The sequence below is a fragment of the Phoca vitulina genome, unplaced genomic scaffold (assembly GCF_004348235.1).
Source record: "Phoca vitulina isolate PV1807 unplaced genomic scaffold, GSC_HSeal_1.0 scaffold82, whole genome shotgun sequence".
NCBI classification, from domain to species: domain Eukaryota; kingdom Metazoa; phylum Chordata; class Mammalia; order Carnivora; family Phocidae; genus Phoca; species Phoca vitulina.
The window spans coordinates 4,486,583-4,543,864 of NW_022589785.1; the positions used below are offsets into that span (position 1 = coordinate 4,486,583).

General features: G+C 54.0%; 4 protein-coding genes across 6 annotated transcripts in view; 2 read left to right on the plus strand and 2 right to left on the minus strand.

The window, feature by feature from the left end:
* Positions 1–293: 293 nt before the first annotated feature.
* SF3A1 (splicing factor 3a subunit 1) lies at positions 294–20,537 on the minus strand. Its single transcript, XM_032395036.1, has 16 exons — positions 20,349–20,537; positions 17,474–17,595; positions 12,422–12,629; positions 11,060–11,317; positions 8,275–8,349; positions 7,395–7,545; positions 6,874–7,067; positions 5,889–6,006; positions 5,441–5,626; positions 4,672–4,793; positions 4,323–4,568; positions 3,548–3,755; positions 2,886–3,040; positions 1,803–1,904; positions 1,619–1,690; positions 294–822 (listed from the first exon to the last, which is right to left on the minus strand). Exons 1-16 carry the CDS (start codon positions 20,409–20,411, stop codon positions 721–723), a joined length of 2,382 nt encoding a protein of 793 aa, XP_032250927.1. The 5' UTR covers positions 20,412–20,537; the 3' UTR covers positions 294–720.
* A 155-nt stretch (positions 20,538–20,692) lies between these two features.
* Positions 20,693–35,323, plus strand: CCDC157 (coiled-coil domain containing 157). Of its 2 annotated transcripts, XM_032395037.1 has the most exons (12): positions 20,693–20,829; positions 21,032–21,123; positions 26,351–26,609; positions 28,583–28,754; positions 29,470–30,115; positions 30,708–30,785; positions 31,137–31,327; positions 32,653–32,829; positions 32,983–33,151; positions 34,266–34,405; positions 34,824–34,912; positions 35,000–35,323. In XM_032395037.1, exons 3-12 carry the CDS (start codon positions 26,362–26,364, stop codon positions 35,247–35,249), a joined length of 2,160 nt encoding a protein of 719 aa, XP_032250928.1. In that variant the 5' UTR covers positions 20,693–20,829; positions 21,032–21,123; positions 26,351–26,361; the 3' UTR covers positions 35,250–35,323. The 2 variants fall into 2 exon arrangements, with proteins under 2 accessions (XP_032250928.1, XP_032250930.1); XM_032395039.1 differs by lacking the exon at positions 21,032–21,123.
* RNF215 (ring finger protein 215) lies at positions 35,318–44,049 on the minus strand. The gene is made up of 9 exons (XM_032395040.1): positions 43,743–44,049; positions 43,338–43,481; positions 42,789–42,860; positions 42,619–42,704; positions 42,040–42,196; positions 38,489–38,608; positions 38,269–38,412; positions 37,913–38,015; positions 35,318–37,825 (listed from the first exon to the last, which is right to left on the minus strand). Exons 1-9 carry the CDS (start codon positions 44,025–44,027, stop codon positions 37,803–37,805), a joined length of 1,134 nt encoding a protein of 377 aa, XP_032250931.1. The 5' UTR covers positions 44,028–44,049; the 3' UTR covers positions 35,318–37,802.
* A 12,359-nt stretch (positions 44,050–56,408) lies between these two features.
* Positions 56,409–57,282, plus strand: part of SEC14L2 (SEC14 like lipid binding 2) — a 20,205-nt gene continuing 19,331 nt past the window's right edge. The window contains exon 1 of one of the 2 annotated variants that reach the window (XM_032395046.1): positions 56,409–56,591. In XM_032395046.1, coding sequence (XP_032250937.1) covers positions 56,538–56,591 — 54 coding nt within the window. In that variant the 5' untranslated portion in view covers positions 56,409–56,537. The remainder of the gene's footprint in view (positions 56,592–57,282) is intronic. The other variant, XM_032395047.1, reaches the window with a different exon arrangement.

Genomic DNA, 57,282 nt, shown 5'->3' on the forward strand with positions numbered 1-57,282 from the left:
ATCAAGCCCCACAGTGGACTTCCTGCTCAGAGGGGAGTCTGCATCTCCCTCTCCCCCCACCCCCCCCATGCACACTCTCAGATAAATAAAATCTTAAAAAAAAAAAAAAAGCATAAAGCCTATTAACACTGTTTAAACGTTACCTCTAGCATACTAAAGTTCTTTCAATAAAAGAGTATTTAACTTAAAAAAAAAAAAGTCCAATATTCCTCAGAGTAGAAGAGGAGCCACAATGTACTGCCTTGGGTCTGGACAGGGCACAGGTGGCCAAGGGACAAGTCTTATGACACTGATTTCACAAAAGGATACAAGAGGTTTATTAGACAACCCATGGCAAGATACAAAATGATTAATAATGAGAACAACCATATTCTATCAGCCAGATGCCACTTAGTACTATGACACTATCCCATAGGACATTTCTGGGTTCACATCTAACTCGCTACCTAAAGAAATGAATCCCCTCAAATCAAGACTCAAACACAAAGGGATTCCAGAGACTGCTGGGGAGGAGACTGGCTTTGAAAGCTCTCCCTTATCAATGTGGAGAAGGGGTGGGGGGGAGAAAATTTGGCAGGACAATTTGAATTTCCAAGCTTAGTAAGAGGGAAACAAATGTACAAGGCAGGGTCTCCTGGGACTGGGGCAGAGGGTGGGACAGTGGGAGACAGGAGAGGCAAAAACGGCAGTGGCTGAGACCTGACATCAGGTTTCTCTTCTCTATTTCTTCCGCCCGCCTCTCTCCTTGAGGGCCAGGTGGATGATGGCGCCATTGGCCATGTTGTAGTAAGCCAGGGAGTTGGAATCCTTGATGAAGATGCCCTGGAAAACAAATGGTATGCTTTAGCGTGGGGCAATCCGGCCTCGAGCAGTGTATAGTCTCACAACTCCGAACATCCATTCCCTCTGAACTCAGTGAATACAGGGGTCTGAAAGAAGATGGGGTCAACGGCGGGAAGCGGGTATGGGGGTGGCACAGGGTGGGATTGAAGGTCTCCGGTTCCCCCGAGAATGCTCTGCTTTCCTTCGTTCCTAGTAACCCATGCTCTTCCTCTTTGTCAACTCCCCAGAAAGTTGGCCCAGACCAACCCCATGAATTTCTGACTCTCAAATCGTATGACCTTTTAGAGATCAATCCAAGAGTCTCATTTTACAGAACAGGAAACTGAGGCTCAGAGTAGTCATTTGTCAAAGTCCTGAGAGGGAGAATAAAGCAGCCCCATGTGGCCGGTTGGGCACCAGGTTGAGCTGGACTATCACTTCTGTGTCTCTACACAAAGCCAGGCCACCCCAGACCACACTGGCTGGGATGGCTCCACCACTGGGCCAGAAACCCACCACAGCATTCCAAGTCTTGTCCCCAGATGTCCACCCTAGTCACAGAGGCAAAAGGTTTCTGGGGCTTTATGTAAGACTAGACTGTGCCCCAGCCACCCGGAGCCTTGCTCTGTTGGGCTAACCTGCCCTGGTACTCCCAGACAGCATCACCGCTTCTAGGACAGACTCACGTGGCCACACCCACATGTCTCTCCACTCCTTTGATTCCACAGGGGATTTAGCTTCTGGGATGGCAAAGGCGTTGTGACCCAAGGGGCAGGACCACTGACATCTGACTCACCTCATACTGCAGCTTCTGTTTCCCTGCAGGCATACCCGTGGCTTCATGAATCTTCACCTTGATGACGGAGACCTGTGGGACCAAGAGGTTGTTCAGCCCCTTGCTAAGGTCAGCTGAAGAAAGCTGCCCCCCCCGACTCCTTGGATCCCTGCACCTGATGCCACTTAGCAGCAGCAACTCATACCTGGTCTGTGAGCGGGAGCGTGAAGACCAGCACTTGTCCATTCAGTTTCCATTCAGTCTTATCCTGCATGTTGGGCACTTGGACTTTGATGGACACTGGACCCTACAAACAGGACATGGCCGTTACACCCGGGGAACGCTGAGCCCATCAGGAACTATGCTCTCCTATTCTGGGCCAATCTAAACAATATCACCTGTCCATCTGGGCTCTTGGACTCTGGCCCAACTCACTACTAACACCACTAGCAACATGGCACAATTCACTCCCTTTTCAAGATTTGGTTTCTCTTCTTCAAAATGATCCCTACCCTGCCTCCTGGTGAGTCTGGAACTGAAAAAGTGATAAGAAAATGCCCTGTAAACCCCAAAAGCACAAGAGAGAGAGAGAATATAAACTGCAGAGTCAGAAAACCTGAGCTCCCAACTCCTCTAACCATGTCTCGCTAAGCCTCAACACCAAGTTTATAAAGCAAGTGATCACAACAGCTGCATGGTACTGTTGTTAAGCACTGAAAAGACACGTGCCCGTAAAATGTGTAGCTCTACCCTGGCACTTCAGCTGGTACTCAGAAAATGGGAACTGCTATCGGAAAGAAAAAAAAAGATCGGGTCAAATGCACTGAGGGGATGGGGCGAGCACTGTTTCTGCCTCCTCACTAGAACCTGACAGCTTCCCTAGGCACTGGCAGTGCCAGGATTCCCCTTATTTCTAGCACCCAACAGAATCCCCACAACAGGGAGAACTCCAAGGAGCTGGAGCCAGAGAAGAAAGCCACAGAGAAATTAAGAACCACACCCAGGACTTCCTCCAGTGTCCAGGGCCCCCTTCATACCCAAGGCCTGCCTGCTGGTCTCCACAGTAATTCACACCAGAGGGACTATCTATTCGGCCTGCTCCTTTGACTGCTAACTGCACGTCCACTGTGCACTCAGAAGCTCTTACAGGCTTCAAACAGCCGACTTAGGCCCCCGAGGCCAAAACAGTGGGAGCAGACTAGGCTGGGCCAGGGAGTGTGTAACTGCAGCAGGACTGGATTCCGCAACTAGGCCTTACGACCATGGGTGGCACTCTAGTATCACATACCTTGTTTCTGCGTAGGAACTCCTCTTCAGGCACGAGGCTGTCCTCTGTCTTCAGTTTCTTGGAGGCAGGCTCATCCTCCATGGGAGGCGGGGGGTGGACAGGGGGCATCGGGGCTGGAGCTGGGACAGGTGCCACAGGTGGAGCGGGCACGAATGCTGCAAGGACAGGAATAAGCAGCTGCATGAGTGGAAGGGCCCTGGGACTCAGGGCTGGTGAGGGGAGACTGCAAAGGTTTCCCACTTCTCCCAGTCACAGTTGGGAAGGGTCACTTCTTGCTGAGTCTGGCAGCCAGCAGGATCCCTGGCAGGGAGACCTGGGAGACTGCCCAGACTGGTCAGCAGGGGACTGGCAGCAGGGGCAGGACTGATGGACAGAGTAGGTGCCAGCTGACCGCAAGCATCATTGGCCCTCTGCACCTGTCTGGAGCCTGACCACCCCCGGTGCACAGACCCCCAGCTCTGCCATATCAGCCTATCTCCCCCAGGACCTGTGGCTCCCCAGCTCCTAGCTCAGGGATCACGCACATGGGGAAGCCAAGGCTCCCCTCTGGGTTGACCCCCAGCTGTAACAACTAGGCACTACCACTGGCCACTGCTCTGCTCACAGTGTTTAATCTATAGTCCTGACCCAATGGCCTGGAAGGTGACATAAGACACACTGACCTGTTGGCACAATCATGGGGGGTGGGCGGGGTGCCATGATAGGAGGGGCCGAGGGAGGCATGGGCACCACGTTGATCCTGGGTGCATGGATGATGGGTGGCATGGGGGCAATCACTGAGCCCGGGGGTAGTCGGACCACTGATGCCATCGGGGGGCGGGGCATGACAGGTACTGCAGACACAACTGTGGTACGAACAGGAGGCGGCATCTGTGGGGGGAGAAGGGACCCAGTGGTCACAGGAAGCCAAAGCTGGACCTCAAGGGCATATGAGGCTGGTGATTAGCCACCTGCAGCCTTTGAGGATAGGGACTGGACAGCTCTGACGGAGTCCCCTGAGGCTGACAGACTGCAGGCTCACAACCAGGCTCTGACAGGAACTACGCCGGGAGAGGCTCAGAGTGACACTCTTTCCACTTGGGACTCAACCAGCTGCTCGTGGCAGACACTGAAAGAGCCACTAAAGAGGCTGACCTCAAGTTAGCTTCCTGGAGACAGGCCAGCAGTCCTCGAAGACCTGTTAAGCCCTGCAGCCCTTCTCTGCCCTAAGTCTGCTTCTCACATTTGCCTCTTGCCTCCCTCCCTGCTCCAATCCTCCCACACAGATGGATGATCAGACTAGAGGTTCCCACTTACAATTCAAGAGTTCTCGGTCTCTCAACCTGACCCAGACGGCACCTGGGCCCCACTATAAGGAAGTTGTCCTTCTCAGCCGATACTGTCCAACCCCAAGAACCAAGCTCTGCAAGATCAGTCCCAAAGTGGCTACTGGCTTACCGCGGGTGGCCGGGGCACAGAGGTAATTGGTGGGGCAGAGCTAGGAATGTTGGTGGCTGAAGACGGAGGTGGTGGCTGCTGGGGAAGCTCATTGGGTTTGCTGGGGCCAATCTTCTCTTTGGTATCATCCTCTGGCACCAGGCCCTTGGCCTTGTGGATGGCCTCAATCTGCTCCTGTAGGGTAATATTGGCCTGGGCAGCCTGCTGGGTCCGGGCCATGCTGCCTGAGTGGCCGTCCCAGGTCACCTGCAAGGGAAAGCAAAGCCACAGCTTGTCAGGGCTCCTAGAATGCAGCCCAAGTATAGGAGTGTGAGGGTGGGGAAGGTACTAGAATCCATCAGAACTGCACCTTTTCCTCTGGCTTCTGGATCTCCTCCTCACCAATCTTCTTACCGATGGCTGTTTCTTCTACACCGAAGATGTCAGTACGCCGCTCAGCCAACTGTTTCAAGCTGCTCTCAATATCCAGACCTGGATACAGTCACAGAACGGAGGCAGGGGACAGAAAGGAAACTAAAACCAGGTGCCCTCCTAACAGAGCAGCAACTCTCCCTGTGCAGGGTAGAGGCTGGTCCCATGAGGCAGGCCGAGTCTAGGTCCCAACACAGCATGCCCATCCTGAGCCTGGGAAAGCCCAATCAGCACTAAGCCTGTATGCTAGAGCTTGTCCAACCGCTTGACTTACGAGAAGCAATTGAGAGGACAAGTTCACACAAATGGCAAGTGGCAGTCAGGACTAAAAGCTTACTCTCCTGCCTCTGGGACAGTTTTCCTCCCATCGTATCTCATTTCAAAGCACTAAGGGTGCTCCAGCCACCAGAGCCCTCATTCTAAGACAGCCCCAAGAAGGTCAACTTTCCCAGCTCTGGTATGTCTGGGATGCCATCCATGTCAGGTGCCTGCCTTTGGAGGAGCCTTATGAAGAGTGCTTCTGGAAAATGGGGAATTCTTTTGAGGCATCACAGGCTGTACCTATCCTCAAAACTTTTTGTTGACCTCAGTTGTTGCTCTGTTTGCTTAAAGCAAGTTGACCATAGTCTAGAAAATCCCATGGGTCAAGGCAAGTCAGGGCCACGTCAGAGAAGGGGTATGGTCTGGGTGGGAGAACCCCACCTCACCTGGTGCATACACTTCATCGTCGCTCTGCTTCTCACGGATGGAGCGGTCTCGCTGCTCTAGCCAGCGGGGATCGAGAAGCCCAATGCGCATGTGTTCCTGCATTTTGCTGGCAGGGATCTTCTCCCCCGTGATAGGAGACACAAGATATTCATCTGGAGCAGGGGCTGGAGGCAGGGGCTTGGAAGCTGAAAGGAAAGAAAGACGCCTGAACAAGAACGCTGGGAGGTGGCTGCGGGTTAAGACACTGCTGTCTTGTCTGTGCCTCACTCATCCGAGACACATCCGTTTAGTGCCATGCTGTAGCTGGCCGCGTAAAGGCACCTGGGCACCAGAGATGACTCCGCTCGGTTCCCCACCACCAGGCCTGCCTTCGTGACAAGCCACCTCACCCCCTCCCAGAAACAGAGAGCACTGAGGAACATGTGAGGGCAGGAAAGTAGGCCCTACCTTTGGGGTCATAGTCCTTCCGAACAATGACCTGGTCTGGAGTCGGGGGCAGAGGAGGCGGCATGGGTGTCTCTGGGGGTGGGGGCACTTTCTGCCCTTCTTCTTCATCGTCCGAACCCTGAAGAGCAAAGCAATGGCAGGACTCAGAGAAGGCCCAACAGGCCACCTCCCTGCAGCTGAGCCCTGGCGGCTCTCAGGGTGATAAGGAGCCTAGGTCCCTGCCAGCCAGCATCCATGTGCTAAGCCTCCGGGGGCAGCTGAGGCCAGCCGGCAGCTGGCCAAGCTCCTTCCTCACAACATGAATGGGAGTGCTGGGGGCCATGCTGCTAACACTCCGCCCAGGCATTTCCAGCAGCTGGCACCAGGCAGTCCCAGGAGGCCAAGGGCACTTAAACATGCTGGGGAGGGGCGCGGGGGGCAAGTTGGAGCTCAATGGTAGCTGCTCATGGAGCAATGCTGGGAGGGAGAGAAAAAGTCAATTCCCACAGACACAGGGGCCATTCTTCTCAGACACAAATTCTTTCCAAGGGGAGGAGAACAGCTTGGCTCTGGAGACTCTATGCCTGCTTGGAGGGGGTAGAGGTGGCCAAAAGGAAGCAGAGGCTACACTAAGAAAAGCTCTGGGAACTGCTGATCATTTGGGCCTAAGCTCAAGTGCATCAAAGCATGTGGCGAAGTGTTCCCTTACTGAGAGCTGGCATGGGGGTGGGGGGGGAGCAGGGCCTCTGGGCAAAGGGGGGAAGGTCACAGAACAGAGCCAGCACAGCTTTCAGATCCTTGCCTGTGAATGAATCTTTGTTGCTCGAGCTGGAAAGAGGCTCTATGCTGCCTGGGTCTGGGCTGCTGCTCTGCCAGGATGCCTTACTCGGGACCCATGCCTCCTTTCAAGGTTCACAAGGGAGCTGGATCTGACTTGTGGAGAGCACCCCCATCTCTTTAAGCGAAAGAGGGAAAGGCCAGCTCGCAGGCCCTCCCAGAAGTATACCTCATCCATGTCTTGCACTTGGGTGTCCTGGTCCAACTGCGAAGGCGGCTCCTCCGCCTTCTCCTGTTTCTCGTCCTCCTCATCAGACTCGACCTCCATCTCAACCTCTTCACTCTCCCCAAACTTCTCGTAGCGCTCCTGAATGAGGATTCGGGCCCCCAGTTCCTCTGGGGTGGTGGGGGGAGGGAAATTCCCTGGCAGAGAGTGATCCAGAGTCAGGAGACCTCCACAGATACTCCTTATCAAAGGCCCACTGGTCTACCCTCCCCACACTGTAAGCTCTCCAAGGGCCCGGTTTCTCTTCCGGCTCCAGATGCCCACCCAAGGTCTGGCACGATGTTTGCTCAATTGGGTTTAATTGGGGCAATGTGGCAAATCTGAAGTCTGCTGGCAGCAGAGATGAAACAGATAGATAAAACCCTCTGGGGGGACTATGCTGCTCCCTGGGAGGAGATGTATACCTGAGATATTCCAGGATGGTTCCAAGCTCCTGGCTCCCCCACCTGGAGTCACAGACCTACCTTGCTCATTGGGTTGGAAATCCACTGTTTCCACCACCACAAAATCATGCCAGTCAATCTGTGCATAGGCCACCCGCTCCTTCTCCTTTTCCTCTTCTTCCTTCTTTCTCTCTCGCTCCTGGAACTTGGCCCACTCCACCCGGTAACACACCTGAAGAGACAGGAATCGGCATGATGCTAAGCTGAATCAGGGTCTGCTCCTGACAGGACTGTCACCTCCAGTACCTTCACCAAAGCCAGCATCTCCTTGGGAACAGGAGGCTGCTCTACCCACAAGGGGAACTTCTGGAGGAAACTATGATATTTGCATTTGGTTTCAGTCAGGCCCAGAGCCTGGACAGAATATAACAATTCTAAATGCCACAGAAAACTTGTGTCTGGGCCTCAAGGGCAACGATTTGTTTTAACCTCAGAGTTTTCTGCTTGAGCTGGCAAGGGGCTCAATGCTCACAGAGCAGCAAACTCTGTCCCAGGAAGTCTGCGTGACAACCAAGTACCCACAAGAGAAGCAGCAATCTGAGAGCCTGAGAAACAAAGCCTTCATGCAGCCACCCAAAACAGGCAATGCCAATACGCCTTCTCTCCTTGACTCTGAAAACTTGGGGCCTTTTCAAAAGGCATCTGTCGCCAGAAAACCTGTTCAGGAGTTGGCTTCTAGTGAGGGCAGAAAAGAGGAAGATCCAGTAAAGCTGAGAGAAAAGCAGAAAGTTAGGGAGCAGAGAGTCCAGGGTTCTTCAGCCTTTGTGGCCACAAGGCCTTTCTTCCCACTACTCCTGTGCCTGGAACACAACAAGGTCCCGCCTCGAAGCCTATTTCCAAACATGAAACAACCCAAACACAGTCACTCGTACCACCAGTAACTAGTTATAATTTAGTTTACCTGGTCCAAAACTTCTCGGGGGTTCTCAGCCTCTTTCTTGAGCTTTGTAAATAAGCCTTTAGGCGGAATCAAGATCTGAAACATGGGAAGAGTTAAAGCGACTGTCAGTGCAGTACAACACAGGACAAAGAGGGAGCTTCCCGGGGCCTGTGGAAAGGCACAGGAAAAGCGAGAGCATGGGGTTCCAGGTCCCAATCCCAACTCCACTTTGCTGTGCAACTTTGGGCAAGTGACTTAAACTCTGTAACTTGGCTGCCTTCTACGAATAGTGACACCACCGCTTAAAGCTGGCACAGTCAACGTAAAAGATTGCTGCAAGGAGCGGCAGGAAAACACATAAAAGCACTGCCCTCCACCCAGCGTACAGCCGCATGCGCTGGCTGCTCTCAGGGCACGGGGCTGCTCCTATCCTTCTGCGCATGCCACCAGGCCCTTTTGCACGTGCTCCCCTGACAACCCTACTCCAGACTGCCACCCACACACCTCATCTCCTAGATTCTGTCCCCTGCTTTCTATTTCTCCATAGTGTTTATTACCAGCGGACATCCATCCACTGACATTGCACTTGCTGGTCACCTCCCTCACCAGACCAGAAACTCCACATAAAGACAGAAATTTCTATGTCTTCTGTTCACTATTGTATCTCCGGCATTTGAAATAAAGTCCGACACTGAATACATATTTGATGAGACAACAAATGATGGCTTTGTTCAAAACAGCATAAATTCCCAACAGTATTTATTATCATTGGTAAAGTGGCTCAGCCTTATCCTATCATCCCTATACCTCTACCTCAGGAATAAATCTGCTCCTAGAGTCTCCCAAGACTAGAGACAGACACACCAGTGCCCTCAGGTTAGAGAACTAAATGTCAATACCCAAATCCTGAGAGAGAAGGAACAGGAAAGTAACAGAATAAAAAGGGATCTGGGGACCTTTAACCCTGGAAGTAGTCCACTAGGGAAAATCAAGGCAGAGCTCATTTAAAATTGATACTGTGTAATAAATTACACTAACCCTTTGGCCTTCCACCATTGTTATTTTAGCTACTCTACCATTTTTTGATTTGATCATTTTCTAAACACACACATTTTTATAATTCTTCCTAGTTACATACTTAAAGTGAATTAAGTTAGAGTAAATCATTACAGTCCTTTCAAGTCAGATCTTTAATGTACTGTTTCTAACTGTCAAGAACAGATGTACGAACCATGCCACTAAAACGGGAAGACAACCTCCACTACATGTTGGGCAAGAAAAGCCACTGGCAAATCTGTATCAGTGTGCTTTGCAATATATTAGCAATCTGGGGGGCACCTGGGTAGCTCAGTGACTCAGTTGTTAAGCATCTGCCTTCGGCTCAGTTCATGATCCCAGGGTCCTGGGATCGAGCCTTGCAGTGGGCTACCCGCTCCGCAGGAAGCCTGTTCTCCCTCTCCCACTCCCCCTGCTTGTGTTCCCTCTCTCGCTATGTCTCTGTCAAAAAAAATAATTAAAATCTTAAAAAAATACAATCTGATTGTTTTTAAATACTAATATTCACTTGTCCAGGGTCTTGATTACAAGAACGTAGCATGATAATTGAGACCTTTTTTTTTTTTAAAGATTTATTTATTTATTTGAGAGAGAGAATGAGAGAGAGAGCACATGAGAGGGGGGAGGTCAGAGGGAGAAGCAGACTCCCTGCTGAGCAGGGAGCCCGATATGGGACTCGATCCTGGGACTCCAGGATCATGACCTGAGCCGAAGGCAGTCGCTTAACCAACTGAGCCACCCAGGCGCCCTAATTGAGACCTTCTTGTTCCAGACCCTGAAGCCCAGATCTTAGGGGCTGGAGTAAAAATGCTAGAGTTTAAGTCCCAACTCAGCAAGCCCTAGCTGTATGACCCTGCCCAAGTTAACTTCTCTGTGCCTACTTCCTCTTCTGTAAAATAAATATAGCAGTGGCTACCTTACAGATTACTAGAAATTAAATGAAAAAATGCTATGTATGTAATGAGTATTTCAACAATACTGGTTATACTTACTTAAGTTAAATTGTCTCCCAATGTTTATTTAAATTACATTTCTAATTCAAGGTACTCTTTAGGGTGAAAAACAACATAGATATTGGGATCAGTGCAGCTACTTACTAGCTGAGAGACCATGAGTAAGTGACTTCAACTCTGAGCCTGTTTCTGCTTTTGAGAAAAAGGGGAAGCAGGGAGGGAATACCTCCTGGGTTCTTCTGAAGATTAAATTGGGCAAAAGGAGGCAATTATTAAGGGCTTCCTTCTTCTCAGGTCCCGTGCTAAGCAACTGGTACTTAAAAGCAGCTAGCACTTAGCATTGTCACATAGCAGGCACTAACCTAATGGCAGTTATCAATCACACGGTTCCCTTCTCAAACCAGCAGTCTGCGTTACATTTAAATAGAAATCAAGGCTTTAGGGGCACCTGGGTGGCTCAGTTGGTTAAGCGGCTGCCTTAGGCTCAGGTCATGATCCCGGTGTTCGGGGATTGAGCCCCACATTGGGCTCCTTGCTCCAAGGGGAGCCTGCTTCTCCCCTGCCTGCTGCTCCCCCCTGCTTGTGCTTGTTCTCTCCCTCCCTCTCTGTGTCAAATAAATAAAATCTTAATTTAAAAAAAAAAATCTAGACTTCACACTGAACTGGAATTTTTAACATGTGCCTGAGGGCCCACAGAGGAGTCATGTCCTTGCAGACACGAGCAGATACAGTGCCTATGTAAGGTGCCCTCCTTCCCTAGGCCCAGCACCCCCGCCGCCCCTGCCCTGCCCAGGCACCTTGGTGTACTGCTCCACCAGCTTCGTAAAGTAGTTGAAGAGGCTGTGCTGCGGGCGGAGGAAGTCAAACTGGTAGTTGCGCTGCTCTTTCTGCATCAGTTGCGTCAGAAACTGGCGGCCATTCCTGGCCACAAACTGAGCCGTCAGCTTCACCACATCCAGGTCAAACGCTGAGATGGAGGGGGGGTCTGCGATGAACTCGAACTCAGGAGGGGGCTCTTTGGGCACAATGGTCTCTTGTATCACCTGGGCTTGGACCTAAGATGCGGAGAGAATGTGAGGCTCGAGAGGGGGTGGGAAGACACCCCCGACAGGATGGCACAGACCTCTACACTTCTGTTAATCACATGCACACCAGTGGCTCACAGTGTGAGAGAATCCTAACTCATAAGAGCACCAATTTCTTGGCCAACTGTGGCCTCAACTCCCTGAATGGCTTTGAGCAAGAACCGTGCCCCTCTGTATTTCTGCTGTTGCCCTGAAACTGAGCGCCAAAACTGGGTGGCAGAAAATCTGACAGGAACATGCCTTATTAAATCCCACCCAAGAGGGATGAAGGACACAGTTAGCCCTACATGTGTGCAGAGGACCCACTGGACAGAGGACTTCCATGTTTGTTACCTCACCTGGCTTTTATAGGTGAGAAAACTGAGGTAGCCTGAGGCCCTAGAAGTAGTAAATTGCAATGCAAGGTAACAGAATCTACTCCAACCTTTATTCCCCACTGTAAAACAGCAGGCAGCCTTTGTCACCATGGTCCAGGAAAATAGAGCAAAGAGAAGGGACCAGTCTAGGTCTATACAGGAGGCAAAATGTGCCAGCCCTCTATCTTCACTGGCGACCCTAACTGTCCCTAGTGATGGACCTAGAGAGGATTAAGGTATTAAAACAGGCCACATGGAGGGGCCCTGGGAAGGTGAGATGGATGGGAGGGATGGCTCAAGAAGGGGCCCACAAGCCACATCCCAGCACTGTTCTCACTCCATGGTCAAGGCAAAGAGTACAGGCCAAGAGACTGAACTCTGGACTACTGACTCTGTGGCCTGGGTAAATCGTACTTCCCCAAGCCTCAGGTTCCTCATCTGTAAAATGGTCTCTTTGCTGTCCTCCTCAGGTAGCTGCTGTGAGATGCCAATGAGACTCTTAAAGCACCAAGCATAGAGCTGGACAAGCAGTGCTCAGGAAATGTCAAAGGCCGCAGTACTTTGCTATCTGAGCCTCAGTGTCTTCTTCCTTGGATAGAAACCTCATGTCTCTCCCTCGCTGGTAGCGAGGTTTAGATAGCAGAGTTCATTATCTTCCCCTCCCTGGCCTGGCTTCCCTCTCAGCCCTGGGGATATGAAGGAAGGGAATGGCTCCAACCTTCTGGGGCAGCTGCTGCTGGGTGGCCTGCTGCTGCTGCTGCATGACCTTGGGGATGGCAGCCGAGGGCTCCTGAGCCTTCCCCTCCTTGAACTCGCTGACCTTGTGGCGGTAGTAGGCATGGTAAGGGTCATTAGGGTTCAAGAAGTTAAACTTGGGATTGTTGATCTCATTCTGTCGTATCCTAGCTTCAAATTCAGGTCCATTTCTACAAGGAGGAAAAGAGAGAAGAATTAACACCACAACCCTTACAACTGCCTAAATGCAGAACACTGCCCATTCAAGCCCCCTTCTTGCCACCACTCATCACTCAAACTAGCCCATCCCTAAGTGCAGCAGAGGTCCTCCGTGAGGCTCCTTGTGTCAGCGGCCAAAGTCATCTGCCTCCTCCAAGCCTTGACCAGGCCTCCTCTACCACAGGGTCTCCCAGACCTCTGTTGCTCCTGTACCTCTTCTGTTAGTCTTGCCATTCCCGAAACTAAACTTACCGTTTTCTTTTAATATTTTAAAATGTACTTAAAAAGGAAGACGTATATTACTACTTCAAATAAAAATCAGTATGGCTTTACTAACAAAAAGAAACAAAATTAAACACAATGAAAATAAAGTAGTATTAAAGTAATATTAAAGCTCCAAGTCTGCTGAGACTGAGGCCAGTTCTCTTAGTTAAAAAGAGAGATGACAGAGTGCTGGAATAGTGTTAAAGATATACTAGCACCAAACTGACACTCTGTCCTTTGGGTAACCACAAGGATTGAAAAAAACATCAAAATGTAAACAATTTCATGTAATGTTTTGTCCAAGTACTACCCAAAATCACCTCATTTAGTACTGGGTGAGGCCCATGCAGGAAACACTGCTCTCTAAGGATCTGGACCTGTGCTGCTGCATAAGGCACATCCAGATGACAAGGGGAACAGTAAGAATAGAAGGGAGGTCTCCCATCTCTCCCAGTACCGAGACAGTTTCCCACATACACCCTACGTGCATGCCTTTAAAAAACCTCAGGATTAAAAAAAAAAAAAAAGTCATGGTATTTGGGGAACCCTGATTTTTAGAGAGTCCCAATGGTAATATTTCAAGGTGTCACACATATGGAACACCTATGTCACTCAGAAAGCACACTAAAGACATAAGATATGGACACACACACATTCTGAGTTCTCACTACTGACTCACCAAGTTACCAAACCTCCCACTCTCTTTTTTTTTTTTTACTTACTAGATTACCAGTTTATTATAAAAGGATATTTTAAAGGATAAAAATGAACAGCCAGATGAAGAGTCACATAGGGACAGGTCTGGTAAGGTCCTGAGCACAGGAGATTCTGTCCCTGTAGAGTCTGGGGTGCATCAGCCTCCTGGCACCCTCTCAGATGTGTTCTTGTTCACTGACCTGGAAGCTCTCTGAATCCCTTTGGTTAGGGTTTTAAGACTTCATTACACAGGCATGGCTGATTAAATTATCGGCCATTGGTGACTGAACTCAATCTCCAGCCCCTCTCCCCTCCCTAGAAGTTGGGGGTCCAAACTTCTCTTCGACTCAATTTCCCATGTGTAAGATGTGGCTAATACCACCTTCTCTCTCTACCCTGGAGTACTTAGAAGATCAAATCAATTAAGGAGATGCCAAAGTCTTTTTGAATCATACAGCGGTCTAACATGCAAGGGCTGTCACTCCTATGAAGGCTAGAAAGGGCTGTTCCATAAACACTAAAGATGATCTGGGTATTAGATGTTTGTGCTGGGGCACCTAGGTGGCTCAGTCAGTTAAGTGTCTGACTCTTGATTTCGGCTCAGGGCATGATCTCAGGATTGTGAAATAGAGCCCTGTGTCAGGCTCCCTACTCAGTGCAGAGTCTGCTTGAGATTCTCTCTATCCCTCTCCCTCCGCCCCTTCCCCTGTTCACGCTCTAACTAAAATCTTAAAAAAAGATGTTTGTGGGGCTTCCCTCACTCCTTCAGTCAGAGCCCAGCACTCAAAAGATGCCCTAAACACATCAAGGGATGGTTCCAGGGACTGCTGGCAACAAGTTGCTTCACTCTCTTGAGACTTTCACACCCTGACCTTGCTAACTGGAGGGCGAAAGACATGGTACAGGCAATGCTGTGCCCCAGATTAGCCACCAAAACAAACTGTGCCGTGGTGGTTGTCATCAACACCCAGGCTAGCTCCTCTGCAAGTTCTGGTCACACTCTGTAGCATGAATAACACCATGGGGTCTCAATTAGGCAGTGTATGAGTCCAACTGGAACCTCATGCTTGGGGAAGAAGCATCTTCCACCTTCTCAAATAATGCAAACCACATATAAGGAAGGTGAATGCACACTTAGATACTGCTAAAGTTGGCCATCATGCCTAGCAAACACCCAGGGCAGACAAAGGGCTGCTAGAAAAGGGAGGGCTCTGCTTGCCTCCTCTATCACTGCCTCCTAAACCATAACCTCACCACATCTGGGAATAATCTGAAAGAAAATGAGAAGGCAGGAATGTTCATTCCAAGCTATTCTGTTCCTTTAAATTAACTTAATGTTAATTTTAGAATTATGTTCTCTAACACAAGGAATAGATTTCAGCAGAAAAAGACATGATTCTGAGTCAACCCAGCTGGTGGGATTTTTTAAGGGTAATTTCCACTTTAGTTTCTTGACAGGAAAATGCAGGGAAGGGAAGACCAAACCTAGAGAGAGAAAAAACTTCTTTCGGAAAAACATACTCAGTGATTTTAACTGTACGCTCCATCAATCAATATGTGAGACCCAACAGAAGTGAAAAGATGGTCCTGTAGGCTTCCTTTATCCCAAAGTGAGATGATGCTGGTCTGTTCCTCCATTGCAACGTAAACGAAATCAAGTCCACAGATATTTAAAAATGCCTATAAAGCAATCACCTTAGCCAAAAATAAATCTAGAAAATATGGATGCACACATTTTTGAGAAAACTTGGATACTCATTTCTGTGGCAACAGAGGTTGGCACAAAATCACTGGAAAGCTACTTGGCAAAATGTTTAAGAAAATCTTTAAAAATGCTCTTTCAGCCAGTAATGTGCCACATGGAATTTTATTCTAAGAAAACAATCTAGAAAGGAAAGAAGATGCTCAGATTTCCCCACAGCTTTGTGTGCCAAATTGAAATGTTGGAAACAACCTTGAAGGAAAATACAGAGGAGACAGCCAAGTCAAGGGAGGCCCATCACCTCAACATGGTGCACCGAGGACAGTGCAGTGTCAGAGGACCATAGAACAACACGGGAAAATGCTTATAACACAGCACAAAAGAGAAAAGCAGGATGTGAAAGTATCTACTAGTATTACAAGGATCTAAAAAAGGACATTAAGGACCAGAAGGAAACAGGAAAGTGAAAACAGCTGGTAGAAACTATTCTGGTAGTGAGACTGTGGTGATTCTTCCTCTAACACCCTTTTCCTAGTTACTCTGTTTTTAAATTATCAGGGCGAAAAGGAAAGCATGAGCATTGCTATGAGACATTAAACATTTATCATAAACACAACACTTACTGCCCTAAACCTGACACTGTTCAACCAAGCACAGAGATTTAATGTAATACCCTGATTAATCAAAGCCGTTGAAATGTGAGGATATGAATCTGCATGGAGCCCAATAAGCGAAAGGCCTCAGGCAGAGTAACCTCTTTCTATGCTTCATTTTATTAGGAGGTTGGGAAAGGAAGGAACCCTCTATTAAAATGATGTACTGTGATGGGGATACTGCCTTGGGGTCAAGGCATGGCCCTCTGGAGAACACGTCTTGACTGAGGGCAGCAGTGTGTTCTAGGCCAGCAACTGCTTATATGCAACGAGCTGTCCAGTTCGTTGACAAGACAGAAATCCAGATTTTTTGTGCAATCTCATTTTTTTAAAAAGAATTTTTATTTATTGGGGCGCCTGGGTGGCTCTTCCTGCTTGTGTTCCCTCTCTCGCTGTGTCTCTCTCTGTCAAATAAATAAATAAAATCTTAAAAAAAAAAAAAGAATTTTTGTTTATTTATTTGACAGAAAGAGAGCACAGGCAGGCAGAGTAGCAGGCAGAGGGAGAGGGAGAAGCAGGCTCCCCACCAAGCAAGGAGCCTGATGCAGGGCGCGATCCCAGGACCCTGGGATCATGACCTGAACCAAAGGCAGTTGCTTAACCACTGAGCCAAGGCACCCCAATCTCCTCATTTTTAAATGGTGGCAACTTATTCAAGTTTAAAAAAAATATATTGTGATGTGGCACCTGGGTGGCTCAGGTGGTTGAATGTCTGACTCTTGGTTTCAGCTCAGGTCATGATCTCATGGGTACTGGGATTGAGCCCTGTGTCAGGCTCCCCACTCAGTGGGTAGTCTGCTTTAAAATTCTCTCCCTCTGCCCAACCCCCCACCCCTCTCCCTCCCTCCTTGATAAATACATCTTTAAAAAAATATATATCGTGAGGACAAACAAAAACTCTATAGGCTGCATATGGCCTGTTGGCTGCCAAAAGAATACTTTAAATACTTTAAACTAGGGGATGTGTTGACCTTTGGAGTCAAGTGGCCATCAAGAGGATTCCATCTGAGGAAGTGGGAGCATGTAAAATATGATGGGGAAGGACGCGAGGAACTCGCACTGACTTCCATGTCATCCACGAAGACAGCTGACACTTGTATCATGTACCTGAACTGCACTCAGTCCCATTCCCTCTCTCCTGCCTCTCAACAACTCTGAGGTGGTATTTTATTCCATCTGCAGATGGATCAGTTGAAGCTCAGAGAAGTACAGTTCTTGCATAATGAGAATGACCAACTCCCTTTTTATGTCTTCCTCCAATGAGCAGCTCAGACACAGACACACATACTCTCCGTGACAAAACAGCTTCCTAGGCACTTCCTCAGGCCTATTTTGGAAGCACAGGTTCCTGGTGACTCTGGGGCTGGGTGTGACTCACATTCTGCCACTGCCGTGCCATGCTGGAGACATCAATCCTGCCCATGGCCCACCCCACCGCCATGCTGTAGTGTTAGATGAGCTCATGGGCCTAGGCTGACATGGGCAGAAGCAGCTATGTTACCTGGCCACAAAGCTGGCAGTCTTGTCGACGATATTCCTGACCTCTGGAGGAGGATAAATAATTCCCACCACTGGCTTGGAGGGGGTAGAATCCTCCTTTGAAGAAGCTTCTTCTTCTGTGGGCTGTGAAAACAAGAAAAGGAAAATAATGCCTTGAAGTTCCTGGCCTGGGGGACTGGATCCCAACTGTCAAACTCCTCTAAAATTTATTGAGAATAAAGACTCTCTCCCATGGACTTTCCTCGAGTTAGGACCCTCTGCTCCAGAAAAGCGGTTCTCTTAACTGCACTGTGCTTGCACAGGACTCTCCTGGGGAACCAGTGAAAAGAGCAGCCTCCGTGGCACCCCTCAGCTAGCTGCTCTCAGTGACACTGGGAATCTGCATTTTTACCAAGTGTCCAGATGATTCAGATGGGGGGGGGGGGTCTGACCGCATTCTAAGAAACCATCTTCCAGAATCCAGAAGGCCATGTCTGTACCCAGGGATGTGCCTGGCACGGGATAATTAACGACTATTTGCTGAATAAAGACAGGAAACTTTGCTGGCAGCTCCTTATGCCCTTTCCCTCTGCACCTATTCTAGTCACAACCACCACTCAATGCTCAAATGTTTTGTGAAACCCCACTGGAATATACAACATCATCTGTCCCACAAGTTCCAATATTCTTTCTTCACCAGCTTCTTCCTTAGTAAACAAAGGGTCAGTCTCTCATCTTAAAAAAATAGCAGTTCCCTGCCCTCATACTCTTTCCTGCTGCCGTGCTCTCCCCCTCTTCCTCTAGTAGCTAAATATCCTGAATTTTCTCAGCCTTGCCATTCCCACTTCCTCACCTCCCTGAGAACTGTACTTCTCAGCACTTGCCATTTCAAGTGCTCTTGCCAAAGTCAAACATGACTGCCTACAGCCAACTACGACAGTCACCTGGTCATGTGACCAGTGACCATTCCTTCACAAAACTCTCCACTCAACTCCCATGCCCCATTCTCCTGTGTCTTTCCTTCTTGCTCACCATCCAAGTTTCTTTCCTGGCTCCTGTTTCACCTCCTGCCCTATGTTAGGGTTCCCAACTCCTGCGCTATGTTAGGGTTCCCGAAAATTCTGTTCTCCAGTATTCACACTGTCCTCAGGCACTCACAACTATGTCCTTTACTTCCCCTACCACCTCTAGGCTGAACAATCCCCCCAAATTGACGTCTCAGATCATTCTTACGTGTCACAGAACTCTAGATCCAGCTGACTTCCAGGCACTTTCCTCTCTAACCGCTTTCCTCATGAATGGCCAACCATGCACTGTCACCCAGGCCAGACACATGGCCCTCCTCTCCCTTCCTCGGCCTCCACATTCAATGATAATATTTATCAAGCACGCAGTAGGTTCCATATACTTCTCTAAGAACTTTAAATATATTAACTCTATGGCCCTTATAAGAGCCCTATGATGTGAATACTCATTACCCCCATTTTACAGATGACAAAACAGAGGAACGTAAAGCTTAACTGGCCCAAATGGCAGAACCAGGATTCCAACACATCACTTTAGGTGGAGAGTCTGCACCACCAGCCATTCTGTGACTTGAGCTTGCCCATCCACTCTGTCCCAACCCCTCACATCTAGGGCAGGCCCTCAGCATCTTTTGAGTAACTGTGCTCCTAGCAATTCTCATCACTACCTGCTACCTGAATTTCTGAAACACAAATGTCATTATGCAGCTTCAAACTCTTCTCTTTCTCCCCACTGTGTACTAGGAAAAGTTAAAATGCCCCAAAATGCATCTTTTGCCACCACTCTCCCAATCCTATGCTTCAACAACACTTTTTAATTTACTCTTGACCAGAGACACCATCTGATTCCTACCCTGGTGTCTTAGCAATTATCTGGTATTAACTCATTTACTTTTCCCCAAGTGACTGGGAAAATGCCAGGGATACAGATGTACTTAAAATATTTGTGGTAAGGGTATGGACCTCTTCTGTATTCTGAACCCAAAGCAGGGGTCACCATACAATATGTGCTCAATAAATGTTTGCTTAATGAATAAAGGATGCTGTTAGCCTTTTCCAATCACCTGAATGGCAAACTACTAATTCATCCCTCTAAAAGCAATTTACCTATCACTCATGTGGGTTTCACCTACTTTAATTTCCCCTTCACTCCATCAAAAAAATGTTGATTACAGTTTCTTTTGTATCTGATACTTATAGGGCCTATCACACCATACTGCAATTATTTACACACCTCTTTCCCCCTCAGCTAATTTAAGTGCTAACTGGTATCATTTATGGTGATCAAAGCAATAGTAGAATATTCACTTGTATCTATCTCCTCACTTAGAATTGTGAGCTCCCTAAACTAGTTGTACTTCATTCATTCTGGGTAAGTCGGAGCCTGGCACGGTGTTTGGCTTAGATAAGCACCGAGCAGATGCTAATTACCAAAAATGTACCGTACAGGCTGGGAAACTAGGGATTACTGGGCAAAAACCGGCGGGCTGGGGGAGGACACGTCGGTGGGCCCAATAACCACAGAAAACCTGCGGATGGGCTGGATCAGTGCTTCTCAAACTTTAACCAATCACCTTGAGATCTTGTTAAAATGCATTAGTATTTAGGTCTGCCATTTCTAATAAACTCCCAGGTGACGTTGATGCTGCTGGTCCGCGGACCACACTTTGAGAACCACTGTTCCAAGAGCGCTTCTTTTGCTACCAGAAGGCAGCGCAGAGTGGGAAGCGCGCTGCCTCCTGGGACTTGCAGTCCCTCCGAACCCTCGTAAGCGGCCGCTTCTTTCTCTGCATGAGTGAAGAGCGCCCGCGCCGGAGGGGAGGGCACGGGCCGAGGATCGGGCTGCCGGTCGAGGTGCGGGGGTCGCGGTACCTGTTTGGGCTCGGTGGCCGCGGGCGGCGGCGGAGGCACCGCCTGCACGGGTCCGGCCGGCATGACTGCGACGCTCAGGGCTGCCAGTCCGCCTCGCTGAAGGTGAGCGGTGCTGCGTCAAAGCAGCTCCCCGCACGGCCGATAGACAAGCTCGCAAGATGGCGGCGGCCGAGAGAGTCGTCGCCGAGGAGGGAAAGCTGACGCGCTTCCGGGACCGCCCCTTCTTCGTGATGCAACTTCCCGCCCCCTCCCTGGAGCCGTCTGCGCGGGACGCCGTTGCCATGGCAGCGGTCGAGGCACCCGGCTAGGATTTGTGGGGGATCCCCGGAGACGCAGGCGCGCCAGGGGCAGTTCTATGAGCCGACCAGACCACAAGGGCTGAGGCTGGGACGCAGGAGACTGGGAAGACGTTCTGCATCACCCGCCGGACGCTCTTCACACACACCCCACGGCCCTGGTCCCCCTCTCCTTTACTCCAAAGGTGGGTTCGTCTCTCCCTCCCATTGGCCTGTCATCTTGGAGAGCCCCTTCCCCTCCAGCCTGCCTCCTCAAAGTCCCGCCTCCCTCCTTCCTTAATCTCTTCTTCCGCTTCACGTCTACCTCCTCCAGATCCCCTTCCCAAGTCCCAAGTCCCAAGGCCTAATTCCCACTGGTCCCTTTAACGGTGGGACTGCCTTTTCTAGGTTCCACCCTCTGCCTTCCATAGCCCCGCCCTCAAGCCCCGCGGACAGTCTCGAATCAAGACTTCTTTAAGCTCCATCCCTCTTTCCCAAAGGTACGTTCTTGCTGACCACTTCCCTAGCTTCCCTGAGCTCACCTCGAATCTCGCCGTTCCCATTTCCTCTTCTGAGATCCTGTCCTCCTTGTCCCCTCTCCCCTCCATCCCAGCTCCAGACTGCCCGCCGGCTTTTAGCCCTTGCCTGGATAGTTTTAACAGTTTCTTCACCTGTGAAATGGAGACGGGATAGGAAGAGATGCCCTCCCAAGTGTCTTACCCCATCTCTTTTTCACACACACACACACACACACACATACACACACTTCATAGCTGGTTTATGTCATTGTTGTAATTATTAACAGAATGATAATGATAGCTAGGATTTATTGAACATTTACCTGGCCAGATCTTGTGCCAAACACTACATGCATTACATCACTAATTTTTTTTTTTTTTAAGTTTTATTTATTTATTTGTCAGAGAGACAGAGAGAGTATAAGCAGGGGGAGTGGCAGGCAGAGGGAGAAGCAGGCTCCTGGCTAAGCAAGGAGCCGGAACTCCATCCCAGGACCCTGGGATCATGAACTGAGCTTGACCAACTGAGCCATCCTTCCCTACATCACTAATTTCTAATAGCAATTTATTTACAGATGAGGACAGTGAAGTTCAGAGTTGGTGGCGTGGGAATCCAAACCCAGGCCGTTCTTACTCCTCTGCTAGTGCAGCTACTTATTCCTTTGTCTTCACTCAGTCCCTTCATTGTCCCCAGGGATCCAGGCGATTAGCAGTCCTGAGTCAGAGGCTGACAGCTGGGATTTATAGATGGTTTCAGAGTTTCCAAAGTGTTTTCATGGTGGTGACCTTGAATCTCAGCAGGGTCACTGGCCAGGAGGTAGGCCTAATCATTACCAGAGGGGTAGAGTCCTATGACTCAGGGAAAGAAGGGGCTTGCATGTTGAATGGGAGTGGAGGAAAGACTCCTTCCCTATTCTGCAAGTCAAAAGTCCATCTTGAGCATGAGGGAACTGAGGAGAGGGCAGAGTTAGGGGCTGCTCCTTCCTCAGGGCAGTGTTGGCCCAATTAGTGCCATCACCCATACGATCTCAGGAATAGTCAGTGCAGGGTTAGCAGCTTTAGGCTGAGGGTTCCACTCAAGACCCAGGAATTACAGAGAAAAGAATTACAAATGCTCCTTCACTTGCCACACACTGAAGTGGTTCTCAAGCCATGTTTATAACGGCAAATCCCCAATGTTCAGAAGAAATGACATAAGGTAACCTTGGATGTTTTTCAAGGTTGTGTTTTCCTCTTACATATTATTGATGCTTTGGCATTTGTGGTTGCTTATCAGAACCAGAATCTAACAGGTGTTGGTATCTCGGATGGCCCCAGATGGCAGCTGTAGTTATTTGAGGGTGAATAGGTCCGTGTTTCTCGATGTCTTCACAGACAAGCTCCCGAGTCCTAGGTGCTTTGCCACCTGAATATGCCTCCTCCCAGGGCGGGACTGCTTGCCTGCTTGCTTGCTTGCTTTCCTCCCTCCCATTCCAGGAAGGAAACCCAGAATGTTTCAGTTTGTTTCTGCCTCATTCCTTGGGGATATAAAATCTCACAAGTGGCAATATCTCACAAGAGTCTGACACCGACATATGTGTACGGGGTTGTGGGCCTGTGTGTGTCTGTGAGTGTTGTAGGGTAGATACTCTTGGCCCTGTGGGTGAAACTGACAGAGCTGACATACCAAAGACTTGCCCCCTGTAGAGATCCTCAGAGGTAGACAGTGGCTCCTAGGGACAGGGCTCTGCATGGCCTTCTCTGACGCTTTTCTTGACACAGTGCCCAGGATGTCAAAGGTACGCAGTAATCATTTGCTTACTGAACACAGAGGATCTGACCCTCTGTACCTGCACTGTTCAGTACGGTGGCCACCCATCCATGTGGTGGTGCATTTGAAAATGGTGACTGGTCCGAACTGAGATGTTCTGTAAGTATCAGAGAGACACTGGATTTTGAGACCGAATGGAGGAAACACTGTAAAATAATCTCCTTAATGGTGTTATATTGATTTCATGTTGAAGTGATGGTATTTGGGGTTTATTAGGTTAAATAAAATATTTAATTTACCCATTTCTTTTTATTTTTTTTTTTGTGGCTAGTAGAAAATTTAAAATCCCACGTGTGGCTAGCATTATATTCCTTTTGGACAGTGCTGCCCTAGAAGCATCATGGCCTGAAGACAGAGCAGAGATGTTGGATTCAAGAATCCTAGCTCTCTGAGTGACCCTGAGTTAATCCCCTAATTTCCAGAGCCTCAGTTTCCTCGTCTGTGTAAAGGAGGTAGATTCAGGAAGTAGCACACGGTAGGTTCTGTGGTCAGAGCCTAGCACTGTTAAAGCACAACCTCTGTGCTCAGGCTCAAGACAGATGACCCCACATGAGCTTTCCCTTGCTCCATTCCTCCAGCCCGGGACACCCTCTCCTTCTTCTGGGACAGCCTCCTCCCTGCCCAGCCAGGAAGCCTCCCTAATTGCCCACTCACTCACTCTTGCCTTCATCCATTCTCAGGGATTGAAGAGCTACTCGGGGCCAGCCCTGCACTAGAGACAGGAAACCAGGCACCTGGATGAGCCTGTGACCTGAGCCCCAGAGCCCACAGGCTAGCCTGAGAGCCAGACATCCAGCTTCACAGGCAGGCACCTGCGCAGAGGTGAGGCCAGGGCCCAGTCCTCTGGGAGGCCTGAGAGGCCGGCTCAGTCTTCAGGAATCACCCCTGGGTGCCTTTGAGTGTCCCAGGACCTGTGGGCAGCAGCTGGCCCTCAAGTCCTTTGGCCCACGTGGCCAGGTCATACCACAATGAACTCAAAAGACAGTCCATGCACTTGTAGAGAGACAGATTGCCAACTGCAAATAATTACTCAAATAATAATTCAGTGCCAGTGTGGCGTATGCTGGGAGGGAAAAGAACAGAATGCTCTGAGAATATGTAACAGGTGAACTCACCTGGCCTGGGGACCTGTGGGAGGTGTGTTATTTGGAGGAAGTGTGGGGAGAAGAAGGCACATTCTGGGTGGTAAGATGCTGAGGTGGGAACAGACCACCCAGGGCCGGAACCCAGGGATGTGTTCCAGTGTTTATTCTATAGAAAGCCATTCAAGGGCTCTAAGCAGGGGGGTGAGTTGCCTTTTAAATGATCACTCTGGCCATATACAGACAGACGAGGTGGTGCTGGGCAGAAGGATGAGGGTGACCCCTCAGAAGGCTGTGGCAGTAGTCTGGGGAGAAGATGGAGTAGGGAACAGCACGGCGAACACAGTGGTGGGTTCTCAGTGTGGTCTGGACATGGGATTGGCAGCCCTAGGTGCTTGGATGGGGGTAAAGGAAGGGAATCCGAGGAAGTGCCCCGTTGCACATAGTCGGGGTGCCATTTTCTGGGATGAGTGAGGTTGAGCTGGAAGTAGGTCAGAGGAAGAGAGATTCCTCCACCAGGCCTGGACTTGCTGGGGATCAGAGAGACCGACCATGGCCTAAATACTGCCCAAGCAGCCCCCACACTGCAGGGAGGAGCTGTGGTACAAGGAAGCACTTTCTGCTGCTGAGAAACCCACAAAGGACAAGAGACCCTGCTGCAGGGTGGGGAGGGACCAGGGCTGCCCAGCTCTGAACAGAGAGAAGAGGGTGACTCTGGCAAGGCCTGTGATGAGCCACTGGAGGGCCCAGGACAGTGTCATGCTTCTCCACCTTCTGAGTCAAGGACCAGGGGCCATTCATCCAAATCATTGGCTTCAGATGTCCGCAGACTCCAGAGACGGACGAGAAGCATTCTGTGTGGGCTGCAGGGGGAAAAGGGCACATACAGAAGGCAGGCAGGCAGTGGCTACAGACAAGGATGGTCTTTGCTGTTGCTACTGCTAAGAGTAGTAATCACTAGACCAATGGTCCCTACTGCCCGAGCACTTTTACTGGTGTCTTTGCCCTGCGCCAAGCACTTTACTCTTGGATGCCTTTAATGACCTCACAACTACCCGGCCTCGTTGGGGATGGTGTCCCCATCTTACAGCTGAGACAGCTAGGGCTCATAGGGGTACAGTGACTTGCCTGAGGCCACACAGCCAGGAAAAGGCAGGACTGGGACTCTCTGCATTCACATATAATGGGCCCCCTATCACCAGAGTGATTAGGTTGGGTATGGATACAAATTTTCAGGTTTTCCTCTCTTACACCTTAAGACTTGTTTCCCCCCACCAAAATCAATGCATTTAAATTTTTCTTTGTGGATTCTTTTCAATTTCTCTATTCAATTACTCAGTCATTCACTTGCCAGTGAGCCTCTACCATGGGCCAGGCCTTAGGGTGGCCATACTGGGGATAGCAAAGTGGCTAAGGTGGGCTGGGGACCTGGCCTGGAGCGTGGAGGCCATTCCAGCAGAGAGGGATCAGGGCCCAGATGGGGGGAAGCCCAGAGAGATGATCTCACCTAGCCTGGAGGGTGCTCAGGGAAGGCTTCCTGGAGGAGGTGATATCCAGGAAGCCCGAAGGATGGGAGGAATTAGGCGGATGATGGGAATTGGATGAGGAAAGCGTGTTTCAGACAGAATGGACAGATGGGCCCACGTTCAGAAATGAGTGCCTGCACCTGAGCCGCTGCTTGGAGCTGACGGGGGTTGGAATGCAGAGTGTGGGGTGGTGGCGTGGGGACCAGAGAGGGCTGCGGGGAGACTGCGGCCAGAGGTGGCCTTTCTCCCTTAGGAGTCGTGAGGGGCGTTGGCCAGCGTGACCTGATCAGATCCGGTTTGGGCCAGATCTCTAGAGCTGAAGTGTGTCATTTGGAGGGGGCAGCCCTGCGGCCCTGCCAGAGACAGCTGCGGTGGTCCAGGTGGGAGATGACAGTGGCCCAGCAGGATCCAGCACTGTCCTGTCACGCTGTAGCTACAGGTCTCTCTTAGTCGTCAGTTGCCTAGTCAATGGTTTGCGCAGGGAGAAAAGGACTGTGGGTGCTTCTTATTCATAGCTGTATCTGCCCAGCCTTTAGCAGGGGTCTGGCACACACAGGCCCTCGGAGGGAACTGGCAGTGTAGACGTGGGGCAGGGTGGACGAGCGGGATTATGGTGACGTCTCTCCAGTACCAGGTATGGGCCCATGGCCTGGGCCCGGGAAAGGCTTCTCCCCAGGGTCTAGGTTGGACTTTTGGCCTAGGACCGACTGGGCAGAGCGGGATTTTAGGAAGTTTCCTCCGGCAGCAGCCACATGGCTCTGGCTAACGGGGACCCTCTCTGCTCACCCCAGGAGCCCCGAGGATGGCGCACCTGCTGGGCAGCCAGTCCTGCATGGACAGTCTGCGCAAGGACCTTACTGACCTGCAGGGCGCCATCGTGGATGTGTTCTCTCGAGCCGGGCCTGTGCGCTTTCCCTCCTGGAAGTTCCCTGACCGCGTGGCCTGCGACCTGGACATGGTGGCCCTGCTAGAGCACTATGACCATGTGCCGGGTGACCCCGAGTTCACGCAGCTGTCCCATGCTGTTCTGCTGGAGCTGGTCATCGACAGGTGAGGGCCTTGACTGAACCTGGTGATCTCGGGATGCTGGCATCTGCCCCTTAAACCGGTAGACCAGCCTCGGGAATCCCCGTCCCCCCCCAGCAGGGATCCAGAGGCCTGCCACCTCAAGGCCCTCATCGCCATCTCAGCTTGTGTGGCGCGCTGTGCTTTCCCCTCCTGTCTGCCCTCAGGGAGTTGCGGGCCCCCTGTTGGTCTCTGCAGCACTGCAGCTCTGAGGGCCACCTCTCCAGCTTCTGTCGGCCGCCTCCTTAGGCCTTCCGTGCGTTGGGGACACCACAGCTGCTGCTCAGAGTTTCCGTCCCAGGCCCTTTTTCCTGGTGTCTTGTGGGCTGTGCCATTCCCAGTGTGTGTCACAAGGTCAGACATGGGATGTGTTTTTCCAGATTCTGGCCCTGTTGGGAAGATTGCCCCGCAGCCCCTCTAGTTCTACGCTCTCATTAAACTTAACATGGCCATCAGCCTTCCACTTCCTGGGGACCACCACCCAGGTTCCCTGTGACCAAAACCATACACAGAAATCATGGAGACCTGACAGGCAAGGACAGTTTGGGCATGACCTGCCTGGGGACAAAGAAGCCAGGGTAACCACCTAGAGGCATGGAGGCACCCTCAGTATGCAAGTATTTGGAACCTGTGAGAGGCCAAACACGTATAAGCACAGAACACACCTTCCTTCTTGTTTGTTTGTTTGTTTAAGATTTTATTTATTTATTTAAGAGAGAGAGAGAGAGAGAGAGAGAGCAGATGAGTGGGGGGCGGGGAGGAACAGAGGGAGAGGGAGAAGCAGGCTCCACCTTGAGCAGGGAGCCCGATGTGGGGCTCGATCCCATGATCCCTGGGATCATGACCTGAGCCAAAGGCAGATGCTTAACCGACTGAGCCACCCAGGCGCCCCGAACACACCTACTTTTTCCCTGCCGCCCTCTACTAGGAATGCCCTGCCCATCCTTCCTGGTCTGGCCAAGCCTCACTCATCCATCAAGGCCCAGTCTCCCTATGCCCCTGTGAAGCTGTTGCTCACATGTCTTCCCACCCCCTCTGTCAAGACCATGCTCTGTCTTCTTTCCAGGCACCCCTCCCCCCCCCCCCCCCCCCCCAGCCCCTCCCTCTCCCTTCTTCCCCCCCCCCCCCCCCCCCGCCCCACACCGTGCTGCCCACAGCACTGCAACCGGCACAGTTGTCCCCATTCACAGAGGAAGACACAGCTCAGCGAGGGGCAGGGCCTGGAGGCAGTTGGTGTCTCCTCCCCCAGGCCTTTTCTGCCCAAGACCCTAGTGAGTTTAGGATGACCCCTCTGCACCTGGAACAAGACAAGGTCACTTACCTGCCCAGTATGTTTTGTAGATACAATACCTCTTCCTTTAAAATAGTTTGGTTCCCATGCACATACAAACTTGTCCTTCTAATGCCTCTCTTCCTTAAAAGTAGCCCGACTCTAATTTTGAACACTGAAGTCAGGATAGACCCCTAGCTGTCTTCACGTCTCCGATGTCACAGAAGCAGCTTGCTGGGCAGGAGACCCTGACTAGAATCGGGAAGCTGCAGGCGCCCCAGCCCTGCATGCTCACCCTGAGGCTGTGGGCAGGCCCTTCCGCTCCCAGGGGCTCAGCTCTGTCCTCTGTAAGGTGAAGGCTTGAGCCACGTGATGTAATGCCACCACCCACCCAGCACTTTCGGAGCACGCGCAGGACAACTGAAGCGAGACCCAGTTGGCCAGAGCATCCCAGTGTGGTGGGGAACAGCCAGGCGGAAGTGCTGTCAGCCAGGAGGCCCAGAAGACGCCCCCAAGTTCAGCCCTCAGGGAGGGCTTCCTGGAGGAAGTGGCTCTTGGATTTGAAGCCGGTCCAGCAGAGCATGTTCTAAGGCCCCCCGGGTCCGCAGAGCAGAGGCTGCTAGTTGTGTGGTGTGCAGCACGCTGGTGCCAGGCTCTACCCTAGCTGACCCTGCCGTCCTGCCCGCAGGCTCCTGCTGCTGCTTCAGAGCTGCACGAGCTTCTTGGAGGACCTCGGTTCGGAGCAGACAGTGCCCCCTACCCGGGCTGTGGGGCCCTGCATGTCTGTGGGGCTCACGGTGCGGCGCTTCTGGAACAGCCTGCTGAGGCTGGGCGTTATCTACCAGCAGGCAGCTCCCCAGGTGGGTCAGTCACCCTCACACCTGTCCGCCCTGCCCCAGTCCCAGCTTCCTTGCACACCACGCGTGCGCACCTTCACTGGCCTCACGCTGTCTGAAGGGGTACAGTGTCAACTCTGGAGCCTCCCAGTCAAGGCCCCTGCAGCGCGCAGTTAGCAATGCAGGCCTCGGGGGTCATGTCTGGGCTCCCTGGCTCTGCTGTTTATGCTGAGCCTACCCTGCACCTCACTTTGTTCATCTGTACAGTGGGAATAATAACAGTCTCTACGTCTCGGGGCGTTGTTGGGTGATACTGTTAAACATTCGCACCATTTGTTATGGCTTATCCTGTAATCTTCACAAATCCCCGTGAGGACCACCATCACTGTAACAGGGAGGAAAGGAAAACTGAGAGCTGCTATGGTGACATGAGAACAAGCAAGTCCACTGGGCAAGAACCCCGTAACCAGCACGGAGCTGGTGGCTTCACTGTTACACTCTCGTACCACGCACGGAACTGCACGGAGCCTGGGGAGGGGGACGGGGGCAGCAGAGAGTTGGCCTGCTTGGTAAGTTGAGGCAGCGAAGAAAGAAGGTTCTCTCTCTCGTTCACATTGGTGTCAGATAACCTCTAAGGGTCTGAGCATCAGGAGAGGCTGCACAGAATAATCCCCAGGAAACTGATCCCCTCCCAGGCCCATCTCCCTCATCTGCTCTCCCTTTCTTTTCCTGACCACAGAAAAGGGTAAACCAAGGGGAGAACCTCACCTCCAAGCCCACAGCCAAGGGCGAGCCAGCCAGGAGCCCTGAATTTGTGACTGCCAAGTTCATCAAGCCCCCCTCCCCGACGCCAGGCTTGCCCCAGACCTGCCAAGAGCCGGACAGCCTCCCCGTCAGAGTCTCCCCGCAGTGTCCAGCCAGGACTGCCAAGAACAGGAGGAGCGTTCCCTCCCAGACAGTGGAGACGGCCCTGGTGCCCTGTGATGCATGCACCAGCGTCCAGGGCAGCCTGCGGGAGGTGGGCAAGGTGCTCATAGGCCTGTGTCAGAGCCAGAACTTGCCCTCGTCCTTAGGCCAGTTCCAGCAGCTGGTGCAGGACAGCATGGGCCTCAGGCCGCTGCCGGCCGCCACCGTGGGCCACTGGGCAGCAGAGCAGAGCAAAGACCTGACCCGCCTCAGCAAGCACGTGGGGGCCCTCAGTCAGCTTGTTGGGCCACTCAGGGCCCAGCTGGAAGAGGCCGAGGGGCAGAAGGACGGGCTGAAGCAGCAGGTGGGCCAGCTGGAGCAAGCCCTGCAGGAGGAGCAAGGGGAGCGGCGGCGACAGGCGGACGAGGCCGCACAGCAGCTGGTGGAGTGGGGGCGCAACAGGCAGCAGCTGCTCACAGGTCTGTGCCCCGGAGGCCGAGCCCGTAGTCCCCGGGCCCTGCTGCAGCCCTAGTGCAGGGCTGCAGGGACACGTCGCTGGGGTGAAGAAATGCAGGCTAGGCAGTGGGGTCAGAGACACCGAGGGAAGGCAGCTCAGCAAGCTGCTTACCCTGCAGGCAACCGGAGCTTCGTCCCACCGGAGAGCACTGGAGCTGGTGGTGTAGAACACGTGCCTCAGGGCTGGCCCCTCCGAGGGCACGGGAGCCAGGGAGTTCACCCGCCCACTCCTGTGTGTCCCTGAGGGGGACCCCCGGGGGAGCTGAGGCAGAGAGATAGCCAGTGCCCGCTGGTGGTGGGAGGCCGGAGGGATTGGGGCAGGTCACTTTCCTGAGCCTGTCACCTCTGTGGAGGCCAAGAGCCGTGTAGAGACCTGGCAGCCGGCCAATAGGAAGGAGGGGGAAGGGGGCCCAGGCCTTCTGGCACCTTCTGCAGGCCCAGGCAGCCACTCCACACAGCACCGGCTGCCCCGACGCTGCAGGGTGCGCTGGGCGTGAAGGCACCGGCCAGGCCCGAGGGAGCCTCTGAAGGGCCTCTCTCTCTCAACTGCCGTAGAAACAAGTGACCTCAAGACGAAGGTGGCCACCCTGGAGGGGGAGCTGAAGCAGCAACAGGAATCCATGCAGGCCATAGGTGAGGCACCCCATCATGTGGCCCTGTACCCCGTGTGCTGTGCTCGGGGGTGCAGCTGGATGCACACCCTCTGTCTCTCCCCCGGGCTTCTGGGAACCACGAGACGGGGCCTGACTGGCCACACTGCTGGGTGATGGCCGGAGTTGGGGTGCCGCCTCCCACCCAGAGAGCACTTTCTGTTTCCATGGAAGGGTTGAGAGCCGCATTTTGTGCTGAGGACACTGAGGCCCAGAGACAGGCTGTGACCCCTCGCACCCCACCTCAGGTCCCATCCTGGGTCAGAGGCAGTGCGGGGACTTGCACCCAGGCTTCACCTGCTCTCCCCCTTCCCGTGCCCACTCAATCCTGCAGAGACAAAGGCCCGGCAGCTTCAGGAGGAGGCCGAGCGCAGGGCAGAGGCCGAGAGGCAGGTGCAGCAGCTAGAGGAGCAGGTGCAGCTGCTAGCAGGGCGGCTGGATGGGGCCGGCCAGCAGATCCGCTGGGCCAGCACAGAGCTGGACAAGGAGAAGGCCCGGGTTGACAGCATGGTCCGCCACCAGGAGGTGAGGCCCCCAGCGCCTGGGGGTGTCTGCGACGTAGGCTGCAGGAAGAGAGAGCTCCACTGGTGGGGGGTGGGGGTTTACCTGGGTAGGGTACCTTGCTCCCAAACACACACCCAGGTTTTTGTTTGATCTTTACCAAGAGTTTGAGCCCTCCCCTGAACCCCGGGCCCTGGGGAAACAGTGATCCAGGGACAGATACAGCCAAAGGAGGCCTTGTTCTGGAGGAACGCCCCGCCACCCCTTGAGGACAAGCAGCTAGGCCACCATAGCTCTGCCGTCAGATGGCTAAGAGGTGCGGGGAAAGTACTGCAGGGGTCCACAGAGGGACAGCCCCATCTGTTTGTGGGAATCCAGGATGGCTTCTGGGAGGCAGTGGCCTTTGAACTGGATGCCAAGGGCTAATGATTAGTCCATCAGTCAGAGGAAGGACAGGGAGGACAAAGGGTGAGCCGAGGCCCAGGATACAGCTGTGCCCTGGGCATTGGGGCCTTGTAGGAATCCTTAAGGGTGGGGCTGAGGGAGCAAGTGACCTGCCACCTAGAGCAGGAGATAGGGCTGAGAACTGTCCTGACTGGTCTTACTCTCAGAGGCTCGGCGGAGAAAGCAAGACCCCAGGTAGAAGTCCCTACCATCAGGCATGGCCCAGGCTGAGAAAGCCTTTCAATGCCAAGCAGGTGCTTTTCTCAGTGCCCTGCGAACAGTCATGGTCACCAGGTATCAGATATGTGCTGTGAACAAGGTGCAGGGCCTCAGACTCTGTAGCCCTCTTGTTCTTCCTCACCACAACAATAGGAGGTAGATACTCTCATCATGCCTATTTTATGGATGAGGAGACAGGCTCAGGGAGGTTAAGGAAATTACCCAAAGCTGCACAGCCAGCCAGAGGCAGAGCCAGGACTTGGAGCAGACCGGCACTGGTTCTTCCTGCTTTGCACTCAGTGGGTGTCAGGAAAAGTGGGTCCCAAGTGAGGTGGGCTGATGGGACACGGGAGACCTAAGGAGAAGAAAATGTATTGCCCAGAATTCCTCTCCCAGTGGAGACTGTGACTGGAAAGAGAGGGGACGAGACTGATAGTCAATCAATTGCTTTCCAAAGGGGTAGGGGTCTGCAAGTTGGGGGGCCTGGCCCTGACTGGGTTGGAGGGGTCCAGTGGGGTGTGCCCCTGTCTCGCCTCGGCCCCTTCTGCTACACAATGTGCACAGCCTCCTCTCTGCGCAGACGGGGCACAAGGAGGAGGGTCAGAGATACCGTGGCCTCCCCTGTCCCATGGCTGGGCCTTGCCCCGTGGGCCTCACGGCTTCCCTGCCCGCCCGCCCTGGCTCAGTCCCTGCAGTCCAAACAGCGAGCCCTGCTGCAGCAGCTGGACAGCCTGGACCGGGAGCGTGAGGAGCTGCGGGGCAGCCTGGACGAGGCCGAGGCCCGGCGGGCCCAGGTGGAGGAGCAGCTGCAGAGTGTGCAGACTGAGAGGGAGCAGGGGCAGAGCCAGCTCCTGGCCCAGCAGGTAGGAGCCGGCAGGGTGAGGGTGCGGGACGGCTCTTCCCTTTCTCCAGGCGGAGTGCCTGCAGGCCTGTCCCGTGTCTAGATGGGAGGGGGGTGTCCCCAGGGGAGCCGGGAGCCATTCCTTGGGCAAGGCTTGAGCCTCCCCCTGCCCCAGGAGCTGCTGCAGAGCCTGCAATGGGAGAAGCAAGGCCTGGAGCAGGCCACGACGGATCTGCGGCTGACCATATCGGAGCTGGAACGAGAGCTCGTGGAGCTGCGGGAGCGGGAGCGGCTGCTGGTGGCCTTTCCAGACCTGCACAGACCCATCGAGGCCCAGATCCCAAGTAGGGGCCCAGAGGTGGTGGCCAGGGCATGTTGTGGCCCGGACAGGCAGCTGAGGGCTCACCTGGGCAAGACACTGGAGTCTGTAGCTCCCCAGCCTGCAGCACGGTCCCTACTGAGTCCCCAGGACACACAGGTGCCTCATGTGTTAGCCACTCTGTTTGATGGGGACATAGAAGCCCAGAGGCAAGGGGACTGCCCACTGTCGAATGGCTGAGTCTGTGTAGGTCTAACCGCCTCTGTAGCCTGTGCTCTTTACCATGTTACATGCCAGTCCTTGCTCAGTGTCCTGGTGTCCCCTGTCCTGGTGTCTCCCCAAACCACACCACAGGGCCAGCTTCAGGGGCACCGCCCCAGTTGTCCAGTGGCCAGTGTCACGCACCCCATGGTACAGGAGTGCTAGGTACCTGTCTCAGCAGAGGACTGGATGCCAGGCAACCTAGGTTCTCATTTCAGGCCCTCCAGCCCTCACCCCTGGGTGGTGAATCCACTTGTGGAGCTGTCGGGAAGATCCACTGCAATTTAGCTGGTCACGATAAGTCATCAGTCCTGAGCACTATGTGCCAGGCCCTTCCGTTGTCCTTTGATCCACCCCATAAGATGGGTAACAGCCCTTTCACAAACCACAAGACCGAGAACCAAAGCAGGCAGCAACTTGCTCAGGTTCAGCGTTAGAAAGAAAGCATCCATCTCCCGAGTGGTGGGAAAGAACGTGTTTGCTGAATTCCTGTGACTCATACCCAAGAGCTGGCTGCGTGACTTGAGACACCTCGCTGTCTCTGGCCCTCTGAAAACAGGAGGCTTTGGAAGAGATTCACTCTCTTGTCTAGTTACAAAGTCTTCAGTGAGCTTGAGGTCCCACTCAGCTCTCAAATTCTACAATGCTGTGGTCACCTCCCAGCAGGTAGGGGGTGGGAAACCGGGACAAGGCCTCAGGAGAAGGAAGATGAGGTTGGGGGGGGGCCTGGTGCCCGGACCTGCTCGGCTCCCCTGGGCTCGCCAGGCCACCAACCCAAGGCCTACCCCAGCTGGCGTGTGTGCCCTCGGAGGTCCTGTTCCCCTGGGCACCAGAGGCAGCCCTGGCGGGGTGAGGTCACAGAGAGTATGTCCCTGCAGCCTCCGGCGATGTTACAGACGACATGGAGAGGCAGGTACAGGCCAACGACATCCGCATCCGGGTCCTGCAGGAGGAGAATGGGCGGCTCCGGTCTATGCTGTCCAAAATCCGGGAGGTAGCCCAGCAGGGGAGCCTCAAGGTGGGCAGCTTGGCTCCTCAACCTGAGAGGGCTGGCCCCTGGGGACTTGGAGGAGGCCCCTGACCCAGCAGGTCTTCAGACCCCACCCTGGGAACCTACTGCAAGCCTGCCTCATCACGTGTGGTTTCCGCGTTTCAAGCAGGCATGCGCGTGGTACAGTGCCTACCGGCTCCAAAATTGCCCCTCCAGCTCTTGTTGCCTTTATTTCAAGGACAACCAGGAACCTTGTCAGAAAGCCAAACTTCCCACACTTAACCGCGGCTGGGGTGGCCCTGGAAGGCTCCCCAAACCCTGCCCCTGAGAGGAAGGGGCTGTGGGTTTGGGTTTGGGCCCTCCCTTCTCCTCCATGGCGATGACACCCTCGCTGAACAGTGTAGAGAGATTTCCTGGGCCTTTCTGAATTTGCCTTTCATTGCAGCTGATCCCCCAGGACCAGCTCTGGGCCCCTCCCAGCAAGGGAATCCAGGGAACAGTGTCCCCAGCCCAGGCCCAGAACGCATCCCCAGGGTGAGTAAGGCTTTGATGGAGGTGGGGCAGACGGGTGGGCTGGTCCCCCTCACTCACAGGGGGTCTTGCCATCTGGTCCTCCCCCAGGCCCCTGGGCAGGCGGCAGCTGCCTAGCCGCAGGACAGCCAGCGCGGGCAGGACCCTACCATGCCAGCGCCGGGCATCCCCACCTCAGCCGTCCTGCAGTCGGCCCGGCGGCTCCTCCCTGGAGGACATGACCCACTCAACCAACTGTGCTCAGAACCCCATCCGGGCCTTGGCCAGGCTGAGGAGAAGACTGTCACCAGGCCAGGGCCAGGCCAGCCCTGCATACCAGCCCCGGGAGCGGCCCACGTAGCCTGCCGGGCGGTGGGGCTGGAGGGCAGGTAGCTGGCAACCTTCAATGTAATAAAGCCCCAGCCATGTGCCCACAGCTCCCTTGGCCTCACAGCAATGGCTGAGCCAGAGGCAGAGTCCTTCCTTCCCCGTTCTGGGCAGGGACCACCGAGTCCCCAGCCCTGCAGGTCATCTGCCAGCAGAGGCCTGGCACACTGTGAGCCCTCAGTAAGTGAGCGCTCCCTGCCTCTGTCCTGACAGGGCAGTGGGAGAAGAGAGCACACCAAGGACAGAAAGAAGCGTTAGCACCTGGGCCAGGTCAAAGGCAGTCTTCTGACCCCCATAGCAAGGGCAAAACGGTGACATGGACTCAGCGACCCCTACCAATGGAGAGCAGGGTCAGGGTAGGGGGTATGTCAGGGAAGGAAAGCAGCTGCCAAGGTAGGTCCAGTGAGGAAGGAGTCAAGAGAAGGGGGTCCCGGCTCTGGGCTCACAGAGGCAGGCAGAGGCCAGGGAAGCCTTCCCAAGCCCCAGCCCTGAACCCAGGATGGGGACATTAAGGACCCAAGAAAGTCAGTCCTCCTTTTACTAAGGAACTATTCACCTTCAGGAAATGTGAGTCACAAAGGGTTTCTCTAAATCCAGGAGGTTGGATCCCTAGAAGGCAGGGCAAGGCCTCACCTAACCAGACAGTGGGACACCCAGCAAGCCCTCACTTTCCCAGACCTGTCTCTTGGGGCCCCGGCACTCATGCCACCCAGCCGTGCCAGGCCCACAGTCCAGTTTTCTCCACGAAGCCTCCAGCCTGCCCTGAGTCACCACGTCAGTGAAGGACAGGCTCTAAGGCCTTGCTCAGGACTTCTCAGGGTAGGCACTCCCAGCTTCCTATGACATTTTCCCCTGGTGAGAAGGCCAACAGGTAGAGTGCCTCAGTTTACAGAGAAGGGTCGAGAAGGGCCATGTGTGTAGCTGAACTGCCATGGCCACTATCTGCCCAACTCTGGCTTCTGGGGAGCGTGGCGTTGCTGAGGGAGACTGGGATGCCCGGGCCCTGCCCTTCATAGGCGAGAGCCAGCCCTTGGGGTGGGGTCCCTGAGGCAAGAGGCATGGGCCCAAGTCCAGGGGGAGGACCCATCACAGCTCAGCTCCCCTCTGCTCAGTTCTGGAGGTCAGAAGTTCGGGCCCTGTGGCTGGGTTCTCCGTTCAGGATCTTAGAAGACTCACGTCAAAGTATCTGCCAGGTTACATTCCTTTCTGACAGCTCTGGGGAAGAACCCGCTCCCAGACTCGTTCTGATTGCTGGCAGAATTCCGATTCTTGCAGCTGTAGGACTGAGGTCCACCTCCTTGCTGTGGCTGCTGTCACCAGGGGCCACTCTTACCGCTTAGAGGCCGTCTGCCTCCCTTACCGCCTGGCCCCCTCCATCTTCAAGTCAGCAACAGAGAATTTCTCATGCACTGAACGCCCTTCCTGCTTCAACTTTCTGACTTCCTCTTCTTCCACCAGGCCAGAGAAAACTCTGCTTCTAATGGGCTCTCGTGGTTAGGTCAGGCCCTCTTGGATACCTTCCCCATCTTAAGGTCAACTGTGCCACATAATATAACCTAATCATGGGGGTAAAATCCATTCGACTCCCAGTTGCAGGTTTACAACAAGGCATGTTCATGAGGGCTGGGGGGGGGGGATCTTGGGACCCGTCTTAGAACCTCCCTCCCACAGACAGCAGAGCCCAAGGCGACTTTTCTGTCTTAAGACATCCACACAAATCTGATCTCTTATGTTAAAAATATATCCATATTTACTTCAATATTAAACCTCCCCTACCCCAAATCTAAAAAAACCGGCTGTCCCTAAAAGATGCACCACATTTATCCTGCAGCTTCAAGTATCCTGGTCAGCAACCTATAGCCCGGCCAAGAAGCACAGGATTGGATGGCTCCGAGGCCTCTGGTCCCAGCCAGGCCTGGGAAGGGAGCCCAGCTGAACAGGCGGGAGCACTTGCAGCTCCTAGTGTCCAAGGGCTGAGGGCAGTATCTGTGGAGGGGCCTCTGGGTTGAACATCACAGCCTTGGCCAAGATGTGTCCTGAAAGACAGTCAGGCCAGGATGTCCCCAAGGCCAAATAGCTCCTCCCACAACCCAACCCCCAATAAATAAGCACAAAACCCGGCCAGCCACTGCAGCCTCAGTCCCCAGGGATGGCCTGACAGGTCAGAGAGCCGCCAGAGCCCTGGGAACAGCTGCACTGCCCCACAACCTCCTTCCCCAGGCCGCTGTGCAGGGTCCTGGGAGCTGCCTTCGAGGAGGGCAGACACAGACACCCCAGGATGGTAGAGAAGGGCCCCAAAGTGGCTTCTCTTTCTTGATTGGCAGGTCCAGACTCTGGGGGCCGTGGTCCCTCCTTCCCAGTATGAATATGATGGGGTGCCTTGCCCCTCAGCAGGGGAGGCCCCTATCCTTCCTCCAGCAGCAGGGCTTCCTGTCCATCCCGCTGTACTGTTCCAGGAGCCCAGGCCGAGGGCCAGGGTGCAGGTGGGAGGGTCCTTTGCCCACATGCAGAGACCCAGCGGGGGCAGCTAATCGTCTGAGTAGCGGTTCCCTGCAGGGGAGGAGGAAAAAACAGGGAGGGAGGTGTCAGGTGGGGAGCAGGTGAAGCCAGCCAAGGGCCCCCACCCCTGGTGCTTACCCAGGACGTTGAATTTGCATAGCGGGCAAGTCTGCTGGAGCATCAGCCAGGGGTCCACGCAGTCTCGGTGAAACTCGTGCTTACAGGGCAGCACCCGGAGCCACTGCAGGGTGTGGGGGAAGGCTTCAGGCCAGAGTCAGGCCTCCAAGTGGGGCTGCCTGGCCCCCCACCTGTGCGGGGGAACTGAAACCCCTGCGGCCTGTCACCCTCCCCCCCCAACACCCCATTCTGCTTTCCTAGTTACAGTAGGAGGTGAGAGGATAAGGGCCTGGTAGGAACGGTTCTGGGGTCTCTCGGGAGTAGAGTGAGAGACATCACAGGTCAGCTGACGGCTGGCCTCTGCCCGTGGCACTAACCTGCTTGTTGCAGAAGTAGTCCAAACACACGGCGCAGGTCTCAGCACCGGGTTCTGGGGGGCCCCGGGTTGCCCTGCCCAGACGGCAGCGCCGGGTCTTGAGGGATGCCAGTCTCCGCACCACGCGGAGCTTGAGCAGATCCACCTGGTGGGGGAGGGCAGGCACAGTTAGGCAGGCTGGAGGGCTGGGGGCACGGGGGCTCCCAGGGGCTGGCTCTCACCTGGCCTCCAGGTTCCCGCTGGCTCTGTCTCGACGCCTGCCGCTGGGCCTGGACCACGAGGCCTGTGCACAGGAGCATGGCCACCAGCAGGATGGCGTTCCACAGCTGCTGCAGGGGCTTCTGGGCAGGGGAACAGGGTGTCAGGGATGCTGGGGCTGCTCTACGCTCTTCCCTAGTGAATCCACTCCGAGGACCAGGCAGGTAAGGTCCATTGGCAGCGTGTCCCTGCAGGCTCCTGGCTGCCTCTTCTGAAGCCTGCGTGCCTCCCATCTGTGCCCCCAAGGTCTGCCCCTGCTGCCTATACAGTTCCTCATCCAGCTGCTGAGGGGACCCACATCTGTCCCCAGCCCCTCTCCTGGGCAGCAAACCCAGTGTTTTTTGCATTCTTGGAACTTCTCTCTGGCAGCCTCACAGACTCCCCAGCCCGGGACCCTATCACTTTCCCACCCCCATCCCTACCCACTTCCATCTGGGCCGAGCATTCACATGATCCCGTGGCTTCGCTCTTAGGTGGCTCATGCACCCCTCCCCTCCATCCCACTCCTCTGCTCTTTGGGGGCCCTACTCCAGCCTCACCAGCCCATTTCCCACAGCGACAAGGATCTCATCTGCAAACCTGATCACGCAGGACCCCTGCTTGACACCCTTCCCTGCGATGCCCCCGTCCTCAGGAGAGACCCCGAACTCCTCTAGCAGCCATATGGCAAGGCCCTAGATCGCCCATCCCCTCTGCCCTTTCAGGGTCCCATGCTCCTTGCTCTTTCTCGTGTTCCCAGTTCTTCCTCACCCCTTCCTTCGGCTAATGCCTTCGGATCCCCCTTGCTCCAGAGCTCTCCCTGACCACTAGGGCTAGGCAGATGCTCCCCACTTGCCTCCCCCTGCCCAGCCCAGCCCTCCTCACACTCTTTACTGTGTGTTTCCTCATCGCTGCCCTCGTGGTCCTCAGGCTCCTGCTGGTGGGAAGGATCCACATCTGAGAGGCCCCTCGGGACCTCAGAGCTCCTGGGGCGGGGATGGGGGGGCACACACTGACCTTGACTTAACTCCCCCCACCCCATAGCAGTGTGGCAGCTGGGCTTTGACTACAAAACAGCTGGCTCAGGAAATGATGTGGCAGAGTAAGCAAAACCCAGATGGCTCACCCACACAGGCACACCGGCTCACAGGGTCTCTGGATGTGTCATGACTAATAAATGCATTCATTTAAAAGCTTTCCGCATTCCTAGTAGTTTTCTGCCACCATGTTCTTCCCCAGCCAACGATGAAGTTCAACTACCATCATGTTGGGGGAGAGGGGCCGAGAAGTGATTTGCTGCTAAAAGAGAACACCTCTGGATGAGGCTGGGGGCTGCTGGTGTCACAAGACGCCGCTCTTGCTCAGAGTGCAGGCACCCGAGAAGCCGTTCTCAAGAGATGTCCGTGAGCCCCAGCTTCCCGTTCCTCCCCTCTCCCCTCTGGTCTCTGTGCCCCCGTCTTCCCTGGGGAGTGGGAGAAGCTGGTGGCACCTGCGCCGGGAAGCTCTCCCCAAGCCCCCAGGCTGAGTTCAGATGTGTCCACTGTGTTCCGGAGGGCCCATGCCTACCCCCAGCTCGGTGCTCACCCCAGCAGAGTGACGGCCATGGCCTTTCTCCTCCCCAGATGGGGCCCCAGGAGCCCAGGGCTGGAGCTGCCCTGCCGAGCCAGGCGGACACGTGGCAGGACTCACTGAGTGGCCACTGCAGTGTAAGCTCGCCAGGGCAGAACCTGGAGCTCCATGCTCTGGAGCAGCCTGTGAGCACTGGGTGAGCAAAGGGCATGGCCAGCTTGGAGGCCTGCTGCAGGCTGGAGACCCGGTCTCCTCAGGCTCAGCACATCTTAGGGACCCCCGGGTGAGGGGGGGAGGGCAGGGTCTGTCCATCAGAGCAGTTAGGGAGTGGTCCACCTGACCTTTCTGATGCATGGGTGCTGTAGCTCTGGATTCCCAGGCTCGAAGGACGGTGACTGGGCCCTAGGGTTGGGGCTGACAGCTGGCCCCAACCACCCTCAAGCCACCTTGGCTATCATGGCTACCCGGCACTTGCACGGGCCCACGCTGGCTGGCAGCACGGCTGCTCAGCTTTGCCCTCTGTACCAGCCAGACTGACCTGCGGACTGCATCCATTCCCACTCCCAGGCCCCTCGCCCAGCCCGCTCCTCCCCTAGCTCCAGCCCTTCTGCAGGCACTTCCTCGCTCGTCTGACAGCCCTTCACCAAATGCCTGCACCGCCCAGATGTCTGTGTGGGCTGCCCTCCAGGGGGAGAGCCGGTGGGGCTCCCTCTTCTTCCAGAAAGCCCTTTCCTTCCCCCCAGTCCCGGTGCCCGCTCCCTTCACACAACTGTGGTTCAGTTCCTGCTGCTCAAATAGGAATGAGCACATGGCGCCTGGGCCGAACTGCCGAGGCCTTATTGTGTGAGAGTCCCTTCCCTGCTTGTCTTTGAGCCCCTTCAGGACAGTGCCCGGGTCTCACAGGTACTTTGGACCCTCCCAGCCCTTCTCATCGAGCCCTACATGTCCTAGGACCTCAAAAGTTATCTGGTGACTGCTAATTTATTCAAGCACTTATAACAATAAACACATTCAGAGTAGCAGGAGCGGCCCGCCTGCACCATGCCCACCGTGAACTTTACGTACACATGACCCCCTGGCAACCCCGTGGCCGTGTGCTGTCCTTGTTCACAAACAAGGAACATGAGACCAGAGAGGTTAAACGCTCAACCTGAGATCACTCAGCTAAGTCCACAAGTCTGCCTGACTTTTGAAGCTGCCTCGCATGGCCCAATCCCACTGACTCTCCTGGAGGCTGCCCACCGGGAGAAAGGACATGCCCGCCCTGACAGAGCAGGGACTCGCGAGATGCTTGTGGACCGAATAAATTTGAACCTTCTCGATGCCCAGCATTGAGAAATCCAGAGACTAGTAAGACACAGCCCCAGCCACCGGGAGACAAAATCACATTCCCCAACACTTAGACACTTTGGGCTATCCTAAGAACACTATGAAGGGTCTGACAAAGCATTGCTGCGATTTAGAAGGAGGGAGAGGGGGACGGTGGGCTGAGGTTGTGAGGGAAGCCTTCCAAAGCAGGCAAGCAGATGGGGACAAATGGAGACGGAGAAAGTGTCCATGCCTGCAGCCAAGCATGGACAAGGCCTAGTGGCAGGAGGCCAGGGCATGTATGAAGGCCAGGAAATGGCACAGGGTGACAGGGTATAAGGAAGAGACTAGAAAAAAAAAGGGCGAGTAAACAGGAGAGCTGTGAAAGCTAGGCTAAGGAGTCTGAACTTTATTCTGCAGGCAATGGGGAGCCAAGGAGGGCTTCTAAGCGGGAGAATAACATGACAATAGTAACTAACGCTGATTATGCATGGCCCCATCAGGCACTGCACTGAGCACCCACCGTGTCAATGAGTGCTCATTACAGCCCTGGGGCATGGAAGCAGCAGTCCTGGCCACCAAGGTGAGGAGAGGCCACAGGATCTGAGACAAGGCATGTGTGCAGTGCCATCCAAGTCCCCTCTCCCCAGGCACCCACCTGTTCCTGGGCCCGACTGCCTCCCAGGCACACCAAGTCCTGCCATCCTCCGTAGCCATCCTTGGAGAGGCCACAGGTGGTCCACAGGGTCAGCTTCCACTCGATGTTGGCTGACAGCGACTCTCCGCTGGTGATCTCGGCTGTGGCCTGAGTCCTCCTGGGACGGAAAGCCACAGAGGGGCCAGAGAGAAGGGCTCTTGGGAGGAGAGGTCCAGACCCACCCACCTCAGCCTTGTAGGAAAAAGATCTTCCCAAGTATCATCCCACAGCCCTTCTGCTTTGGCTCCCAGGCCTTTTCTGGTCATTGGTTTTTCCATTCTCACATCAGCCAGGCCAGGGAGGCCTGCAAGTCTCAGAAAGAACCTGTCAATCAGGAATCCAGCTCCCTCCTTGCTGGAGCCAATTCCCCTCTGCCCCTAGAGCTGCCTCTTTGCTCCAGTCCCCTCACCCATTTTTCAGACCAGGAGACTACGGTCTTAAGGTTAACAGGAAAAGACCCCTGAGACCATGGCAGATTCAGGGACCCCTCAGCACCCAGGCTCCCAGGCCCAGTGCTTTGGAGCCTAAACCCCAACTCACTGCAGCAGGGCCTCCAACAGCTTGGTGACATTGGAAGAGTAATGCAGGACAATCACTGGCCTGAGCAGCAGCTGCGATATGTCTAGCTGTAGATGGATGGACAAGGAGGTCAGCTGGCCTTGGTCCCCTCCTCCCTGGCCTGCACACCCCCACTGCCTGAACCGGTTTACCTCTCGGACCACGTTGTGGTTCAAGATGAGGAGGAGCAGGGCAGAGGCTCCCAGGAAGAGTGCCCTCCGCATCTGCAAGGGACAGAGGCAGAAGCTAGCTGGCACCCTGCCCACACACCTGTCTCACTACCCACGACCACAGTTCTTAGCTCCTGGCTCTGCAGTGAGTGTTTCCTCTGGACAGACTGGCTGCACACTCCTTGAGGTCAAGGGCAGAAACTTATTCCTCCTGCCATTCCCCCAGATGTTCTGTGGGACCCAAACTATTATGTGCCTTCCCTAGTAGGACAGGCCTGCCCACCAACTCTCAGCAGGGACTCCCCATCTGATACTCCCAGAGCCTGGTGGAGCTTCCTGACTCTGCCCGGCCTCCTCCCACCTCCCTGCTTCCACTCCATACTGATTCAATTTTCCAAACTGGGGTCCCTCACCTCATCCAGGCCCAAGATTTCTCTGGAAGCTCCTTAGGGGCCCACCTGGTAGTCTGGCTCTGGCAGATGCCTTGAAACCCCTTCCTTCAGCCCCCTTCCCCACATACACCCCGTGCACCTGCTGGACCAGGGCCTTGGGATAGGCCTGCGGGCCGCTGCCCTGACTCTCCTGGTGGAACTGGGCCGCCTGCTCCTTGCCCACGTATGCCACTGCAATCCAGCCTTCTACGGGCACCTCCTGCTCAGCATCCACGATGTCCATCTGTGGGGCAAGGGACCATGGGCAGAGGGAGGAGGGGGGAGGAAGGGGGGCTGGACACACAGGGGATGCAAGGCCAGGGTTGGGGAGCGAGTTTGAAGGGGAAGGCATCTGGATCTCAGGTTTTGGAAGCCGGGGTTTGAGGCCTGGGCAGCTCGGGGAAGGGGCGCTCGGCTGCTACGGCTCGGTCCAGGATGAAGGCCGGATCTGGGTGCGGGGTCTACGGCGGGGCGGGCCGGGGCCAGATGGCTCGGCTGCGCTCACCAGCAGCAGGCGGCCGCCCAGCGCGGGTGCCGGGTCGGCCTCGGGGCCGATCCTGACGCCCTCCAGGACCAGACCGTCCTGCCGCGGCAGCCTCACGTCCACCCGTACGGCGCGGGCCCCGCCCCGCCCCGCCCCGGCCTCAGGCTCGCTGCCGTCCGCCGCGGCACCGGGTCCCGCCAGGCCCAGCCAGAGCGGCAGCAGGGGTAGCAGCAGCAGCAGTGGCGACGGCGGCGGCGGAGGAGGCGGTGGGGGCGACCTCAGCGCGGGGCGAGCGGCGGGGCCCATGGCCGGACCCGGCGAGCAGACGAAACAGGGGCGCCGGGGGTCCCGGCGCGGGGGGTGGAGCGGAGGGAGCGAGGCCGCGGCCGGACGGGGCGGGGCGCCGGGAGGGGCGGGGCCGGGGCCGGACGGGGCGGGGCGCCGGGAGGCGGGGGGCGGGAGTCCTCGGCGGCTCTGGCGCCCAGACAGGGCCCCGCGCGCCCCCTGGTGGACGCGGAGAACTCCGGCGCCGGCGGCCGTGGCGTCGCGAGTGGGGCGGAGCCCGGGAGGAGGTAGTCACACGGCTTGAGGCGTTGTCAGACTGGCGGAGACCAGAGCAGGGGAGACCGAGGGAGATAGTTGGCGACATGGGGGAGGCGGAGGCACGATCAGGGCCCCAGAAGGGCAGGAACAAGGGACGTGCGGTGGCCTGGCGGCTGGCTGACCCTTGCTGTGCGCCAGCCTTACGGTCACTCGGTGTGGCCTTAGTCAAGTCACACCCGCATCTTCCCTGGGCTTCCATCTCTCCACCAGACCGAACTCCAGGAGACAGAGAACCAGACAGAGATTGGCGTGGGAAGCCGATGGGGGAGATTGAGGCAAGGGTCCCGGAGGGGCAGAAAGAGGGGCTGGGGACGTTTGCCTAAACCAAGCAGGCCAGACACGGCTCCTCAGGGGGGCCCAGAGGCTAGGTCTTCAGGCAGGTCACTTTTCTGGGTAGTGAAACGGGCACGATATTAGAGCAACACTGCCTCATCTCCAACAAATAATCTCGGATGCCTACAGGAATGTGAGAAGTCCACACACTGTCCTAAAACTCATCTTTTTCTCCAAGGGTTGTGGCTGCTGCTGAATTGCCTCGTCTGAAACCTGAGCCTTTTAAAAATTGTATCCTGATAAAAGGGCAAAGGCCAGATAAGCCACGACACTCTTTCCTGAGATATTTTTTTGTATGAAAAATTTCAAACATACTAAAAAATGGAAAGAATTTTATAGTGAACACCCATATAACCACTAACGTTTAATTGTCAAGATGCTCCTGAGGAATAAGATGGAGAGACTAAGAGAGTCTGATGTAAGTCCAAAGACAGACAAATGGGGCATCAAACAGAGAAGCCAGAAACTGGCCTACACACAGAACTGTGGCTTTGTCAGAGGGAGCACTGCAGTTGGAGAGAGGGGCAGTATGATGGACTGTTTGGCAAATCATGCCAAGAAAATGAGTTAACCATAAGAAAAAGCAATGAAATTGGACCTCTACTGCACATCGTACCAGAAAAATCAATTCCATGTGAATTAAAGATCTAAATATGAAAAGTAATACTTTAAGCATTTTTAGAAAGAAACAAAAGCCTGTTTACTTCAAGGTCAGGAGAGATTTCTTTCTACATAAAAGCAGATTATAAAGATTTTTATTTATTTATTGAGAGAGAGAGAATGATAGAGAGCATGAGAGGGTGGAGGGTCAGAGGGAGAAGCAGACTCCCTGCTGAGCAGGAAGCCCGATGCGGGACTCGATCCTGGGACTCCAGGATCATGACCTGAGCCGAAGGCAGTTGCTTAACCAACTGAGCCACCCAGGCGCCCAAAAAAGCAGATTATAAAGGAAAAGATCGAAGAAATGCATCCACAATAAAATGAAAAACTTGTGTTAATCAAAACCTTGTAATAAAGTGATAGGGAAAGCAACAAACTGGGAGAAGGTATTTGCAACCAAATTATTCCTATGCAGAATATACAAATGCATAGATAAGGGCCCAAGATGCAAGTAGGCATTTGACAAAAAAAAAAAAAAAAAAAAGCAATGGCCAATAAATATGAAAAGATGCTCAACCTAATCATTAATTAGGGAAATACAAGTTAAGATCACAACTCATCACTAGGAGAAGAGAGAAATTTGCGGTACATTCATATGTAAAATACCGTGCAATAGAGAAAAACAAATGGATTAGTTGTGTGTATCACCATGGATAATTCTAATAGAACGCTTAGCACAAAAAGCAAGTCTCCAAATAATACATACAATTTAAGCTCAAAAACAGCAGGACTTACAAGAACAGTACACAAAAATCAGTTGTGTATCTCTACGCCAGCAATGAATGATTTTAAAAGGACATGAAGACAATTCTATTTATGGTAGTTGGCAAAAAAAATAAATAAATAAAACACCTAGAAATAAGCTTAAGCAAGGAGCTGAAAGACCTGTGCACTGAAAACTGCAAAACACTGCAGAAATAAATGAAAAAAGACCTAAATAAATGGAAAGACATCCATGTTAATGGATTGGTAGACTTAATATTGTTAAGATGGCCATACTACCCAAAGCAATGTACAGATTCAATGCAATTCCTATTGAAATTCTAATGACCTTTTTTGAAGAAATGGAAAACCCATCCTAAAATCTACATGGAGTTGCAAGGAGCCCTGAACCCCCTGTTGACAAAAAGAAGAACAAAATTAGAGGACTCACACTTCCTGATTTTAAAATGTACTACAAAGCTACAATAACCAAAACAGTGGTTCTGGCGTAAAGAGACTTATAGATCAATGGAATAGAATTGATAGTCCAGAAATATACCCAGACATCTATGGCCGATTGATTTTCAACAAGGGCACCAAGACTATTCAATAAGGGAAAGAATAGTCTGTTTAACAAATGGTACTGGGACAACTTGGACAGCTACATTCAAAAGACTGGAGATGGACTCCTACCTCACACCATACACAAAACTTAAAGTGGTGCAGCAGCTATGGAAAATTGTATGGTGGTTCCTCAAAAAATTAAACATAAAATTGCTGTATCATCCAGCAATTCCACTTCTGGGTATATATCCAAAATAATTGCAGGGACTTGAACAGATATTTGTACACCAATGTTCATAACAGCATTATTCACAATAGCTGAAAGGTGAAAACAACTGAAATGTCCATTGATGGATGAGTGGATACATTTCGATATGTCCATATGATGTGCTATTATTTAGCCATAAATAGGAATGAAGTACTGACCCGTGCTACAACATGGATGAACTTTGAAAACATTATGCAAAGTGAAATAAGCCGCACAAAAGGCCTAGATATCGAATGATAAATCCAGAATAGATAAGTCAGTAGAGAGAGAAAGCAGATTGGTGGCTGGATGGAAGGGGAAATGATAAGTGACTGCTTAATGGGTACAAGGTTTCCTTTTGGGGTGAGGAAAAACTTCTGGAACCAGATAGAGGTGCTGGCTGCCTAACATTGTGAATGTACAAAGTACCACTGGATTTTTTTACTTTAAAATGGTTAATTTTATGTTATGTGAATTTCACCTCAATTAAAGAAAAAAAACATGGAGCTATATTTTTAAGAGATAAAGTCATCTGTAACAAAACTATAAAGAAAATCAAGGGACCAAGAAGCGCTAACTTCAGTTTACCAGGTGGGATGTAATTGGGGAAGGACACCCAGAGGGTGTTCTGCTTCTTAAGTCACATGGGTGTTCCTTATATCATCCTTTATTCTTTGTGTGGGTTACTAATGTTCTTTCGTACCCTAAGAAATCACTCTTCGTAAGTTGCAAAATGCACTACGCAGGCCCCTTTGTGTCCACGGAGAGTCTTGCTTCTCCAGTTCCATGAATGTCCCAGACCATCTGTCAGCCCCAATGACAGGGTTGCAAGGACACACCCTGTAATCAGTGAGGCTGTTGGCTCCACGGTCTGCCTATCCCTATTCCCACTACTTGCTCCCTAACCCCATCCTGCCCACTTAGGCAAGGGGTCCTCACGGCCCCCTTAACACACACACACACACACACACACACCAACCAGGCACAGACCCTTGCCTAAAACTGTCCCCAGCCTGGAACAAGTTTCTGCTTCCCCACGAATATCCACATCCTAGCTTTCCATCAGTGGGAGCCAGAGCGGCCCTGTAAACTTGGTGAGTAACCAGAGTTACTCTGTGGTCTGTCCTCCCACCGGGGAACCGTTAGTTATCCTGGAAGAGACAAGTGCTTGGGGAGATAGTCTAAATGTGGCAGGGGATAGCCCAGCCCAGGCCAGCCAGGGCCCTTCTGCTGTTGTGTTGGGGGGGAGTGGGGTGGGGGCGGGTGTAGGAACAGTGAAGATCAGAGCTGCCATTGGAGGGGGCATTAGCCCAGGGACAGGACAGCTAAGGCCAGGAGATTGATAGCAGGGAATGAGTACCAAGAGAGGCCTTGCTTGGGTGCACAGCATCTGAGGAAGAAGAGACTAGAGGACCCCACAGGGAAGGACGAGATTCCAGCTGGGAGAAGAGGCAGGCCTGGTGCTGAACCTCGGGCCTCCCTGCTCTCAGGGCTGGGCAGACAGGATGCTCAGCCCTGTGGGCCCCTCCAGAGGAGCCAAGACCCTGGATCCCAGCTGGCTTCACTTCTGGGGCTGAGTGGGGAGCTGGCAAGAGTAACAGGGCTGTTACTCTTTCTACCATGTCCCTCCAAGCAAGCCACTTCCTTTTTCTTGGCTCATGTCCCCAACTCTAAAGGAAAATAAGAGTCGGACCAAACAATTTGGGGGCAGGGGGTCCTTTCACCAGACATGCTGTGATTTCAAGTGGCTTGTGTCTTGGATTACAAGGTTTCCTGGCCCTGGGCTGGGCCGTGAACTGTATGGAGGAGTGTCCTGTCTCCTTCACCCTCTAAAGTTGCAGGAGGACCTAGGAAGAAATGAAGCTGTTAATGAAAGTGTGAGGCTTGGGATGCATTACCGAAGTGGAACGGGGTTGGGCCAGTGAAATGTCTTAGAATCGACACCAGGAATAGAGTATGTGGTAAGGCCGGTGAATTCCATGAGTTTGTGCCCACAGCTGTTCTTCCCCTGCTGTGAAATGAATTCTTCAATATGATGCCAGGCTGTGCATAAAAATGGACAAAACATTCTGTGAGCGATGCTGGAAGTAGGATGAAGGGCAGGAAGGCAAGTCCATATCCAGAATCTGGGTCTGCCCCACTCCGCGAGCACCCTCCCAGATGGAAGAGGGCCAATGTAATCAAGCCGCCACCAGGTGGCAAGCTAGTCCCTGGGGAATGGGACCACGCAGGGGCCCAGTGTTGGGCTCTGCTCTTTTTACAAAGGGCCTTCAGCTAGGCGATTCCTAGCTCACGGGAGTGCACCCCACCCCTACCCCCGTGGGGGCTTTCAGGACCAGTGGCAATGAGAGACATAGGCTGGGGGGCTGTATTTTCAGACCCCAGAGATCCTTGAGGTCCTTCCACCTAATAGGCATGAGCCCCAAGACATCTAACAAATTTTCTTAGAAAAATCTGAGACTGTCCCTTGGCTGCCTAGTTCCATTGCTCCCTCCCTTTCCTCACCCAGATGCCCAGAGAGGGGTGGTGACTTGCTGAAGATCACACAGGGCAGGTGCAGAGTAGCAGCAGATAACTGTGGTGTGGGGGAGAGGAAGGGCTACTGAGGGGAGGGGTGGCCAGGGGCCTGCTCCTTCCCTGGGCCCAGCCCTCAAGGGGCAGAGTGAGTATTGGATCATCTAGGCACTGGACATGGAACAGCGACCATGACCAGCAATGGCTCCTGCCCTTTAGAATAGATAGGAAACCATAACCACATATACAAGCAAGGTAGTTTCAGACCACGGTAAGTGCCACATGAAGGAGATAAAATAGCATGAGGGTGGGGGGTTGCTGGGGGCTGCTTCAGCTTCAGTACCAGGGGAAGAAGATCTCTCTGAGAGGTGGTGTAGGGGGTACGAATGGCAAGAATATTGGGGTGGGGGGGAATAAGAAGTACAAGTGAAAACAGCTGATACATTTACTATGTTCCAGGCACTGTTCAGGACCCTGTGCACAAATAAACTTGTTCAATCTCATCACAGCCGTATAAGGTAGTAAGATTATCATTGCCATCCTATGGAAGGGAAATTGAGGCATGGAGGTCAAGTAACCTTGGTAGGTGATGGAATCAGGACCTGAACCCAGGTAGTCTGACTCTAAAGTCAAGGGGGCTCATCCCATATCTTTCTGTTTCTCAAAGGCACTGACCTGCACTGAACAAGGTGGGTGGTAGAATCTGGATTCTAGGGGCACCTGGGTGGCTCAGTCGGTTAAGCGTCTGCCTTCGGCTTGGCTCATGATCCCAGGGTCCTGAGATCGTGCCCTGCATCGGGCTCCCTGCTCCGCGGGGAGTCTGCTTCTCCCTCTCCCTCTGCCTGCCGCTCCCCCTGCTTGTGCTCTCTCTCTCTCTGTCCAATGAATGAATAAAATCTTAAAAAAAAAAAAAAAGACTCTGGATTCTATCTCAGATGCAGGGTACCAGGGTAGAAATGAAAACCCACTCTTCCCAAGGGACATCTCCAGGCTTGTGCTAGCTGGTCCAGAGCCAGGGCGGGGTCTCCAGCGCCCTTCCTGCTGTCCTCTGCCCTTCCCTCCACTCCAGGGAAGTCCTGAAGTCCCAGCTCCCTGCCCCCAGCCTCTGGGTTCACAGTTAACTGGGCCACCTCATTCTAAAGGGATTTGACTCCCTGAGACAACTGGAGACTGGTGAGAAAGGGCTTAGGGATTAGACAATGATAGCTGGGAAGGTAAGGGACTTAATTAGGGGGGTTTGGGTGTGGAAAGTGGGGCGGGGAGGGGATTTGTGTCTTCACAAAGCCAGGGTGGACTGCGGAAGTGAAGAGGAAGTGGGCTCCTTGGGAGGAGCTGGGCGAGCTGGGTTTCTCCTGTTCTGTTGTGCCTTCAGAAATAACACATAATAGTACTGTTAATCCTCCTCTTTGTGCACCATCACTTTTCCAGCCATTATTTCACCTGGAATTCTCACAGCAGCCCCAGGAGAGAGGCAAGGGATTATTTTTCTCCCCAGGTAACAGGCACCTGGAGAAGGCAGGTGACTTTGCCCGCTGAGGAGCTGGGGTTTTGTTGCAGGGCCCCTGGCTCCTGGTCAGGACTGCTTTCTTGGCTCTCGCTGCATTACTGCAGGGGGAGAAGCCTTGCCAAGGATCTGCCGAGGAAGTCATTCGGAGCCCTGGCTGCCACCTCCTAGACTGCAGTCCCTGAAGACCCTTCCCCTCTCACTGGGGGCGGGGGGGGGGCGCAGCAAGGGTAGGGGAATAGAGGGGTTGCCATCCTCTATCCTGGGCAGCTGGGCAGGGCTGGGGCTGGAACCTGAGGGGCCTGACAAGGAGGCTCCTTATCCTGCCCCCTCCTACACCCACCCCACCCTCCCTCAGGGAGACTCATTTGTGGCCCTTTAGCCCCCAAAAGCACTCTCCACCCACAGTCTGAATTTGCCCTGGCCGAGGTTCCGGTCTGGTTCCACACCAAGGATGCTGAGGCCCCCGAAGGAGAAGGACCTCCTCCACTCTGGCCATCAGCCATCCGCAAAGAGCATCCTCAGCTCAAGCGGCTCAGAGCCCCTCCCCACCGCTCAGAGGTCCTTCCTGACGCCTGCCTCTCCTACAGGCATGTACCCCTAAGCTCTGATTCTTTATCTGACCCCCACTTCCCCTCTCACATATCCACAGACCAAGCTCAGCCTGGGTGGGCCCCCAACCCCAATACTGTAAGTTCCCTGAGGGCAGTTTTCCTGCTCGAGGATTTCCACAGTGCTCAGTGAAATATGTGAGGGAACAAAAGGAGTGAATGTTTTCCAGGCCTCCTGCCCCCGCCAATGTGGCCGACTCCGCTTAGTCATCAGCAGGTCTCTGGGGAACCCGAGATGCCCTACCCCCTGACTGGGTGGGGAGCTTCCTGACTGCACCAATATGGCGGCGCTGGCTGCACTGTGCTGGAATGACCTGCTGCCTTAGCCATCTCCCTGTGGACCGAGAACTCCTGAGGGCAAGGCCTGGTCAGCCTCGATCTCCCAGGGGTCCCTGTGCCTGGCACCATACCTGCTGCCTAAATACTCATGGAGCCAAGGAATGAAGGGTGCTCTGGCTCCCAGCTCCAGTCAGGAGCTGAAGCGTAGACCACCTGGAGGAGAGCGCGGGCAGGTACAGGAGTGAATCCATCACTGTCACTTCCTCAGTCTGCTGCTATCACCTCTGCTGTCAGGGCCATGTCATCCCAGGGAGTGTGGATTTCTTCATTCCTTCCCCACTTTGTTGGAAAGAAACTTAAGGCATCTGAAACCCCGTGTGGCAGGGCTGGGATAAGGAGAGGAGGCAAGGAGGCTGGAGTCAGTGTCCTTCTGCGTGGTCGCCTGCAAGCACAAGGGCTTTCCAGAGAGTTCTGCCGTCCTGGCCCCATGGAAGTAGAGTGTTCCACAAATATTTGTTGAAGGGTTTAAAAGACTGTTTTCTCCGACTCTCAAACCGCGGTGCCAATCTCAGCACCACCCCTTTCCCCACTGGCACCAGAGAATCGGGACAAGGCACCCGGGGCCTTTGATCTGGAGGTCAGTGCCCTTGTTTTAGAGAAGAGTCATCCAAGGCCCAGAGGACAAGGCAGATATCCCAGAGGAGCACCCCCTCCCTCCCCAGGGCTCATTGCTAAATAATCACTAGAGCACATTCACTTGAGAACATGGTGGAAATCCCCGGCTCTGGACTCCCAGTCCAGTGCTCCTGCCTCTGCCCACAGCCACCTCCCAGAGGAATCTCAGCCCCAGGGCACTAACCGGCAAGACTAGAGCCATGAGTTATCCCATGCTCCTCCTAGATCTCCTAGGCCTTGCGGCCTTCTTTCAGCTGTTAACCCTACCTTGCCTGGCAAGATATACTCACCACGGCATGCTCGTTACAGAGCTGACAAGTGGCAGGGCTCGGGTCTCATCTCCAGCCTGCCTGACCGAGGAGGCTGGGCTCTTCCCGTTGGGCCAGGCTGTTGCCTGATAGTCAACCACGGCAACACAGACTAGTCAGTGTCAAGGTCAGGAGAGAGGGGTTACTGTCTGGGAGGGCTCATGTTGGATTGGTTAGATCGGGCAGAAGTTCCTGGAAACAGCATTTGATCGGGGCTTTGAAGGTCAGGGAGGATCTGGCAGGAGGAAACAGGAGATGGAAACAACTCTGACAGAGGCAGCAGGGCCGAGCTCTGTCTGAGGGGCAGCAGGGAGCTTCTCTGACTAAAATGAAAGAGTGTTTTGGGGACACGTGGGTGGCTCAGTGGGTTAAGCGTCTGCTTTCAGCCCAGGTCATGATCTCGGGGTCCTGTCGGGCTCCCTGCTCAGCGGGGAGTCTGCTTCTCCCTCTCCCTCTGCCCCTCCCCCTGCTCCTGCTCTTTCTCTCTCTCTCTCTCAAATAAAGAAATAAAATCTTAAAAAAAACAATAAAATAAAATGAAAGTGCGTGGAGGGCAAGAGTGGCCATTGAGGCCGTTGAGGATGCTGGGACGAGATGGGCCTTGGCCTCAAATGCAAGTCAGTGAGATTGGGCTGACTCCTGAAGGAACTAGGGAGTCACAGCAGATTCTTGAGCAGGGGAACAACATACCTAGCAGGGAGGGAGACTTGCTGGACAGGGGTAGGGGGTGAGAGAGGAAAGGTGGGAATGTGGAGGAGGGACTCTCTCTTAGTAACCAGCTCAGAGGAGGTGACCAGATTATTATTCTAGGATTTATATTATCAGATTAACTAGCTGTTCCATAGTGGGCCAGAGGTAAGGTAAGTTTCAGTAGAGGAAGGAGAAGCAGGCAGCCACAGGACCTGGGAAGGGCAGACTGGAAGAAGGGTACTTCACTTAGACCTTTATGGTGGGTGACTCCAGATTCCTGGGGGCTTGTTTTGGGGCTGAGGATGATTTCCTGCTGGGTGAATGTTTTCTTTGTGCTTTCCTGGGGAGCCTGTGTAGGCAACTCCCAAGCTAGTCCACACTGCAGCCTGTGGGTTCCTGGAAGCATTTGGCCCAGAAGCCAGAGGCTTGGGTGCAAGCCCTAAATCTGCAGGTACTCTTACGGGGCTGCCTCTTTCCCTAGGTTCCTCAATAAATCACCTGACTTAGAGGGTTACCACAGGCTTAAATGAAAAGCTAGATCTGAAAGTGCCTTGCAAACTGTAAAGTGCTGTAAAGGGGCTATTTTTCTATTTTCCTTTGAATAGGCCCTACATCTTGCCCCTGGAAGGATCTTATATAAAGATTTCAGCCACGTGTCCAACAAGGAAGGCAGCCATGCCTTCTGCCCTAAGCCAGAGCCCATGATTCTTTAACTAGTGTGGAACTGCTGGGATAGCTAAAAACTCCTCCCAGGGGTGGGGGTTGGGGGGCCTCTCAGCAACAGGGCTGAATTGAGACCCTCAACTCTCTGCACCCTGCAGCAGACCTTCATGGTGGAGACCATGTCAGGTGCAGAGTCTCCCAGGCGTCTCTAGTAGGCCTGCTGTAGTCTGCCTCTGCCTTCGGACCCAGAGAGTCTGGGATCCTCCTGCTTTCTACTCCCCTGGAGACCTGAGTGTAGAGTTGGCAGGGGCCCCGCTGTGAGAGGTGGGATGCCCTTGGGCTCCTGGGATGAATTCCTTGGGCTCTGTGTGAATTCCAGGCTGTAAGTGGAGGTCTTTCATGTGCCTGGCACCGGGCAAAGCTCTCCACATCTGTCACACCACTAATGATTTTGGGCCATGCCCTCTCTGGGTCTGTCTTTCCATGGCTGTTAAGTGAGGTGAGCTGCCTGATGCCCGAATGATCTGTGCTTGTGTCTCCTTCCCAGGGCTCCCTCAGCACCTGGCTCTGTGCCTCTTGGAGCATTTCTTGCATTCATTCATTCAGCATAAGTTTATTGAACAGCCCCTGTGTGTAGGCTGCTGTGCTGGGGGTCGGGGGCTTGTGGGGATTCAGGTCCCTGTGCCCAAAGACCTCATAGTCTAGCAGGGCCGACGTTGCTAAGCAGGGCCACACTGTGGTTCTCTGAGGGTCCCCCCTGCCTATTCTTGCTCTCCCCTCCTCTCTGGCCATGCTTCCCATCAACCACCCAAACTTGGCTCATGCCATCGTGCCAGCATGGAATGAATGGATTTTCTTTCCCTTTCCTTCCTGCCCCATATTTTAGGGCCCAGCTCCAATGCCACTCCCTCCACATAGCCTTCTGGGATTCTTATAACCCAAAGCAAATTCTCCTCCTTTAACCTCCCAGGTACTTACTCTCTTTGGCACACTTATCTCGGTCTTGTGTTCTGGATGATGGTGCCTGTATCTTACCTCTGGGAGGGCAAGATGGTGTCTGATTCATTTCAGGGTCCCCAGAACAGTGCCTAGGACCTGGCACACAGTAGGAGGAAAGAATGGTCCAGGGCATGTGAATAGCTGCTACCATGGAGGTAGGAATAGAGTATGTGGTGGGGGGTAGGGGGGCCCAGGCAGAGGGGGAAGGCTATCGAACTCAGAAAGGAGGAAATGGCTTCACTGGATGAGGAAGGGGCTGTGAGCCATGGCAGGACAGGCAGAGGGCACCGAAGCATCCATCACACAAGTCAGACTTGCAGTTATAGGAACCGGCAGCTCTGGCCCCTGGGCAGGAGCAGGGGAAGCAGATAAGCTGCTAGCAGGCCTGCTTTCACTGAGTGGTAGCTTTACTGTGGCTTCCTCCATGTCCACCCTACATCCCCACCCAGAGGCCAAAGCCTGGCCAGGCAGGCGGAAAAGGGAGGCTTGTGCAGGGCAGACTAGGGAGGGGTCACAGAGGCGAACCCTTGGCTAGGCACCCACTGCGCTGAGCGACTTAGGTACCGTAGCTCGCTTGATCCTCTCAGGCTGACTTGAGATCAGATCATCACCTCCGTGTAGTGAGCGGAGCAGCTTGGGTTCACAGAGGTGAGGTCGCCTGCTGAAGTCTGACAGCGAAGTGGAGGATGTAGGATTCAGACCCAGGTCTTCTGACTCCCTCTGGAAGCACTCCTCCCTGCCCACTGAGGGTGTGAGCTGGGAAGGTCAGAAGCAGAGGTCAGGGCCCTAGGCCGGGAGACAGGGTCTGTGCTTCCTTGTCCTCTAGGCCTGCCTGCCTCACAGGTGGAGGGGAAAGCGTGTCAACACCGAGAGGCCCCAAGCTGGGTTGGCAGCAGTGGACAAAAACCCGTGGCAAACAGGAAAAGGTCAAAGACCGCCGAGAGAAATGGCCATTACCGCGTGCAGTCCATCGCAGGGCGATGCTAGGCTTCAGGACTTGGCCCCCCACAGTGGCACGGGGCAAGCTCCCTCCGGTCTGGGGGAGTGAGGTTCTGCACTAGGGGACCCCATCTTCGGAGAGCTCATTAGATAGCATCTAGATGGGGAAACTGAGGCCCCGGGAGCACAGGTGTCTCGTCCAAGGTCACAAGGCGAGTTAAGGATAAATTTGAGACTAGAACCCAGATTTCCTGACTTTCTAATGTCCGCTGGCCTCGGCCCGGGTGGACACTCCTGCTCGCCTCCTGCCAGGGTCTCCGCCTTCAGGAGGACGGAGAGGGACGCGCCGGAGGCTTCCGCGCCCAGCGCATCCCTCCCCACTCCACCCCTCGGGATCCTTTAAGAGGCGGGGCTTGGCCGCCAGCCCCGCGGCCCGGGCAAAAGGCTGGGACTTTACTCCGGCGGCAGAGAACGAGCCCGTGCTCCATCAGCTGCGCAACCGCCGCGCCCCGAGCCCGAACCACGATGAGCGGCAGAGTCGGCGATCTGAGCCCCAAGCAGAAGGAGGCACTGGCCAAGGTGAGCCGTCACCCTGGCTCGGCCCCCGCTCCGGGGCCGGGGCCTCGCCCTCCCGCGGCAGCGAGCCGGGAAGGGGCCGGGCGCGGTGAGGGGGAAGCGGGCGACGGTGCGGGACCGGCGGGCGGAGGAGGGAGCTGCGGCGGGCGGCACCGGGCGCCTCGCGCCCCTCGCCCCCGCGGCCCGTCCGGCCCTCCCTGGGCCGGCCGAGGAGGAGGCGCGGGGGAAGTTTGGCTACCCCAGCCTCAGCCCGGAGCGAGCCCTTGGCGGGGCCACCTGGGAAGAAGTGGTTGCTTGGAAGCTCTCGGAGGCAGCCCAGGGCACAAAGGCAATATTCATTCTCAAGACTGGCAGCCGGGCCCTGGGGGCAGGGGTAGGGCCCCGGGTTTCCTCCCATTTCCGGGAGGTTTTCCTCTTGCATGGGCACTGGCATCATGAACTGGGCCCTGACAGCTCCTTAGGATACTTGGAGAGCCCCTGCTGGGGCACCAAGTCTCTCTGCGACCTTGGGCAAACCCATCCTTCTCAGTGTGCTTCTCGATGAAATGAAATGAGGAGTTGGACCCCACGATGTTGAAGGGAGCACCTCGTGTGTGAAGCCTGGGATCCTATGGGTGACTCACTGGGTTGAGGTTAGTTTGAGCTCAGACCAACCCCCCCCCCCCCCCCCCCCCCCCCCCCCCCCCCCCCCCCC

Coding starts and splice junctions, on each gene's coding strand:
- CCDC157 (XM_032395037.1), top strand. CDS start 26,362: ATGGCGCACCTGCTGGGCAGCCAGTCCTGCATGGACAGTCTGCGCAAG. Junction 30,786..31,136: donor GGAATCCATGCAGGCCATAG/GTGAGGCACCCC, acceptor TCAATCCTGCAG/AGACAAAGGCCCGGCAGCTT. Junction 34,913..34,999: donor GCCCAGAACGCATCCCCAGG/GTGAGTAAGGCT, acceptor GTCCTCCCCCAG/GCCCCTGGGCAGGCGGCAGC.
- RNF215 (XM_032395040.1), bottom strand. CDS start 44,027: ATGGGCCCCGCCGCTCGCCCCGCGCTGAGGTCGCCCCCACCGCCTCCT. Junction 43,482..43,742: donor TGGGCGGCCGCCTGCTGCTG/GTGAGCGCAGCC, acceptor CTTGCCCCACAG/ATGGACATCGTGGATGCTGA. Junction 37,826..37,912: donor ATGCAAATTCAACGTCCTGG/GTAAGCACCAGG, acceptor CCTCCCCTGCAG/GGAACCGCTACTCAGACGAT.
- SF3A1 (XM_032395036.1), bottom strand. CDS start 20,411: ATGCCGGCCGGACCCGTGCAGGCGGTGCCTCCGCCGCCGCCCGCGGCC. Junction 17,596..20,348: donor CGGCCACCGAGCCCAAACAG/GTACCGCGACCC, acceptor TTGTTTTCACAG/CCCACAGAAGAAGAAGCTTC. Junction 4,794..5,440: donor CGATGAAGTGTATGCACCAG/GTGAGGTGGGGT, acceptor GACTGTATCCAG/GTCTGGATATTGAGAGCAGC.